General features: G+C 36.0%; 1 long non-coding RNA gene across 1 annotated transcript; it reads left to right on the top strand.

The window, feature by feature from the left end:
- The first annotated feature begins 17,999 nt into the window (after positions 1–17,999).
- Positions 18,000–28,360, top strand: LOC107075664 (uncharacterized). The gene is made up of 3 exons (XR_001477179.2): positions 18,000–18,068; positions 27,267–27,360; positions 28,034–28,360. It is a non-coding gene; the product is annotated as an uncharacterized lncRNA (long non-coding RNA).
- The last annotated feature ends 43,729 nt before the right edge of the window (positions 28,361–72,089 follow it).

Raw genomic sequence — 72,089 nt, 5'->3', positions numbered from 1 at the left:
CAGTACAACAGTCCCCAAATAACATAATTTCATTCAGATGCTTTCCAAAAATGTGCATTTATTCAGATTACAATTTGTCCTTGTAAACACGTTCCTGTGATTCTGGAAGGGAAACTTACTTCTCTCCGTTACTGGCTAGCATGTCAGCAGTAAAAGGTTGCCTGAGGTTCAGTTTCGCACAAGTTCCTATTTCTCCTGTTCCTGCATGTAACTGGAGATAGAGCATCTACTGCCTCACTCTCTGACCAGCATCCAGATAACAGCCAACTCATTTTGTTATCCAATTAATGTTTCTTACTCTAGTTGTACCTGTACTTTAAGTATTGTCATTCATGTGATTTTCTTTATTTTTTTCTTTGGGTCCACAAAACTACTTTGCTAGCAAAGTGCTTTTTTTTTGCTATGTTATGTCATTTTTTTCTTATTCCTGGCAAGTCTTCCTGTTTTATGACATTAATGTTTCATCTTTCTATTTGGAAATGCTTCAAGTGCAAGCAGGATGGTTAATCACCAAATAATTCAATTACATGTTTTTAATGCATGGTGTACAGAAGCTTGCCAGGTTGTAGTGCAGATTTATGTTCTATAAAGTACAGCTAATGCCTGCTTTGTTTTTTTTTTTTTTTTGCATTATTGGCAGCTTCTCACTGTGCAAAGTGTAATTTTGATTAGCTATGTGTGTTTTTTTTATTTGTGCATTCCAAAATGTAAATTGAAAATTAAACTAGTGCTCTATTTTTTGAAACAGTCTTATTTATGCCCAGAAGAATATGATTTAGCATTGAAAAGTTAGATGAAGCAGACAATACTACAGGAATTTTGAAATAATGACTATTTTTTTATTTGCTGTAGGTAAGTTTGTAGCTGTTTGGCAGTCTCTGCTGTAAATTCACAGAGTTTCATCATGAATGAAAAAAGCTTCAAAAACATTACAAATGATTTCTTAACTGATGGCTTTTCATTGTGAATTTGTCACACAATAAAAGCCATGGTTTAAGAAAATGTGTTTAATTTGGTGATAATCACTGACAGTTTTATGTGGGTTTTAATAGCACAATAGGATGCACAACTAGATTTGATATACTACTACCCCTAAGTGAAATGTGAACAAAAAACAATCCTGATTTGTAAGCTAATGATGCAGACCTTAGGTCTGGTGAATTTTATTGGTAATGAGTTTCTAAAAAGCATGAAGCAGTGTAATTTGATCAAAAGAGATCTGATCACTTTATCTTAAGATCTTTTAGCTTAAGTATTCAGATCTTTTTTCTGAAATATATTTAAATTTATTTAGATAAGATTTCAAATGTGTATTTACATTGGTCGTGCCATAACAATGACAGGTTCTGTAATATTGTAAATTTGAACAATTTACTATAATAAAGTTAATTGAATTTATACTGTACATAACATTCTGTTTTATTAATTTAGACAATAGCTATACAGGTTCAGTTATGCCTGATGTCTTAATCTAATTAGTCTAAAATGTATAAAACAGAAATGGTAACAGTTACAACATCTCATAATTGAGACAACCATTCAAACCATTGTATTTATTGTTTAATACATGTTTTGGCCAAACAATACTATATGGACTGCATGAGGTGCATCAGTACAAGTAGCATGGTATCCGTAGCAACACTGGACTAAAATTAGTCTCAAGTGTTATGTGTGTCACTAATGTGTTGAAGTTTTATTAAATGGGTTTTGTTCCATATTTGCTTTCCTGTTTCGATAACACACATTATAAAAACATTTGCTTTCAACGCCCATGTGCCAGCTATGCTAAAGAAGCACATGTTTCAACCCTCTCTCAAAAGAATTTTACTGCATTCCCCCTTTGTTTTTTACTGTTCACTTTATTGTGGTCTTTTCTAATCCTTGTTATGTTCTGATGCACATATTCTCAGATACAATGTGCTGTTATTTTATGTTGAGAAATATCGGTGATTAGTACTTATGTAACATACAGTAGTAATATAAAGCAAGACAGAAAAGTAACACAGTGAAATAATGTGAAGGAAAGGGAGATAAAAGAAGAAAAGGTTTCCTCATGACCATAGCTAAACACTGATTGCATACTGCACTTTGTGTACAAAATAAAAACAAAAGGGGTTAGTTGTAGAATGTCATTTCACACAGCTGGGGGCAACCCTTGAACTGCTTTTAATTGCAAGGGAATCACAGCCGAAACTGCAACATAGTTATGTGTTATATAACTGCTAGCAACAAATTACTGTTGCTTATACTCCTGTTATATTGTCTGATTTCAGATGTTTATCAGGCTAAGCATGTGAATATAATTTAAAATGTGCTTTCTTATTTGTTTCCATATGTAACATTTGCTTTGTCCATCTGTGTATTGTTAACAGCATGTATAATATAATTCCCATTGTTAATTATGCATGAATAATACATAATGCAATGTCAACGCAATAATCGTAAAATATGCTGAATTTCTTTATGGAGTTATTAAAGAGAATTCTGGGAGGAAGTCAAATTGTGATCCTGCAATCCTGTTCTCTTTCAAATAGTCACATGCTATTCACAATCATGTGCACACTTTCAAGCCCCCCTGCCTGCGGTTCAACTTGACCTTTGCTGCTGCCTCCATGGTTCATTCCTTGAAAGCTGTCCTTCAGTCGGGGCTGCTGTTTTCTCAACCAGAATGTCAAACACTAAAGTATTAAATATGCTATCCCTTTATATTCATCAGTTCATTTAATTGTAATTAGAATTTGTCATAACTACTGAAATATCAGATAGGTGGATATTAGGTGGCATAATGGCTTTCTACACTTCCTGTCTGTTAATGCAATACTTTTTCTGTTGTGCCATATCTTTATTAGTTTATGCTCAAAAATTTGTTGAATTGCACACTAGTTTTATTTCATTATGATTAGCACTGCTAAGAAAATCACTTCCTCTGGTGGAAAATAAAATAGAGGAATATGATGAGGGTGGGAGATCATCATTTTACAAATTACGGCACATACAGTTTGAAATGTAATGGGGAAAAAAATAAATAAAAGGGTCTTTAAAATGCTTACACACAGGCAGAGTAATGAATTTTTTTACCTTCCCCACATGTAATTATATTGTATTATCTGCTCACAAGACATGAACAAAAGCATCTATGTGCCCCAAAACAGACGGAATGCTGTATTTAGCCTTTTCTGCTTCTTCTGATATGAATCTCAGTTTTTCATTCTTTTATTTTTTATTTGAGAAACATTCTCTTGATTCTGAGCTCTTCTGCCATCTGTGTGTTACTTCTTTTGTCGTAAAGGAGCTGTTACACACCAGCATCAATAAGGTTGGCTGAATGGGCGAGTGACTCTGGTAGACATAATTACAGCCCGGGTTTTTCCCAATCTTGGAACAGTTGGAATTCAAAGACCCCATTGTGATTTACCGTGACCATGACCATCATTTGGATTTTAATATTCTCTCTTGGTCAAGCCAGTTAAATAATGAACATCTGCAAAGAACTCCTTGTGTCATGATGGATGGCATGTAATGTCAGAAAATGTAAAGCATCCAACGCACTTAAAGCTGTAAAATATCAACTTTGTTTCCAATTGCCCTTAAAAAAGCACAAAAGGATTGCCAGCACCCTTTGATTTTCTCTAGAGTGCTGTAGAAAATGGAAAAAATAAAATTACTAGTAGCAGCGATATACATTGGTTTTGTAATTTGCATTAACATCACGTTAAGCTGGCTGTTCTTATTAACATTAAACTTCCAAATGAGAAACGTGGTAAATTTGATATAAGGATGTAAGAGTCTGTTGGTTGTGGGGGTGTTGAGGGTTAACATGTACTGTATGTTGTCATGGCAAGCTGCTGAAACAGTCCTTGAAAGTTAGACTTAAGGGATTGTGGGAAGTCTGATAAGGATTAAATGAAAGTGTTTGGTTATGGACATAGCTCAGGAAGAAAATAAAGTGAAAGAGATGAATAGGGTTTATTATACTGGTGAATTCTTTATGTAAAGTCCAGTGTTCAATGGCACAGGTCGAGCACCATTGAGTGTTGTGCTCAAGAATATTACTTTAAGTCCTCAGAATCTTCTCTAGTGATGTCTCCATGACTTGGCTGTGTGTGTATTGCAGTACCTCAGTTACCTGAGACTAACTGGCCACAAAAATGTACCAAAATAAAATAAATAATTATAGAGCGACACCTAGTCAGCTTGTAAATTTTCATTTTTTTCAGACTGTGACCCTCAAGGGCCCTCAGACAAAACTGATAATGTGATGAAGACTATTTTTATAATTTATTTTTCAAGACGCATTTTGAAGCCTCGGTTGCACCTTAGTACTTTACATGCAGAAGGAGTGTTAACGTTATTGGTAGATCATTATTATGTCAGCTTTATTGTACTTCACTTTTTATTATCTTTTATTACATTCTTTTCTGCATTTTAGGTAGTTTGACATTTTCCTTTTATATGGGATGGTGCGATATACTGTTAGTGTCAGTGTGTTTTTGACAGCGCCAGAGCATTTTAAATTCCAATCACCCTTGATTTGATGAAGAGAGATGATTACTGCAAGGTGATTTCTAACAAAATACAGTACATTAAAAAGAGAATAAACTCACATTTGATTAATATTGAAGTAGAAGTTGCTCTGTAGGGTACTTTTAAGTTAGATTAGAACACCGTGAATATGAAGATTGTCAAAAGTGCTTTAATGCTTCTTCACTATGGCACATATTTATCATTCATCACAGGATAGACAGAAAAGAAAAGACAATAAATAAGTACGAGAGACTAGTTCATTTTAATCAGGCAATGCTTAAAGCACATTTTAATCAAGCACTGCTAGGAAGAACATGATAATTGTCTAATTGTGAACACAGTGGTAAATTGATTTAATACACAAAGTAATTAATAACTTAGAAATGTAGTGTATGTTAGACTTCCTTATTGGTAATATGTCATCTGTTTTGCTCTGATAAATATTTTTTTACAACTAAAACAACAACCTTGACAGATCCAGATATACAAAAACATGATACCTCTCCCGTTCCTTCTTCTACAGTCATACTGCAGATCACAGTGCAGTCATGGAGACAATATTAATTAACCTTCCTCACTCATCTTTTCAGAACAGCTCTGCTTGCCTGGTTACATGTTATTGGGTCAATTTTGTAATTGACATATGAATAAAAACAGCAATTGATAAATATTTTTTTATTATGTAACAGCTTGAGAATCTTGCCTTTAAATGTGTCATCTTGTATACTAGAAGGTTATCATGAACTTTAGCACTTTAGTCACAAAAACATTTTTAAAACAAAATTGTGATTGTGTTTTAATATAATGTTGTAGTTGAACTTAACGTATTGAACTGGCAGTTTGAATTAATTATCATAGCTGATGTTTATTGCTTTGATTCTATGACCTGTGTGCTGTGGTCTGTGTTACTCTTTAGTTGTAAACTTATCTATTTTTTTCTGTTTTGTTCCCGTCTTTCTAATTGATTTTGACTTCCGATACTGTGTCTGCAGTCAATTATAAGACATTGCCGGACGGTGTTGAATGCAAATAAACCTGGAGATCCCAATATTTGTTTGAACCATATAATATAAAAAGCAGACAGAGAAATGCCTAGCATGAAGTTAAGTATTGTGTATGCTTTCTATCAAAGTAAAGCTGTGTCAACAGCTGCTACATTTTTTATGTTAAATTTACAAGCATTTATTTGCTGAGACACTCAATAAAAGGATCCATAGTCTTAAAGTCAGGAGGAAGGGATTTAGGCAGCAGTGTGAAGCAGCAGTTAGTGCTCTGTATCTGTTATGTCGTGGTTTCACAAATCACATACAGTGGGGCTTTGAGGTTCTAACCTAGAGCAAAGTATTTTTCTCAGATTGCTACAAAAAAAATGCCCTGCTATTCAAATGGGTAACTCTGCTGGTTGCCTCTATAAATAAGAAGTGCATCTCAACTGACAAACTTAGTTAAATGGAGTTGCTATACTATAAGTAATATCTTTAAGCAATGATATTATTAGTAATTAAAAGACAAAACCACCACTTAAAAATCACCATTTAATAAAAAGGTTTGTAAATAAGTGGAAGAAATGTGTAAAATCAAGTGTGTGCACATACAAATCAAGGTTATTGAGTATTGAACTTTTAAAAAAACAGATAAATCAACACAGGGTCACCTATTGTCCTCAACCTCAAAGTGCTATTTTTGCTATGTTCAAAAGTACCTTTTGTCTTTACACTGATGTGGTACAGTATGATGCACATACTCCTCTTGACAGTAAATCTGGCTTAATTTTTTGTCTCTTTTTTCCAGAAAAACAAAAGTTGGAAATTAAAATGTCTGTGCTATCAAATTTAGAGCTGCATGGTAATCCATTCTCAGTTGTACCAATTTCTTGTCACTTGGGACGTAATGAAACACAGCATGAAAGGAAGGTTACAAGACATTTTGTTTTTATTTTGTTGCCTTTCAAAGTGAAAATTCCACCATTTAATTTCACCCTCATAAAAATACCTGTCCTGTATTTTTAGGAATGTGCCGATTTGTAGGGTAAAACAATTTCACTTGCACATGTGCATTAGGGAGTCATGTATTACTACAGTATCTACAGTACTGTATATTAGGACAAAAACTGAGAATAAATCCACACAATGATAAAACCTTGAAATGATAAAACAGATGATGTGAGGGCCACACTGCAATGTATTATACAGTAAATGTTATTTCAACAATGCAATAGTATCTTTATTTAATTTGCAAGTGCCAGAATGTTTTAATCTGTTATATTTTCACTCCATATGGAGTTTTATTCATGTGGAGCTTGAAATTGTAAACAACATCAAATGTGAGTTAATGGTAAATCCCCATACAAACCTGTGTATACACCGATCTCCATTATTCTTTGGATTTTCATTAATTGCCTGTAGTCTCAGTGAGAATTTCTTCACCCTTTTCAGTATTTCTCTTACAGTAGATCAAATTTCTAGACACAATTTTTACCTTGGGAACAATAACAAGAAACATAGAAAGGGGAAGGTTTCTGAAACCTTAAAACAACGCTGATTGGCACTTTTGGCATCACTGACAAATAAAGGATTTGAGTAGCCCTCCTCTTCAGCTAGAGAATGAAGCAAATCTCAGAAGCACACTCCTGCTTTCAAATTAAATCAGACAATTCAGGAAATTCTATAGAGTGTTTTGTCTTACAATTCACCCCATTATAATAACCTTTGTAACAATACTCTTGTTCTGTGCCTCTGCTCCCAATTACTTTTAAAGACATTTAAATGTAGTTTCATGCCTTAAGTGGCATCCTACAAGGCCCGAGCATAAGGTAGCTGCATTGTAATCAGGATGGGGTTACACTTTATTGTGCAGGTCCCACATTAAAGTTTCATGATCTGAACAGGAATGTATCTAAGGACATCAATCCTTAACTACATAGTCCTCACGGGTCAAAGGCAGGGCTCCAAAACAGCAAACATTATTAGTGTACAGGCCCTAAGGTGCATATAACCCACCACAACATTTCTGATGCTCACTCTTCATTTGGAAGTTCTTCTCTGAACAATGGATGGATGCATTATTATGCTAAGAAAAAAAAACATTTAGAAGATTCAGTGTCTTTTATGGTTTAAGGTTAAAACCCAGCAAAATGCAATTCCTTTTTTCCCCCAGAAACAAATCACAAAATAAGCTACATACGTTTAATTTGCTTTGTATCCCTCTTTAAATTAGCTCACAGAGTGTTCAGTAGTAAGCTTTCCAAGGAGTCGTTCAGAAGTCAAAGCTCTTTGCATCCTGATTAGCCAGGAAAGCCATGCTTTCAAAATGGTTTTCAAAGAGCAAATGGGAATAATACATCTAATACAATGTAAAGCTGAAGGTTTTGAATAGAAAAGATTTGTCTTTCCACTGTCAGTAAGTTTGAAGAAACCTCAAATGATTCTACAGTCAATTTAAAAGTTTTTTGTTAATACTCAGTGATTAAGATGGGCATTGTCAGATTTAACCAGGCTGTTTCATATCATTGTTGGCAGCTGATACATGTTTGAAAAAAAAATACTTTTAATAATAGAATTGGGCAGTACACATTTCATATTTGTACTAATGACTAAATATAATAGCTTCTGCTTTCAGATAGCAAAAATGTGTATCTTAAATGTCCGAATGTATTTGGAATATGATTTATATTTGATTGATTAATACTTTATTGATCCCGTGAGGGAAATTGCGTTTATCCACAAATAATATTTACTATAAAACTAGACTATAAAAGCTATATGTCATTAAGAAAGCAAAACTCAGGAAAACAAATTAAACATTAAAAACTGTTGAATTTTAGACAAAAGCATTCTTGCGTTTAATTGTCCCCCCCTCCATTAATTTTAAATTTGCCTTTGTTTTTACTTGCATTAAAAGTCACAGTGCAGAATGAGCAAGCTTCAGAGAATATGCTTAAAGTGTCTTTAATGACTTAAAGTAACAGCACTCTCTGGAGTTAGTACCAACACAGAAAAGCAGGATAAAATAAATATCTGAAGCAATCTTTTTTTAATTAAGAGCATAGTTTTTCCCTCTGAATTCCTAAACACTTTCCTTTTTTCCCATAAGGGGAAAGTAAGGGATTTGTGTCTGAATTTAAGTTTCCTTTTATAGTTGATACTGTGGAGCTGAATGTTATTAAGAATCCATAAATTATGTACAGTAAATAATTAAATCGAATTAGTCTATAAATTAAAGTAAATATTAAATTGAACTGGCTCTGTTTTAGGCCAAGTGCTCCTTATTTCCCCACAAACACTAGCCTCCAAGCTCTTCTTCACAACCATACAGTATATCTCCTTCCTTGAAAGAACTCAGTTAAAGGAAATTATTTTAACAGCACAGCCCTAAGAATTGAATATTTTACAAAATGAAGTCACCAGAGGATAGGAAAATATTTGTGTCATGTTGGTGGTGAAATACAATACATATTTTATTTTTTTAAAGTTTTAGACAAAAAAAAAACATAGGACCATTGAATTTCCTGGCCTAAAAACAAGGATATGTTCAAGGCAGTGTGTTTGCTACTGTAGATTCTATAACAGTGTTCTCTCAAAGAATTTGTATCTCCATTGTAATTTGTATCTAGCCACCAGTTGTAACAGTAAGAACATGACTTTTGAAAAGTCTTTTGCTTCATATCCATAAAAGTAAAATAGATTTTTTTTTGTTAAGTCATTATCACAACCAGAAATAAATTGTGCCAACTGCTAGGGGTAACTTACCACAAACAAAACAGATTCTGTCCAGGGGATCAATGTAAATTCATATTCAAAACTTTCTGCCTTATTTAACTAAAAGACCCACAGCTTTCAAAACCCCTGCTGCTGAAATCTGGTGTCTCCAGCTTTCTATTTGTCTTTATAAGCTTAATCTATGATATAGGATTCAAAATTGTTCAAACAGAAGAGTGCCACAGGGCCAGTGTTATAACAACGTGCTGGTAAAAATGGCCTCAATTAACTTATGCAGATGAGCAGACATCTGTGTAATATGAAATTAATTGCTATTACTTTGTTGAGGGCTCAAAGGGGATATCATGTTCAACTTGATGATCAGGTGAATTACAGTATAAAAGAGCTATTTCTTATGTTTCGGTATTTGGAAAGTGAAATATTGAGAACAAAATAGGGTATCAGTCATTTGCCACTCGCTGGGAAAAATGTTTAAGTTAATTTATATGCAATTCTACAGTATCTGTTGACATAAACATCATATTGTTTCAAAGACAGAAAAAGAAAGTAAAAAGACGAATAATACTGAAAGGTAGCATTCAGGCAAAGTCCTTTCATGTCTGTTTATTACAGAATGCTGCAAAGAAGTTAAGATAGATGTTCAGTACTGAAAATATTACTTATGTGAATCAAAAGTACAGTATAGTAGCACTAAATGTATAATCATCTCATGCACCTCTACTGTGAAAGTCCCCTGAAAGATTCAGGTAGGATTATAGTGTTTTGGATGAGAACAAAATATTTGCTTTATAATCAAACAAGATGATTACCACTACATTGTCACTACACTTACTAACACTGTCACTACAATTACTAACCTTGTTAAATATTCACTGGTTTTACTTAAATCAGCCTGAAATGTTTACCCAAAACTATTAGGAATGAAATATTCTTCTTCTTGTACAGAATCAAAGCAGAACAACTGGCGTTGTCCATATTATTTAACCTTTGCAAGTTTCTTTAAGTTCTGTTACAGTACATCAAGGGACAGGTTGTAGTAGAGGGGATGAAAAACATTTTGCCAAGATGTAAAAGGCAATTCTGATTCTACAGCCTTTAGCCTTAGGGCAAAACAGTTCTTAGTTTTGGAACAGACAAATTTTAAAACCACCCAAGTGCAAAGCACTAAAGGCAAACGTGTTTTGAGCATTACCAGGCATTGCGCTTGACTGCTTAATCAGAGTTTAGAGTTTGCATTTTGCAGTTTCTTTTCAGACAAAATGTTTATCTTAAAATTTTCATAATTTTGTTCTCCATTTCTGATGAGCTTGCAGCTTGCAGCTTGCAGAGAAAAACAGTATCATTGTTTGGAACAAAAATGATGCTGTTTTTAATGTAAGGTAATCAGAGACACCACATGTGATGTTAATTATCACAGACAAAAAATGACAGGCACATTCCCAGAGCTTTCTTCTACTTTGTTTGTTTCTCCAATATTCCACTGGTACAATAATTGGAATAAACCTTTCATAACACTCTGAAAGCTTTGTTTGGTGTTGTGAATGTCAATATAAAGTTACATGTGTAACATTCACTAAATAAAATGTTTGTTGTGAATTCAAAACCTGATATGATGAATATCAGCCAAATTATATTGAGGATGGATTTGTTTATTACATCTATCTATCCTTATTTTAATTATGTGCGTTAGTATAGTGGTACTGTATCAATGGCAGAGATAGTTCAGAATATGTTTTCATTGTCTTGTCAGAAAAATATAGAATTGAGTCTTAAGGTATTAAAGACTATGTTTAGACAGAGGACACAGCAGAGACAAGACATTTGCATAGGATCTGATATATATGTAGGAATTTATTTTGAAATTATTTAGGCTAAAATTCTACATTTATTTTTAGAATAGTTTATTATAGACATCATATACTTTTTCCAGTTTCACATTTTTTTTGTGATACTAACATTTGGATAGAGTTGTTGCCATTCTTTCCCATGTCAATAAACTCTTTCACCAAATTACATTTTAAAAGAAGCAGAGTTGTACCCTATAGTGCATTATTGTGCCGATTGCATGAAAAAAAATAGATGGGTTAAAGTATATAAAGAAATCATAAGCTACAGTCATGAGCCAGAATTTGCACTGAATATACAGTACAGTAGGATGCAAAGAGCTGAAATGGTTACACACTTCACTGAAAATTAAGGGAATATAGTATTATGATAGAAAAAAGATTAAATGTAGAATATATTTTTAAATATCATGAATTTATCATAGTATAGTATTAAATTACTCAATATTGTGTTTTTGTTCTTAATTGGCAGAGAAAATCATGTAAAGTGGAAATTAAGAGGGAGTACATTTAAAACTGAGAAGGGGAAATACTTCCTTATACAAAGTGTTATGGGAGTATAGAATATAGTATAGAACAAGATAGCCAACCTTGTTGACAATGAAATGGCTAGAGCAGAATCTTGGATCAGTTAGCTACTCATGAGCAAAAGAATGAGATGGACCAAAAGGCCTTTTCTCTTTTGCATCATTTGTTCTATTCTCATGAATGTAAATGAGAATTAGCAGATAGATAAACCATTTCAGCTCAGTACATCTGCCACGTTTTACACTATATCAGTGTCATAAATTAAACACGGACAAAACGTGTTCTTTCACAATGAGTGTTCATCTTCCTGTTTCTAGAAAACTTGGATTTTTCAGAAAGAAATGACAAATCAAATCCAAATACTGGCCAAGAGGACAATTTAGGGCAATGTGCTGTCAGTTTCTTTCTTCAGAAGAAGTAAACTGGAGACTTTGCATTAAGGATTCTGCATCGACAACAGTATATAGACTCCCTGGAGCTAAGGTGGCTCATTTTAGCTAAAATATAGACCTGCTCAAATCTAAGCAGGCAAAGACCTATTTTTTGTCTTTTTTATATTGATACAAATGACATTGGAATAGCCAAATTCCATTCAAACAAATTATTTGACATTGCACAGAAGCTCAAGAGTCAGTGCTGGTGTGCTGGAGAGAGATTCAGCTTCCCTGGTTTTTGGAAACTCTTAAATGGTAAAAGCTATCTGATCTGTGCAGATAAGATGGACTACATGTGAATGAGAAGGGAGCCATTCTGCAGGAAAAAAACACCTAATTCAGTAGTTAATGGGGAAAATGTAAAAAAAAAAGATTAAAGGGAGATCCATAGGGTCTCACAGATATACAGTGGAAAAAAGTGAAAGGTGGGCAAAATAATGCAACCATATGCTTATACTTATATTATCATACCTTAAACCTAAATATAAGCTGCTGTACTGTCACACAATTACTGTATGATGAAATGTGAGTACCTGCGGCTTGGCTAACAGTCCCGGTGATAGTGACAAATGCAGCGTGCACATACACAGTATTCTGCAGTGACAGGAGAGATGGAGAAGTAGGGTGGCAACAGCACTGCACATCAAAAACAGAACCCAGGAATGAAAATGTGACCTAGATAAATTAAGGTGTTTTTTTTTTCCACAGTCAATACAGGTCAAACGTAGAAAACAAACAGTCAAAAGACAACATAGTGCAAGGAATATGCCACCAAGTTGAAATATTATTTTTAATCAGTGAAATATATGATGGAAAGTAGTGATGTGTGCTTAAAGGAAAAATCTTCTCGGCGAAAGATTTTAACTTTCCTCATACAGACAGGAAAAACCCACGAGGATATCAGTAGCTGAAATGGAAATGACAGATGCGGATGATGACTGCTTTCTTAATTAATAACTAATTCATTGGGCTGACACTTTTATTTCAATGCAACTTCTTTTTGCCACAATTTATAGAATCAGGTGAAACACATTGCTCAAGGATACAACAGCAGGGCCTCTCCCGGGACCTGAACCTACAGTTATGAGTCCAGAATTGTAACCATTCCTTCTCACTGCTGTCTTACTCTGTCTGCCAGAACACTGCCTTGAAGGGGTATTTGTATGGATTTAACAAAAAGCAGGACAATTTAGAGGCAAACAGAGGTGAAAGAGCCACGAGGGAATGGTATACTTTGAAACCATAGGTCAAAACAGAGCTTTGCAATTTCTGGAAAATGGACTGTTACAGAGCTTAAGGGAAGTGGAGTGGATGGGGGAAGATATGGAATAAGCAGGAAATGGTTGGCAAACAAAGGTACTTTAGAACTTACAGATATTCCACTTGAGGCACAGAACAGGTTTATGCCACAAGTAAGTGAATCAAAGACAGGGAAGCAGTGGCCTACATTGCCTCATTAAATCAATTCAGAAGAATAGGAAGGCGAAAAGTGCACTTTTAATAAAGCATTCAAAAAAGGCCATGATCCAATTAAGGAAACTCAGCATAATGAGCTGCAAGTATAGGTTAAAGGGTATTTTAGGAAGGTCAAGAGAAGCAAAGAAAGGAACATTGCAATGAAGGCTAAACGAATAAAAATGAAGTGTATTTCCAGTATTATAACAGAGAAAAGATGAAGAAAATGACTCAAGGTAAAGATGGGAAAAATTATGACATACTGTAGAAGCGGCTGTATTAAAGATATCTAAATATAATGGACTGTATATAATATAAAATAAATATAAATATATAATATAAACGTTTCACTTACAGTAGGTGTTTACCTAGGAAAGAAAAGACAGCATGCCTAAGGCTGACGAAAAGCATACACGTAGAGCTGAATTAAATAATACTAGAATAGAAAAGACAAAAGTGTTATAGGTAATGAAATAAATAAACAAATGAGGTTGGGCAAATGACCATCATTCATTTGTAACTGTGCTTATGCTCTTGTTTACCTTATAATCTCTGGAATTATATCGATTCATGCGGTCTAACCAAGCTCCATTTAAAACTCACCCAAATAAATATAGTTGGTTTTACAGTAAATAATTTGATAGTTTTATTTCTGGGCAGTGGTGTTTGTATTACAGTGAAATATGATATTAGGTTCATTTTTTTAAAAAGTACAATGTCCATGAGGGAGCTGAGATTTAAATTTTATATTTGATATATTTTATAACCCATATGGGGAAAGAGATATCTCCATCTGCATTTCAACTTTGCCCCATTGTTCTAATTGTAAAATATGACACCTACTGTCTGGGATCGCCGTCTTCATCTCTTGCATTTCTTTCGCTAATGGTACTTTCGGATTTATGAATTGTGTCAGCTGATGTCAGTGAGCACTGAGTTGCCTGGAGAAGTTTGAATGCACACTCCTCTTATCATACGAAGGAAGTGTCCCATTGCAGGTTAAATCAAATTCACATAGTTCATTTAATTAATATGAGGATGATTCTATTAAGCGATACTGTCACTGGCACAGTAAAAGCAAACAGGCTTTGATGCTAACACAATCTAAAATGTATTCTCATTTATTTGAATTTTGTGTCATTTCAGTGAATTGAATAATTGGAAAAATACCAACAGTTGCATATTTTCATACACTGTGGTTAAGAAGGGTATTTCAAATAATGCTTGTGTTTTAAGCCCTTTTGTGTTGAGGTTTAATCTACTGCTGACAAAATTATGCCTTTCCATCCATTATCACTAAGCTGCTTAATACTAGTAAGGTTCACAGCAACCTGGTGCCCATCCCAGATGCACAGGGCTTGATGTTGGACTGTTCTCTGGTTATTGCAGCCCACACACCAATCTATTCATTCTGTGTTTGAGAGACAAGAGAACATACTGACTCCACATAGAAGATACCCCAGTATGGAATCTGAGGTCCCAAGGGAAGCAGCATTATATCATAACCATGAAGCCATGATGCTGCCTAAAATGAACCAAGATAAATTTAGTAAGATGCAGTACTGTAAATGTTCTTTACAAGTAAAAAAATCTGTCCATCCTTAACTTCAGCGATTTCTGATTAATACGGTCTGCTTCCTGCTTGTGAGGCTTACACCTTAGTCACTGGAGCGCTGGCACTGAGTGAAAGTGCAATTTAATATTTCATAAATTTCTCTCAGGCTCGTAACATTGTAATTGTGTGACTCAAGAAGCAAATGGATTTTACAGGAGACTGTAAATGTAGTCTTAAAGTGACATTAAACACTTATTTTCTTCCCCATATAAATTGAGTAGCTCATACAGTATTAATCTTATATCACGGCGGCGGCCATTGTGATGTTTCAAATTGTGTCGTTACCAATTGAACCCAAGCACCCAACATTCTCCTTTTTATAGTGTAAAGAAAAATTTATAAAAATAAACCTATGATTAAAAAAAGGTAATAATATCAGTTTCCAGATTCTATTCTTGTGGTTCCGTATTAATGCAAGATTAGCTACCCTGTCCCACAGCTCAGCAGGTGACAAGGAAGCATCCCCCCTGCAGAACAATCTGTTTAAGAAGCAGCATGAAGCAGTTTAATCAGAATGCCAGCAACATTCAGCCTGCCTATATATTTTTTCTTCTTTTTTTACATAAAAATATCTCTTTTTTAAACAAATGATCAAATTTCCATTCTTCCCAGCACTGAAAAGGAATTGATTTGTCACCGGATTTCACCCATGGGGTTTATTCCCCAGTGTAACTCATGTCATCTCTGTGCAGCTAATTCCAGCAAAGCCTTGACTCTGCAGGCATCATGCATTTATCCTGAAAATAGTCATTTTAAAGCAGGCATTTAAAAGGGTACAAACATTAGATTTAGAAGTATGAATTAATTCAGAGGATGAAAGTCTCTATTTTCTGCGTTGTGTTTTATCTGGCTTGTTTAGACTGTGATAGGTGAAAACCTTGCTGCAAAGTTCACAAAGGAAACCTTATATAAATTAACATCTATATTGTCTCTCTACCCTCGTGTACATACTGTAAAAAATCATGTGTGTCTCCATCTTCAAACTCAATTCCAGGGTTCTTTGATACTGTACCAAAGAACTCCCTGCAGGTACTAAAAAGAAACAGGAGATTTACTTTGTGAATATACAACCCATGTAGGCCGAAAATGGAGAACAGTACAGTACACAAGTCACAAGTCACATACTGTACTGTATCTCATCAGACATCAACACTATGGGAGAAGGTAACAGAAGACATATATGAGATGGTGTGCATCTGGGCACCAGAGATCAATAATAATAATAATTAATTGCTTACACTTATATAGCGCTTTTCTGGACACTCCACTCAAAGCGCTTTACAGGTAATGGGGACTCCCCTCCACCACCACCAGTGTGCAGCCCCACCTGGATGATGCGACAGCAGCCATAGTGCGCCAGAACGCTCCCCACACACCAGCTGTTGTAGCCATTTACTATCTTCTAAGGTGGTAAGGAGTAGTACCATTGGTGCAGTGATGGCTCAAGCCAAACCTTCATTTGGTTTGATCCACTTGGCTGAGGAAAATGACAGCTTGGTCATAACAGATGAGGAAATAGGAACCCAAACCCCCTGAAGCTAATGGAATAATCCGAAGTGATACCAAGGTGACAAAGAGGATTGAACAAAGATTGAAGAAGATTTGCAAGGTCCACTTGAAGAAGAATGCCTGAGAAGTCGTGGCGGGACCTTAATCCTGCATTGACTGCAGCTGAAGCTGAAGAAGATATTGGTTTTATGTATTAAAAGACAAATATACTTCCCTCCAGCTTAATAATACAACATGTGACATGGAAAAAAACACTTTAATATGTAAAGAGGTTTAAAATGAATACATGTACTATGTTGACAACATAACAGCATAATAGTATAGTGAAACATAGCTCTGTTTTACATAGTTATTTTGGATCTTTAAGCATTAAAATGTATGTTTTACCCTGAACAATCAATACGAAATATTTATATCAAGCTTAACTGAGATTGTGTTTAGCCCCATCCCCTGCTAGGAGCTTTGTAAACTGTAACTGAGCTTGAAGGATAAAACTGGTCACCAAAAAAGTGAAATGTTGTGTTTTTTAAGTACGTTTCAAAATTAAAATGTATCTAAGTCATTAAAAAATTAATTGTGCTTGCGACAGGCATTTAATTAAAGTTGGCTTTTTTGAAAGACCTGGGCAGTTCTTTTTATGAACAGAATGAACAAATAAATACACTTACTGTACATATTTTGGATCTGTAGTTAAAAGGAAAAAATGACCTGTTACCTAAGCAAGCTAGTCTTAACTGTTGTTCCCCATCACTTTGAAGCAATTAAAAGCCCCTTTGATGATTACACCTGGTTTAGTGTTTAATATAAAAACAATGGAATTTTAAATGCACATTTGTTTGTAGTGATTTGCATGATGATTTCAAAAGATGGATTTAGCTTCAAGCAGAGGTTTGTGGAGTTTTCAATAGGTTTTGTGTGTATTTGTATGCCGTTCCTCACAATGTACAAGACATTTCCTATTGATTGAACATTTCATTTGAGGGCCCTTTAAATTTACCTTGAAGTTCAGTACACATACAATCTTGCCCATTTAACAAGAAAAGGTAAGCTTTTCGTTCTTAATGTATGGTACAGTATTTGCTGAAACATTACTTGAATATTTTAAATGTATTTCTTCTGACAAAATAAAAGAAATTCACAGAGGGAGTGTATTTTGGGCCTTGAGTGTTGAGAAGTCTTTACCCCCTGTGACCCTGTCTCTTTAAAAATGTGTAGGTTCCTCTGCCTAGGGGACATTGAAACTACATGTCCCAAGGTGCTGTGGGGGAAATGGCCTGCTCATTTCCTGTCTAAAGAGCCTCAGCTGTTAGGGATTACCTGCCTGTTTGATGGTTATAAAAAGGGTGTGGCAAACACACGTTCAGGTCTTTTGTTTGGGAAAGGGTTAGAGAGGCAAGCTGGGTTTTTGATGTTGGCTTGTTGTGGATGCAAAAGGGGCAGAGTGAGTAATATTGAAGCTTTTGGTGTTTTATGTTAAGGGGTTTGTTTATATTATTCTTCTTGAATGTGGGAAGTTGACTGTTTTTGGGCACTGTTTTGTGCAGAACGTAAGGCCCAAGTACTTTGTACTTACACAAAACATGAGCAATTTATTCTATTTGCAGCTTTTATATTTTTCTTTAGATTTTCATTAGTAATCTTTCCTTTTGTCTAGAAATGTAGTGTCTGTCCTATAGCTAGTTCAGTTTTAAGTAGGAAACTTTAAGTGTAGAAGTTTTGCTTGAAACAAAACTTGTTAGTCTGTTCTTCTAGTTGTAACTAGTGCTAACTAAAATGAGCCAATTCATGAAGGCATTGTCTAAACTTATGCAGTGTGAAAAGTGTTTATCAAAACTTGATAAGAGTAGAAATTCAGCAGTGTCTCTGGAAATAAGTCCTCATGGAGAGCTTAATGTTGAGATGGGGGATAGTTTCTTCAAACTGTCCCTGATATCCTCTGTAAGAGATGTGATTCTTTACTTGCATAGCTTGACAGGTATTTTTTTATATTTGTTAAATAGTTCAGTCCATAATTTTATTCCTTTCTGTACAAGTAAACTGATCTACAGTGACATTGAATATAATGTTTTTTACCCCACTTGTACTGTTTTCCCATGAAATATGATTTACTGTTGAATTGTACATCTGGAGCTTGCAGTCCCATGGAGGAGGCTGAGGAAAGACCGAGTATGAAGACTTTATGAAGTGCTGCCTTTCAAAGAGCTGGAGAGCAAGGTGCATGCCCACTGATGCAGGCTTTAGAGGCTTTGCAGGGAAATTCCTGAATATGGTCCCTCATGGGGTCACAAGCTGTCAAAAGAGCTTTAAGATGGCTGTGGCTCAGGAGAAATGTGGTTTCAGGGTAGTGCTCTTTGGATGCAGGCCAGGGTCCGATCAACCTCAGTTGGCCCAACTGGGAGATGGTGCCCAATATTGGGAAGACCCAAACACCTGATGACCTCAACATAAAGTACATCACTGTACTTTACATCATTTTAAAGTGCATCACAATATGCAAGTTATGAAATGAGTTGCCTTGGTTAAATGAATGAAACCTGTTAAGCTTAACTTAAGAAAACATTTCCATAGAAAGAGGATTCCTTTGTCCAAAACTGTGTTCAGTTTTTTTATCTTATGTGGTTATCAAGAAGCAAAGCAAGTCAGTTCTGTGTGAAGAGTACCATATGTTGTACCAACTAATGTGTGGCTTTTGCTCATTCTGCATATGTAGTTGGTTCCTTTAAACCAGCTGAACTTATATTAAAGCACATGCTTGGATGACTAGCAGATGCCTCTTCTGTGAGACAAGATTGTGAAACATCTTGTAAAGGCAGATGCATCACACACCAGGTAACATCTGCAGTCCCTGATCCTACCATTTGTGTGTTTTTCACTCCCACGGTTTGGAGGGAAAACAAATGCACGCCACAGTAATTTTACAGTATGTGAAGAACATTAAATTACTTTCAGACTTACTCTGAAATCCTGTTTTTCTGGTACTCTTCTAAAGAATGTATTTTGTAGGCTGAATTAAATGTCAAAATATAAAAAATGACAAGAGGATTTGGTGCAGCTATGGCAAATGGAATATCTACAGGCATAAACAATTGTTTTAATCCATAAACTTGTTCCTTTTTTGGAATTCTAAGTGTGCCTCTTAAACTGAAGCTACTGAAGGCAAAGGTTCATGTACAGTAATACTTTTTCTTTGCTATGTTTGGGCTCTGACCAAAGCCATGAGACAATCCCTGTGACTATACTTTGGAAGTCAAGTATAATGTTCTCGGGGTAATTGTGCTTTGGGGAATTTATTTTCCTACAGCAAGATGGTTACAGGAATAAGTATTAAACAGGTGAAGCTTATCTGCATGTTTTTACAAGTATTGGAATGTTAGGCATGCATTACAGCTCATATGGTGTAAGAAGAAATGTCATTTATCTATCTTTAACACAAGTGGTTAAGGTAAACTACTGTACATTAGCAGTTAATATACTGTATTATGGGTTATCTGCTAGGTAAGTTCACATCTAAGTGGTGCTGGAAATAAGGGAGTGCAGGGCTACAAAGAGGTTATCTTTATTTTCTCATCTATTTATTGAGCTTCTTTAAAAGGCTAAATGAGATCTCGAAATCTACAGGTCCCGAAAGAACTGAACAAAAATGGATACTAGCTGATGAAATGTGTGATCTCTGAAAAACTGAATCAGACCTTGGATCAGTCAAATCCATCTTGGATTTAGCATTATTTTAAATTAATTATGGGTGGTAAGGGAATTGATACCAGCTTGTGATTTGTGTTTTTGTTCAAAACAAGTGTCGCGGATACTGCATCTTCATTAAATGTCACATGCTAATGTATGTAATCTTGTTTTAAGTGTAGTGCTTGTTTTATTTCATAACTAATTTACTTTGGCTGTTGGGTGTAGTTTCAATCTGGGAATTAAGGGCTTGTCTGTTACAAAATAATTTGAACTTTAAAGTACAACAGTCTCTTGTTTCACTTGAACTGGATTTTGAAATTTTAAGCTCCTTAAGATGGGCTGTTTTGAGCACTACAAGATAAAGATGGATGGATTTTACTATGACTTGTTTAAAGTTGGGGAAACTGAAAGCTCAAGAGGTGAGTTTGTAACTTGATGATGGTCAGTTGACATTGTTAGGATTTTAGTTCTGGGTTATGCACTTGTGGAGTTATTTTAATTGAATTGTTTAAAACAATGAGATTCTTCTGATCTGCACAGGTCAAGAAATCTAATGGAAATTAAAACCATAAAGTAGAATTTTGCACCTTAGGCTGTATTAATATAAAGGTACTTCATTGTGGATTTATTCCCACTGTGCCCCTGAATGTCTGTGATCCTCTTTCCCTGGGCAAACTTGGCTGAGAACAGGTTATAAAGCAGGAGGGTGTTGACACCTAATAGCTAATAAGGACCAGGAAGGATGAAGAGGTACTGTAATGATGTAATTCATCTTTTGAAAGATGAATAGTTGTGAGAAAGGACAAATGGGCAATGTCATGTGTATTGCTGGTAATCTAAGTTTTTTTTTGCCTTAAGCAATTTAAAATCAAAATTGGTAAGCTTATCTTGATTTTTAAAGTGATTTCTTTTCATGTACTACACATCCTTTTTAAGATGTTTTATCCACCTAAGGATACCTGGTTATTTGCATTTAGTTATTTTAATTGGTTTTAAAGGAAGCATCTTGATCTACTTTTTTCATGAAGACAAAGTTCATCATACTCCACTTAACCCTGCAACAAGTAGTGTTTAATATTTAATTGCATTTCCTGTGAAGATATGATTTTTGCACTTAATATTGCAGCTCTTGGTAAAGGTTAGCTAGGTGCATGCATTTACCACACAGCAATCAGTAACAGAATTAATACCTTTTGGCACTGTAAACTGAACCTTTTAGAACTGCAGTTCAAATGGAGCAAATATAGTGAACATCTTTCCAATCGGAGAAAGAAAGGTATTGGTGTGGGTTGCAGATGCAAAATACTTACCTTCTGTCCATATCTTATTACTCTACTTATTCTAATTATTTCAGTGAGCCTAATTTTAAATAGATTGGTGTTCAATATTCCCCTTTAACCCCTTGCATTTGCACTACAGCCATCATGGGCTCTAGAAATTGGAAGAGTATGTATTACACGGTTTTCCTTGTTTCAAAAGCTTATTTTGTGAATGTTGCAGCCTTCAGCTTTAAATGGATTAACATGAATTGCAGGTACTTATTACACATTGTGGGGAATTTGGCATTCTGATGTTTCTCCTTGGGATTGATTTTACAAATTGCGTGAACCAGCATTTGATTAAAACCTATCAACACTGTTCGTTTACTACTTTTTTTATTATTGTGGTAGGTTTTAGTTGGATCAAATCCAGGAAGAGGTGGATGTGGGGAGTAATGAAACCACATGCACTCTAGTCCATTGGATACCATAGGAACCAAGATAAGAAGCTCATTGGATCAGAGTTTTAGATATGGTATGGAATTTACCTTTTAACATAGCTTTTGTTACTTTATAGAATATATACAGTAGTTTACAGAAGTGCTAAATATCATTAGTATCCGCACTATGGAACTTTTGCTACAGGATTCAAAGACTTTGCTCAAGGCCTTAAGCCATGCGTGTGCATCTTAGTAATCCATCTTAGCTGGTGTTTCTTTCCTGAACTATTGGTTTATTGTACAAAAGTAAACCCCACGATAGAGGTTTTCCATTGATATAGGACAATGCACTTTGGAATTTAGATTTTTCCCTCAGAAATGATTACTAATCCATGTACTGTAAGCTGTCAATAGACAATTGTTTCCAAGCTGTAGACCATGGAAACGTTCACCCTGGAAACTAAATAACATGGCCCATATTAGGATCTACAACTCGCCAAGTCATAAGAAGGCAATCAGCCTGTCTACATCTTCATTTGGGCTGATGCTATTGTCTTAATTTACCGCGGTTCTTTGACAGTTTACAATGAGTGAGATTTGCAGTGTTATAAAATTACTATTAGTTACTATTTTAGGGCATGAATTATTTCCATTTACTTTTGCTAATGACCTGAGTCTATGAAGCTACCCATCTTAAACTAGTATGCACCCAGTTATGTGGTTAAATTTTTGAAGCTTTCAATTAATATTACTCTGCTTCTGCTAGGTTATATTTATGGAATTTAAATGTAATTGTTTTGTTTGTTGATGTTTATGCTACAGTGGTGTAAGCCCTTTTAAGTCCTCACTGCACATGAGTTTTTTTTCTGAATTAGCTTATCTAAGTAAATTGAACAAAAGTGTGGATGCACTAGGCTTGATGCATTAAACCCAGTTCTAACCACTGCACTACCTCTGCTGCCTGTTCTGTTACTTGTGAATGCAGAGATAATGAACAATTGTCATTTAAAAAGCTGCTTGTTTAAGCAAACAATTACTTTTTTAAATTGTCTACATCTCCACTTATGTCATTTATGTGCTTACAGTACAAAGTTGAAAACTTTTAAAGTGAAATGGCATTTTATGTGTTGGGAACAGCTTTCTCTTTGAGACAGTACCTAATAAATTGGTTTGGTGGTGGGGGTTAAGCTACAAAGAGGCAGAAAAACTCATCTTCTCACTCAACTCATTTTAACTTCAGGCATTTTCAACAGGGGGAGATAAATTGACGGGACTGCACAGCAAGCCAGTCAGTGGTCACACAGCATCCTCTAATTGTAATTAATTTCAGCTTTAAGAAGCTTGTGATGTTCTGTAATCAGGCTTGATCAATTTCATGAAGAAGAGTGACATTTAGAGGATCACTCATAGGCACATGACACTAAACTGGTTCATAGTCTGTCCTTTATTGCAGAGATAAAACTACCATTAAACAGTTTAGTTGGTGCCTTTCTAAAGAAGGCTGAAAGGGGATTTATTATTCTATGGCAGGCCTTTAATATTTCTCCTCAATTATCAATTCTGCACCACAGCCATGACTTTCAATTCTGTATTTTTATTTAGTTTTACCATGGGGAAATGTATGCTTTTTAAATTTGCTAATGGACACAAACAACTTATTCTTTGTATTCTGCACAATAAATTATCAACTTGGCATGTACAGTATAGCAACTTTTCCACTGGGAGTCAAGAATTTCTCCATTGTACAGGGACAGCTTATCAAAAGCTGCTGGTGGAAGTATGGAGTGGCATATTTGTTTTTTAGTGCTACACAAGTGAAAAGCATACAGTAGTTGCCTAAAATGGTTAGAGAAGCTAATTGGAAACTCACTGTTTAAATGATGAATGCTGCACTAATACTCATACAGAATCGTTTTGGATACCAGCATGTCCCCTCCTAAGGCTTTGTTTAATTTCCTCTTGATTTCAGGGGAGGTAGCATTAACTCATTTGTCAGTCCTACCATTTGTGGTACTTATCTGAGGAGTGCAGGGGTGATTTTCATTTAGCTTTTCCTGTTGCATTTGTCCTCAATTCAAAGAGGGGACCTGGGTTAAGCAAATTTTTGCCTTTGTCAAGTATCCACAGGGCTTGGCTTAAATGTTTATACAACAGTGTAATATGCCTACAGTATACGTTATTGGTACTGTTGGTACCAAGGTTTTTTTTTTACATGCTGAATAAAAAAAAGTGCTGCTGGTGGTTCTACATTAATGCCATTTACCCAGAGGGGGCATGAAATTGAGTAAGTGATTGCCATTTTAATTCATTTGCTTATTTTTGTCCCATGCTAATTTTCTTCCTTACCATATTGTGGTTCTGCAGAGTTCAATAAGCAGTCTGATTTTAAATACTGTAGATATATGCATTAAAAAGCTTAGCAAAATGCATTTATTAACGTTTCAAGTTCAAGCTGTAATTAAATGGAAAAATTGAAGGTGTCATTTATTGCAACTAGCACTAACTTGTTCTATATATAATTTACTGTGATGTTTATTATTGGGCTTTAAATGGGTTAAATGCCTCTAGAATGACGAATGTTTTCGTGGGGACAATGCAGCAGTGAGTCAAATCTCTCTAGGGGATAGATGGCAAAAATTGATTCATTCCACAGTTTTAGTGGAAATGATTTACTCATTTTGATTAAGTCCTTGTTGGTTTCAGGCAACCAAAAATGAATTCTAAACTTTACCTTGGAATTTAAGTTACTGGAAAAACCTAAATGTTAGGAATGGCGAGGCTGCATTTAAATGGTTTTAATAGAGAATGTTAGGAAGCCTTAGTCTTGATCAGAGACATTTGTGAAAATTGTTTACTTAAGGGTGATCTTAGCTTTTTTTTTAAAGATTAAGATTTAACCAGTGTTCGTGGGGGGCAGGAAAGTTGTAGATTTTTTTTTTGGGGGGGGATTATAAAAGTTGCTTACAACAGCATATTTGAATGAGACATTTACATTTTAACATATGCAAGTAAAGTAAAAGGAGAAAAGCAGGAAAATCCTACATTTGTAAAAGTAAAGAATATTAAGCATTGCAGTTTTTCAAAAAAAGCAAAGTTTTTAAAGGATGTCCTTAAATTTAAAGGTAAGTGAGATCTCTGGCCTCCAAAAGTTGGCTGTTTTAAAATCGCACTGTTTGTGGCTCTGTTTCACATAATGCATGCGAGCTGCAGCTAGCTGATGCAGGTGCCTGGAGCATATTGCTTAGACATTGTATAAATCTCTTCCTAGAGGAATCATTCACCCCATGGGTGGTAACAGGCTTAAGTGTGTAATCTTAGCCTCAAGTGAGATGTCAGTCCTTGGAAGGATAGAACTTAAAATGGGGAAATAGGAACTTTTCACGAAGAGAGTCCCTGGGGTGGGTATTCACTTCTGAAGATTTTAATTTACTTTTCTGGGGGACAAAATGCACTTGACAAATTTATACGAATGAAACTTATTGTGACATCCATTCTCCAGAACAAAGTTTTGTTATAGCCCCTGTACATTACTGTAAATAACACCAGCTAACTGAATTTATGCTGTAATTACAATGACCATCTGAAGATTCTTCCAGTAGTCTTAAAATTGAAGGTTCATTAAGAAAAGATTCTTGTGTGTGTATAATCAATCCATCCCATCTGCTCACTGACCACTTCATTCAATTCAATGTTGTGGGAGATCCAGTGGGTCCAAGGCAGGCTGCTGCTTGGACAAGACACTGGTCCATCATAGTGTCTAATCAAAAATGATAATGTAAAAAATAGGGGACATCTTAATCCTGACTGGTTATTGGTGGGTAATCTGAATGATTCCAAAATGGACTTGGAAAAAGTCTAGAAATGTGGGTTTTTGTGATGCCTTTGTGAAAAGGCATGTGACCGCAACAATGTCAGAAGGCATAATTATAATGAATAAAACAATGGCAAGTTGAAATATTGAATAATTCAATGCAGAAGATGACAATGAGATTTTACTCTATCATGGTGTTAATTAATGCCATGATAAAAGGGCATATTTCATGTTGATTTCTTTAAAAATTAAAAACCCTCTTTACAATTTTATATCAACTTGGAAAAAGTTTTCAAATAATTTTGGATGAGATTGTTTTGTTTCCTCAGGTTATCAAGTTTAGTTAAGGGTTTATGCTTTGTTTCTCATATGTTTTATTCAAAGTAATGTACTTTATGCTGTAGTTTTTTTTTTAAGAGTACAGTGGACTTTGAGTTATGTAAGTTAGCCTTGAAAAGGTTGTTCCATAAGTTCACCATTCAAAGTAAGCTTCAGCTCTTATTTTATCCAGGACAAGAATTTGTACCCTAATGTCTGCATTCATAAGAGATTTAACATTGTCAAAGATACAGCAGTTAGTCATCCTACAAATGTAATTGTAGGAATGCTGCTTGTAGTTAGGTGTGGCAACAGCTGGATTGAAACTTAGTGCAGTTTGTGAGAATGATAAAACTGGTGTAGAGGTCACTGGCGATTTGCATGGAGGAAGGTGCCTAACCATCTTAAGCTTGTGGTGAATAAACCAAATCCCCCTTGACAATTTAACTAAAACCAAGAAGCCAGTGTTCTGCAACAAATGTAAATGGATATGAAATAAATGCACAGACATGACAATGCCTCCCCCCCTTGATTGGAGTTGCCCAGAAGTCTTGGAGCTGGTTAGCCTCTTTTTCAGATGTCAATGTAGCAATATTGAGTCACCACATGGGTCTTCCTAGGAGCACTGGAGCTATCTAGCATGTGAAAGCCACCACTGGCTGCCTTGGTTTAAGCCTATCTGCTGCTTCTACAGTTGGATAAACTTCTATGAAACTAATGCTCATTATTAGTTTTGTCTTAACCTTCCACGTTTCAATTTTCATACCACAAGAAGTGTAATTATTGAAAATGTACACTTATACATAGGTAATGGTCTGCAGCAGGCCCTTGAGTGGGCAATTCTGTGACTCCCTAGTATTAAACAAAATGCTCATAAAATCATTAATTTGCCCAAACAGTATCCTGCAATTATCTGAATTTGACACTTAACATGCAGTCAAATGGCGTACTTGTAATGTGAACATGTAACTGGAACACTTGACCATCTCTATAAAACAATCCAAATCCCAGTCCTGTGAATTTTGTTGTGCACTTAAACATGAAGTAAAGTTTTAGCTATCATAAATTAGGATGTGAATAGGGGTTATTGAAGCTCAGTTAAGCCTAGACTGATTAAGTTTCTTTTCCAGAGTGTTGGTGATTTAAGGAGACCTAGAGCCCTGGACTGCAGCCCTTGAGAACCAGCGATGGAGACAGTTATGATGAATGGCTTTTATTCTCACGGTAAAAATGCCTTTTTTTGCCATGTTCACAGGTTGCATAAAAGTATAAATGTGATTTTTCTTTGAATATTTGTAACTGAAGCGGCTTATAGAATTGCTAGGAATCTCTCAGTAGTCTTGGCTTTCATGTTTGGGAACAATTCTGCTCTTTTTTTAAATGGCAAGCCGGTAATGAATTCCTGCTTCCTGGAAATGGTTGAGGAGGATTTCCTCAGATCTTCAAAGGCTTTGACAGTCAACTTAGTCAATTTCTCCACAATGATCTATGAAATGCAAAGCACAGGGCTCAAGTAAAAACTGGAAGTGCATTTAAAACAAAGAACAGGACCTTCTCCTTTACCCAAAAGGTTTTTGGGAGAAAAGATACAAATTATGTTTCTGAATCTGGTACTCTTAAGAAACATTTAACTACTAATTATCAAACAAACTTATGGTTTCTGATAAAATTTAGTGGGCAGCTGATTTATTGAAGTACTTATTGTTAATGACTCTTGCTCAAGCAGTAATACAAAGTAATCTCTAACTTGCAGTAAATTGAAGTGTCACTCCAGTTAAACTGCAGTAATTTTGTCTACCAGGCTTTACTGCTCAACCTGACGCATAAACAATGTGCAAGGGGGACCAAAATTAAAGCATGGTCTCATGAAATGAAGGTTGTTAATCTCTTTTATCAGGTAATCGCATGACGGGTAACAATCAAATGGAAATCCCCTCCTCCCAGGAACAGAAACTTTGACCTCACCCCTCCAGGAGTAATCTCTATCTTTGCCCAAAAGGGGGTCACCTCTTCATTAAGTCTGCCCGTCATACGAATTATTTACAAGTGGAAATTACTGCTGTTGTTTCTCTTTAGAATCTGTGACTTAACATGTTCTAAGTGGTCTGGAAAGCTGAAATAGTAAATTGAATCTATTGTATTCTTTACTAGGTGGCTGATGTACTGTAGGTTAAAAATCTATCAAGCTAAATTTGCATCTGATATCATGCCTTCTACATCTAATGAAATGCCTTCATACATCTAATGAAATGGCAGTAGTGAACCATGGGTTGATATTTGCTGTGCTAGTGAGGCTATTCCATTTAAAACTGTGAACAAACCCATTGGCAATAAGTTGATGCTGTTGTCACTTGTTGATAATGGTGTCAATGCAAGAACAATAGCTCATTTGTTACTTGACTTTTAAAATGGCTTCCAATACTTTACATAGGGTATCTTCAAGCATGTGCTGCCACAATGCTTCATCCTTGGCTTCATTAATCAGAACACTTCTGTAGCAGCTGTTTAGCCCAAACTGAAGCCTCTGTCCATCCTACTTCTGACTCATTGCCTTCACCCATCATTTGCTGTGCGGATCTGTTGCTTTTCCTCATGGGGAAGAGACATCTCTTGCAGCTCAGTGTTACACTGAGCACAATTGGATCCAATACGGTTTCCTCAAGGATATATCAACCTTGGCTGAAGATATTACCCTTGTAGTCATGAAATGTACACAATAGAAGTATAAAATTGCAAAGTGATCTCGATCAAAGTAGTGAGGTAGTGGCATGCATGGAGAATAAGAAATGATTTCTTTAATAAAAGCATTAATTATCCTGAAATGTTTATGCCCAACTTCTGAGCAGCCAGTTTTCCAAGACCCAATGTGAATGAATAGCTTTTTAATACAGTTTTAACATTAAAATAGATGTACACAAACTGTATGAAATGTTTACATTGATTTATTATTGGAATGGCACTGGGCAAATGCAAGAAAAATACCACAGTCCAGAATTTAATTTAAGAACTGAAGAGCAATGAGGTGGCAGCATTAATCATCACTCCACTATGTGATCTCGTGCAAAAAATCATTTGATTAAAAATGTATATACTTACAAATCGTTTTAATTTAAGAAGCAGTTACCCAGTACTTGTCTTCAGCTGAAAAGAACACCACACTATGAATTGACATTTTAGTGGCCTTTAAGAAGTATCCTTATCTTAGTTCTTGTTCCAAAGCTGGCATTTTCACGAACAAGAGTTCACTGCCATTTTCCTGTTGTCTGTTTTTTATCTCTTGCTTTGCTTGTCTTTGCTTACGTCTGTTAAAATCTGAACTCTCAACAGTTCTTTACAGGAGATCACATTAATTGCAGGTTTCTTTTCAAACTGCAATGTACAGAGAAATCACTCATTTAACTAAATTTTCAGAAGGAGAAATTAAGTTTCACATTAATGCATCTTGGACATCTTGAGTCTTTGCTTCTGACCATAAGCTATATAATGATCCACATTACATTAATGTATTTGGGGGGGGGGAATTCACCACAGATGAACTTGCATCAGGGGTTACACATGTGTGCAGTCCTCAATTGAGTTCAGTGGGTAGCATTCAGAAGCATAGCCAATACTAAATGTGCAATATTGGTGATTATGTACTGTGTATAATAGCTGATGAGCGGTAAGGGGTTCTGGGATTTCTGATTATATCTTGAAGTGCATCTATACTGCACTTACATGTAGTGTATGTGCACAGTCCAATCTGTATGCAGTAGGCTAAACAATGGTAATGTACTGTGTGCAATACAAGCATAGCATCGCAATGTATTTTTAATAGAATTTCTCAAGTTCATTTATCAAAAGCACAATTAACTTTAAACATTGTAACATTATAAATATTCTCCCCCAAATTAAATAATGGGTATTTATATTATGGAACAGAAGCCATTTAAGTTGGAAGTATGGAAATGGAACAAAATGAGATTTGGGTGATATTGTAATTCTGCAGTTCTGTTTTGTAACTATTATGCTAGAATTACCATTAGTATGGTTAAATAAGACTAATAATTGCAGAAGTATTTTAAAAATAAGCTGAACAAGAAACCAAGAAGTGTTTGCTTTGTCTTGCACCTCAGGGCTTTCAGTGCAGTGATTTCTGATGGTTCTGTTACACAGGCTGGAACAGGTCCTTAATGTATGGCTAAGAAGGAGGAAAATGAACTTCACCTAAATTAAATGATTAACTGCTTTGGATTACATCCCCGGAAATCCGCAGACTAGTATGCTGAAAAAGTGCTTTTGGTTAGTGGGCAAAGGCTTTTCTTTCAGCTTGCAGACCTTCACCACAACTGCATGTGTTCCTTGTGTGAAACTGCTGCTCACATTAAACTTGCTGTTTGTAATCTCAGATTTCAGTTAACTTTTTCTCAGCAGCTTTAATGGTTTTGCAAAGTGATGAACCATCTAAATTGTCATGCTGAGATAGTCAAAATTAAACTCGTATTTAATATAATGACTTCCTTATTCTTTCCCTGTCACAGCTCTGTCCTTCAAGGCAGCGCTGTATGCATTAAATGACCGCTTAAATGAACACCGCTTCATTGTATACATTTTAAATCTTTAATCTTTTTTTACTTCTCTTGATTGTCTTTACATGTTTTACTTTCCTTGCTGTACTGTCTCTTATCTTGCTATTAAGTGCTTTGGGCCTTGTGAATGAAAGGCACTTTATGCTGTAAATGTATAAAATATGGGTAACAAAAGGTAATCCACAAAAACAGTACTATAGACAATGCAGACCTTCAAGTTGTCAGAAATGTACACAACTAAAATTGTGAAAGTGTTCTTCCCCTTCGTGGTTCCTTGCCCCTGTAAATTCCACATCTTGCTGAAAGAAATATATTCACATTCTCTTTCTGGAATAGCTTTAGAAAATATGAATTTCATCTTTAGATGTCCAGTATGTGTCCCTGTATCACTTTCTGCTTCAAAATATTACATGAAAACAGGGGGTGGGGGAAACTACATTAATAGCATTACTCCTTTAATTCCATTAGCATATATCCCTCTGACATTTGTACTAATATACATCAATTATTCACCAAATTCACAAGTCATTTTAATGCTGCCCACTTGTGCCCATGTTTGCCCCCACAAGGCTATAGATGCTTTTCAATTTCTTTTAACTCATTTGTGAAGCTCAGAGCCTCTTTCATTGGCTACAGTCCCTAATGGTACTTCTTGCTGGTATGTGCTATTTAGTACTGTAAACCTCAGGAAGATGCTTTTGCTTCCATTGCTGATCTGTATTTACAATGCCTGTTTTGGAGGTGTTGGAGAAATGGCAAGTATAAGATGGTGTAGATAGAATTTAATTCACTTTTTCAGCATTGACGGCACAGTCAAATGAGGGGTTTCTAGAGCAATGTGAAAAGCAAACAGACCTATGACTACAACACTATGGGGTCACTTCCTGTGGAGTTGGAGAGATTCTGCAAGTCATGAGAAGTAGGATAGCAAGTGCAATCTATACTTGATGTGTTCTCTAAAATCTTTGCCGCATTATCCTGAACAAGATAAGAAAAGCTATTATTGCTTTGCATCCGTCCATGTTTGGAACACATTGGTTATTGCCATCTTCCTGGTGCCCTGCTCTGCAGCAGTTAATGTTCATTAACTAGAATCTTTCCGATTCTAGAGATACTGTAGGTGCAGATGCTGGTGAATTGAGTCAGTAATAAGATGAACTCCTTGGGGTCTTGCTCATTATATCTGGATAAATCCAGCTGAGAGGAGCACCTGAATTACAAAACATGTGCAGGTACTGTGCATACCAGCAGTCTGGTGCACTGTTCCAAAGCTGGAAACTAATGGCTTCCTGGCACGCATTAAAAAAGGTTGTATGTCTCTGATTGCAGAGCAGCTGCAGTAAAGGGTTTCCTACTCAACACTAGCGGTGTGTAATTATCAGATCGTCTGTCAGCACTCTGGGAGAATCAGGTTTTGTGGATGGTATATTCTTGTCTGGGATTCACTACGTCGGAGGTCATAGGCTAAAGACATTCTGAATGGCATGGATATTGAAGATTCAAAAGAGGTAACAAGATGGCCAGTGCACAAAGTATGACCCAGTGCATTCCTTGTGCTTTTAAATTTCTCTGGTTCCAACTTTTAATACATTTCACTATACTTTATTTAAAGGTAAATATTTTTGGAGCTCTGATCCATTTTAAAACAAATACCACACCCTTGGAATTCCAGTGAGTTTATGGGGAAAAACATTTCTAAATGTATAATATTAGCAATGAAGACAGTTGAGCAGCTCCCATCTTCTGGACTGATGGGTGTGGACTCGTTTACATTTTTTTCATTCAGAGATAAATGAAAATAAAGGAAATGGAAGGCCTCAAATACAAAGCGCATAAATAGTTACAAACGCAAGGGGGATTTTCAGCCCTTTGTTAACATTTGCTTTCTATGTATCCATCCATTTTCTAACCTCTTGAACCCAGGGCCTCAGCACTGAGACTGTGCTAACCACTGCTCCATCATGCTGCCCATTTTCCCCATACAGGGTGTTGAGATGCAGTAGTTTCAAACTTTGACTAGCTGTATGTGCTACCAATGTAAAAATGTTCTTTATGCAAATCAAATTTGAGACCTAGTTTCACTACTGAGCTTGTTTTGGTATACTCTGCAGATGCAAGGGCATTCCCTGTTTAGGCATTTAAGCTGTAAACAAACCTAGAGTAACTTCTAACCCTTTGTGAAGAACATTAAATTGGGGTTGCAGGGGCCAAGGTTTCCTTATTACTGTATGACTCTCCTAATATAACAGGAACTTGCCAACTGCTGACCATTCACTTTTTTCAGTAGTGAAGCATATTAGCCTAGGAAAGTTCTGTTTATCCTGTAGTTTTGTGCATCTTTTATGCCCCCCAAAGGTCAGAGGATATAAGGATATATCCTTACGTATGAATGTCTGTGCTTTTCAATGAATGTTATTTAATCTAGATGTCGCAGATTAATAGAAAAGTAGTCCAAGAGGAAAGGTCTGTATACACCATCGCTTTGTTTTGAATGGAGTTTCAGCAGATGGCAAAGGTGCTCCCCAGTATCTGGTTTAGCATAAATCTTTGACACTGAGCAAAATGAAAAATCCATGCAAGTTGTAATTCACCGTAAACTTTGACCTAGTGAAGGTAAAATACAAGGAGAATAATTTTAAACTCTGCTTTTGATGCAGATAAATTAGCCACTAAGTAAAATGTTATTTAGCATAATGTAGATAAGATGCACCCTAAACAACCATGATATAAGACTAATGTCTGGTGGAAAGGGTTTTTGAAATCCTAGGTAATTGATTGTGTCCCTTTAGATCAAATTTCTACAAATCTTTAAGATCAAGATGTAAAGACCTATGTCCTGGCATTATATAAGCAAAATGACTAGTTGAATGGTTTCATAAACCGCAAACTCATTTAGGGTTCTATGGAAACCCAAGAGACAAATTAGTAAGTAAAATATACTTATGTCTCGTGAGTTAACCTTTGACTAATGAGATGCTGACTAAATGAGAGATTAATTAGTTGGCATTGTAAGAGTACATTCTGAATTTAAAAATGTTTTAAGTAAGGCTCTAAAGATTTGTAAATTTATCAGGTAGCTGTAATTGCAAATCTGCTATTCTCTACTGAATGGAAAAGCATTTATTCAAAATCTTTGTATTTTATCAGTATTATTCCTTTAGCCATTAATATACATTGGCTTATGATCAAACTAAAATTCTCTTCTACCACATCACTAACAATTGTTTGCATAATTTAAATATTAATGTTGTGCAAAGGTCATTGTAAATGCTTGACATGAGCACTTCCCATATACACTGTATAGTGCTTTGCAAAAGTATTCAGACTTGTTTATGCATTTTGGTTCTTGCAGATTAGCGTCATGGCACTTTGATTTGGATTTTTAGGTGCAGAAAATTACCTTAATGAGCAATAAAATTGGTTATGTGGCCTCGTTCTGTCCTATAATAGTGGTCTCCATGCCTGTGGAATAGATTAATCTCTGTAAGGTCCCTGTCAGGTAGTGAAACAAGTGAAGATTTCAACAAAGACCAGAGAAATTTCATCTAAGGAATAGTTGTATTAAGGCACAGATAGGAGAAAGGTCTAAAACATTTGAAAGTGTTGGTGAGTCAAGAATATCCCATACACTACCAGACAGCTGGTCCAATGGAAAACCTCAAAACCTGAATCGAAGGTTCTGAAAGGAGTCTGGTTTTTGGTGATGCTGCCAACATCAAGAGGCAGAAGATTGTGGTCCGAGAAGAGAATTTTGATTTGTTCTAAATGCGATGCACACCTGACAGTGTGCAACATTCAGTCAGGACCACCTCTTCTGTCAAACATGGTGGTGGCAGAGACATACCCAAAATACTTGTGGCTGGAATTACTGCTAGGAGTGCTTCCATCAAGTATTGAGTTCACATGAACTTCATTTAATACTGCAATCAAATTTTCATTTGAAGGTTGAAGGCTGCAGGTAGAGCAATTTGGTTTTTAAAATAGATTAAAAATCTGTGTGCATTTTTATATTTTTAAGAAATGAAGCTCCACAAGAAGGATTTTGATACTCTTGTGATCTCTAGTTCTAGTAATACAGTAGTTAGAGTAATATTCATTCACCCATTAAAGCAAAAAGTTACTGCCACTTAGGCTAATATTCCTCTATAAATAACTGTTTTACTGCTCTATATACTGAATTGGTTTATCTTCTGAATTTTTTTGTATGTGTATATATAATTGAATGGATACCCATGACTACACACAAGGAAGCAATACAGAAACATTGTGATGGGAGCACTGCATGCCTCAGCAGTTACTGAAGACATCTGAAACTGGTACTGATAGTTCATTACTGAATGTGTCAACGCTATGACCATTAGCATACCCGAACAGGCAATTATAAATGACATTCATCGTGAGCTTCAGTAGAACCCTATAAGATGCCTGTATAAATAACAAAAATCAAAGTCACTTTTAATCTGTTGGATGTTTCTGTAAACTTTAACAGTAAATAGCATTATTTTGAATATACACTAAATATTCAACTATAAGGAAAGAGCATTATACGAATGTACATGATGATCAAGAACAAATTGTCTGTTTTTTGACTGATAAGTACTGCTGGAACAATGACATGATCAGAAATTTACAACACTGCCACCTAAGATGACCTAAAACTTTTTTCTTCTCTCCAAAGCAAATTGGCAAGAATAAGAAATTCAGATGTTTGAATGTAAACGGCAAAACAAAGAACTGTATTGGCATGAATACCTCAGTATCCTCAGGTCTAGGAACTCTAGAGTTTCAATTATATTGGTTATCTAGCAAAATCAGCCTTCCGGCAGTATTGAACATGAAATCTAGCCTTGAAGTACAGGGAGTTGTGCAATAAGATTATGAAGAAAGCCCCCTTTTATTGCCAAAAATAAATTTCAGTGAGTCAAACCAAGGCCTTGGAATTCTCATTACCTACAGAATCTGATAGTAGTCTGTTCTGTTAATTGATCAAACCTGCAGTGCTTCAGTCAAATTAATCAGACTCTCTAGTCTTAAATGCTTCATATAACTCACTTATTCTTGGGGGGGATTGCTATTTGTTATGGTAGTAGTAGTTATAGTAATGACTGCAATGAAAATGCCTGTGGCATTCAGTTCTTACAAATTGCCTGTATTGTCTTCATACTGTAGGTGACAGCACTTCTTGTACTGGTAAAAAAACAAGTCATTGCATTTTATGCCATTGAATCTTTTCACATGCAACCTCCATGCTGGAACTTTACAACCATTCTGAATTAATGGAGATAATTAACCATGTATTGGGGTGAATTTGAAGTTCAATCCATGGAGCTGGTTATTCAAGCTTCTGCATTTCATTGGTTACTTGCTTCATTAGTTCAATTATGGCTTTAAGTGGAGGGTTTTAGCAGGAAAAAAAACAGCAGGTGTTTGTCATCTTACCGAGGGTTTGGGATCACTACTTAAATCTTTTAAAAGCAAGCTACGGTACAGCTCATCACTAGAGATCAGGGACCATTCTTCATACAAGAACCTGTTATAACACTTACAGATGCTCATAGTTCTGCTCATTGGATTGTTCCAGCAGTGATGAGGTAAGAGTGGAAGGCAGTAGGGTGCATAATCAATTATATGGATATTTCAGAGATTGCAGCTCAGTCTTCCAAGTGGTATCTGATGAAGTGGGGACTTAGTCGTAAGGTGGACATGGTAAGTTTCTTTTTAATACAGACAAATAAATCTTTGGGGTGTTTTGCTAAAATTAGGCGTTTTCTAAACAAGTGTCACAACAGTGACAATTTACAGGCTTTGTGATAGTGCCACCTAGCAATTTAAAAATCCTCCTTGGATCCTCCTTGCACAAGCTTTCAAAGCCACCAGTTCTCCCATAGACTAACATAAGAGACATGCAGTGCACTGTAGTTTATTGTTCACATTGCCTTTTCACTTTACATGCTCCTCACTGTTGCCGTAGGTAATCACTTCATCAACTGAAAGTAAACAAAAAAGGTTATCTATTAGTTAGCCATGCAAAAACGAACACAATAGTCCCTAGCCACTAGAAGTCCTAATTTGTCTTCTGTCCTGACAGTCCCAGTCAGGAGCCTCCCTTTTTACCCTGGTCATCTGTGGCAAAACGGCAGAAGAGAAGTGAACCACTCAGTACCACCACTGGCTGGGGTTTTACATCCCCTTCCAGGCCACAGCTCCAGGACTTGATTTAGGGGTGGGATCCTGGTGATCAATGGGTGAAAACGCAAAATCCATAGTAAACAACTGAGAAGTTACTTGCAGATTGGCAGGCGTCATTGTTTTGTCTGTCCTTCCTCATTGTTCTTTCTGTCCCTGAATCCCTCTAGCTCTGTCCCTCCACTCACCTCATGTCACCCTTGACTGTGTGGAGTTTAAATCTTGTCAAACAGTGCATCACTCAGTCTCCATGGAGACTGTCTGCTATACTTCTTGGCCTAGGTGGTGCTAGCAGAAAGACCTTGGTGGGTGGGGGAAGCTTGATAGCTTACAAAAACAGTCCAATATATGCAAAACTGAAGTAAACATAACCCCCAAGTCACTGCACACCTCCCACGTCTGTGACGCCATGACACCAGAACCAGCAGGGCAAAGCTCATAAAGAGGACCAATGATCCCACTTGAAAATCAATGTTTATTAACTGTGCTGCTTATTCCACAAGTGAGCCTTTTTATTGAAAACTGCCTTTTGAATCTCAATTCACCATTTCCTCTCCCACTGGTTTTCATGACACCTCTGGTATATTTGGATATTTAGAATGATGACTTGTTGCATAGAAATGAATTTTGTATGGTAAAAAGGAGGCTTATATGTCCCATGTTTCTTTCGTATCTCCTGTTTGTTTTAGGAAACCATTTTGGGTATTCTCGATTTAACTGGTGTCAGTTTGCTTCTGCAGTATCCCCTGTTGTCTGGCAAGAGTTCACTGTGGTAGTGCCTTGCATTGACTGTCACTTAAGTACTGACCTGTTTTCATCACCTTTCACTGTTGGCTTGTGTGTGAGTAAGCTTGCCTGCTCATTGATTTTAAAACTGTGCTGATTTTGGTTACAGGTTCCTGAGAGCTCTCCGTTGTCAGATGAAGACTATTGCCCTAGATCTTAAAGTACAGCCCTCAGCAGAGCTTCCTCTACACCTCGCCTTGTATTCTGCACGTCAGCTGTTCTGTTTCCACTGTGCATTGCAGGACTTAAGGAAGACAAGGTGAAAATCGTGTTATGAAGTTTACAAAATCTTCAGGCAAGGACTTTCCTTCTGAATTCCTGGTAGAAAAAGAACAGCTGACTGCTTTTCTGCCATAAAATGTGTGCAAAACACTTCCATATCCTAGGTTTGGCTTGAAGTAGGCGCACTAGCATGTCAGCATGTAAAGTACATGCACATCCAAGTTAGGTTAAAAGGGACCTTGGAACATCGGAATAGCCACCGATAAGGTCATTCATCCACTTGTCTGGTGCATCTGGGAACAATCCCCAAATGAAAGGCCCTTGCTGTTGGGGAAAGGAACATTTTAGATGAGCTGATCAAAACTAATAACCCTCCTCCCATAACATCACCCAGTAGCTACAGGGCATAGGTCTGGTAAAGACTGCAATGATGGAATAGTATGTTAATTTGATCAGTTTCAGTAAAGATCTGAGTTAAGGACAGTAAGGGAAAGTGTGGATGAATCTGACTGCTTTATCAATGTTGCAAGACTGTTAACTGGGAGCCTTTTAGAGACATACACAGAACATTTTTTACTATCAATTCTTTTTATAATCGGATATCTGCCAATGAAATATACAGTAGAGGGTGGTGTAAATGGCATATGCACTGAAATATTCTTTTCACTTGTTAGTAAGATCCCAGTAGTAGTGGGCATTTTGATTCTGGGATTCTGTTTTAACTGTCATGGGTGCAAACTTCAGGCTGTTATTTCTGTTCTGACTGTGAGCAAGGTTGGGGAAAACAAAGCATACCCAACTGGAAGGCAGTGTAATAAAAATTAATGAATAGGTAATTGCTATGGATAAGTGTCAATCAAATTAATAGCAAACCCTGGGACTAACTTGAGCCTGATGTTTAAAAGTTCTCCAACTTTGCAGTTTGCCTGCAGCCCAACCCATGAATAAATTCAACTGAAATTAAATTCAGAGTTGAGTGGTTGCATGGGGGACATTCCTTTTGTGTAGGATGGATACACACTGAGGCAAACTCGTGATGGTGTATTCCCACACAATTGTACTAAGGTGTTATGGGTCAGAGGTACAGTGGTGAGCACTGTTGCCACACAGTGCTGGGTCCCTGGGTTTAGTTCCTGGGGGTGTTATCCATGTGGAATTTATACTGTATATTCTCCCCTTCATGCTTCCCTCCACAGTCCAAAGACATACTGTAGTTGGCTTCTGTATAATTTGGCCCTCTTGTTAGTGTGGTTGTGCAGCATCTCCAGTATTTTGGCTTGCTTTGGACTGGTGTCCCATTCAGGATGTATCCTACCTTGCACATGTTGCTTGCTGGGATAGGCTCTGGCTCCTCCCATTACCCTGTACTGGATAAAGCAGTTAGAAAATGGATGGACAACTGAGTCATAAGGCTTAGCTTGCAGCCAGGTGAATGATTTGGCATCCCTGGAACGAATAGTCAGGACTGCTCCCATACTTGGGCAGATGTCTGAAATGTTTAAACATCTGCTAAACTGAAACTAAACAGAAGTTTAGTACCTTTCTAACTTTTCTCACAGAGCTTGCATGCAGCATTACAGTAGCAAAATTGTATTTTCTGTAAGTGTCCTCGTTTTTGACAATTATGTTGAATGTTTTTGAAAAATATCTCTTATGTCAGTAGGGACAAATGTATGTTGAGACTGGGTACAACCCAGAACAGCAGAATGCTGGCAGAAACTGGTCACAATTCCAGGGGCAAAGAATAGCTCAGTTGAAAATTTGCCCTAGTATTTAATCGGTGCCACAAATCCATTTTACTTGATTCTAATGGGTATGGGTACTTAAATGAAACTTTTGTCCTGGTACACAATTCCAAGAAAAAGGAATGGTACTCTTATTCATTATTAGGGCTTTTCCCCAGTATGTAAAATCACTGCCTCAGAATTTCTTTTCTGATGGGTACAGGCATACTGTACTTATGTTTTGTCCCATTTTGCCCAGACACCTACTATCCTCTTCCACAGGATCTAACTGCTAACTACTACTGTGTGTATAAAGGGAAGTGGTATCCACCATCTCCTCTCATAAGTAATTACCATTCCATCTCATCCTTGAAATCCTCAGGCATCTCTATTTTACCTCCTTCTGAAAATCCACAAACTGGACCTATGCAATTGCAGACTTCAGCTATGTGTACCTCTCTTCCTGTTCTCCCTGAGTTTGGGCACTCATTCTAACCTGCTTCATGCCCATTTCCCCAATTTCCTAATTTTTTTGTTCTATTCCTTATTTGCTACTTTCCCTTTCTCCATCACTACTGAAGAAGGCACCATAGCTGAAACGTTTTCTTCTTTACTTTTCAGCATGGACTGAACCTCAACTGTTTACAATTGCAAACATTTGTTGAGTTTTTGGCGGTGAGCAGCAGGAGTAGGTTTTCTTTCTTTGCAAAACTGTATTTCCACTTCTCTGTGGTGTGACAGCAGTTATTTTAATGGCTGAGGATACAACGCCAGAACTGATGGGCTGTTGATTGTTTCTGTCATCTTTGAATACAGAGATGGCAAAGGGGAACAATGCATGAACTTCTGGTCAGATGGAAACAGACTAGTTTAATTTCATGTACTAGTGCAATAAAGGCCAAGAGGAAAAAATTGGATTTTTACTTTATATTAAAAAACAAAAGGTTCTTAATGATTAATCATAACCCTCAGAGGAGTTTTTGTAACTTACAAGTCGTGAATTTTCAGTTCCAGATGAATGTAGCAATTAGCTGTTTGTTGTAATTCATTATACATCAATGCAGCCTATGATACCCCCTTACCACTGATACTGTGTGCTACTATTTGAATAAAAATTATTCATGTGCTGACCAGTATTCTGTCTATGGTGTATCATGTTGTGTGCCTGTTGCTTGCCAAATTAGGTTCTGGCGTCCCCCATGAGCATGTAAAGAAGAAAATGGATGGATGTGCTGTTGTGAATAGAATTCATTCCAAAAACATCAAATTGCCTTAAATGTAATTGCTGGACAGGTAGAGAATGGTAAGTATAATCTGATGTGCAATCAGAGCAGACGAGATTTGTTAATTAACACACATGAGGCTGTATGGCTGTTTGCTGCAAAGTGATTGTTTTTTGTTGTTGCTTGTTTCTGTTGTGCTTTGGTGAGGAATTGGGGAGCTACATTACTTATGGTATGTCTACTGCTCATCTCAAAACCTGCAACCACTGTCAGTCAAAAAGAAATGTCAATGCAGATTGGTTTTCTGCAGCATACCTAAAAATGAAGCCTTTCACTTTTCTCCTGAAAGAACTGCTCCATAATTATTTTTAGATTTTACTTTAACTTGTTCAGTAGGGTTGTTTGTAGTAATAAAAACATTTGCATCAAAAGCAGTGTAATCAAACCCATTCTTTAATGGGGTGATCAACTGTAAGTCTCCCGTGTCCTTTATTTTTACCCTTTGTTTTGAATTTCTCTATTGACAGCAGCAAAATGTTTTGAACTTCTATGAAATAAGTATTTTTGTAGTTGTCAGCCCAAACATCTGCTAAATAGGTAATTATGGAATCTGTTCCTATTCAAACTAAGTAGCATATGTGCAGTATATACTGTTCAACAAAGCTGATAGGCTCTACAGAGGACACTACCACACACTCCCATCTACACCAAGAGGTGGCTGTAATGGATCACAACACAATCAATGCTGTATACACTGATTACAGCCTTCCATTTAGAAAGGTAATTCAGACAGTTACTAATATACAGGGTTGTTGTAAAAAATGAAAAATGTAAACAATGCAGCTGAGTTTTTGTTTGGAAATCCAGTAGTATGTACAGAAGCAGTATTATAAAATTATAGTTCTGAGATAAAGCCTTAGACTAAAAGCAGAAACAATGCCAACTTCAGACGGCAGTCATAGGTTATTCAGAAGGCTGCTGTTTTTTTTGGCTTCTTGTCTCAATCCTCCTTATTGCTCGGGGCTATTTGTTCATGAATTAATGATGCAGTTGACGTTAATGTGTCTTGTGTTATTTGACAGTGTTTTTGTTATTTTGCAAATTCAAAACAGAAAGGCTTAAGGATTAATGATTTTTCTTTTGCTGCTTAACCTAAATGCTAAAGATTTCTCCGTTCAATTGAACGATGTGTGTGGATCATAAATATGTATAAATAGATCCAGAATTATCTATTATATATTACAAACAACACTTTGCTGGGTTCTATTCAGCTTTGTGAATAGAACAAATACATTTATAAATAAATACATTTCTTCTAAAATCTTATAAATTATGGTTACCAGTTTATTTATCACACACTGAGTTATCAGTGGGGAAGAGAACAGAGTAATAAAGCCAACTCATAGATGAGAGGCCATGATTAGTAAAGGCCAGGGTGAATATTTGGCTAGGTCACTGGGGTAACACCCTTGGATTTTTAATGACCACGGAGTGTCATGACCTCAGTTTAACATCTCACCTTTTTACAGCTTATTTTCGCCATACTGGAGTATTGGTCCCACCAACACTTCTTCCAGCAGCAATCTTAGTTTTTTCCAGGAGGTCTCCCATCCAGGAACTGGCCGTGATCACACTTGGTCAGCTTCATTAAGTTGCCATTTGTGAATTGCCGGGTGATAACAGTAGCTGCTGGGTCAATGAAAACATACCGTACATATGTCTGTTTCACTAGTAACAGACCTACGTGTAGCTGTATGTCACTGATGAGTCCTAATAATGGTGAAGCTGCTGTCTGTGGCTACTATCTTTATACAGTGGCAAAAGTGTTGAGACCCTTGCACAATGTACAGAATGTAAAAAGCAGAAATAGAAGTCTGTTTAGACAGTCCTGCTCTATTATTTATATCCACAACCGTCTACAGAATATATACTATACAAAGCGCTAAAAAGAAGGACTTGCTTTATTAGATTTGCACCTGCACATAGCGCCAGTGTTTGCATTTCTACTTGTTTTTGGGATGCTATTTAAATAATTACACAGTCCTTGGGGAATGTATTGAGCCTTAAATGTATGTTGATAATGTGTACTTTCCCCATGAGGGAGATCAAATCATTGTGTGTAGGTGGTAACTCTTAAAATGTTGATGGGGAAAAAGCTCATTTACACTGCAGACTCTCCTCTGGATATAATGATGAAGAACAAACAATGGCAGATTTATCCATAATATTTAATTACAGACTCTTACTCCTGCCTTTCCCTTTCTAAGCTTATCACAGTGCAAAGCTGCAGGACAATGACAGCAGTGTTGCTCCCTTTTTACATTAACAGTTAAAAAAATATTTAAACTAGACTAAACAAACGAGGCTGTCAGAATATTCATTCCAAAAAGTATTATTCTCTTTTTCTATTCTGATAAATTTAACTTGAAAATTCCTTTAACACAAAATCATCCGTTTAATTTGCTGTAAATTTTAAATGTGCACCACCCTTTTCCTCACCTTGCTGTCTGACTGCCGTATAAGCAAGGTATTTTACATGACCATCGGGGCTGCTGTAAAGTTATAGTATTAAACTCAAGGGCTCAGCTCAGCTCCTGGGCTCTGGGATAGATTCTTGTCTCGGGTATCTGTCTGTGTGGAGTTTGCATGTCATCTAGGGTTTTTCACAGTTTCTTTAGTGTCGTCCCAGTTCCCAAACACCTTGTTTGGTCTGATTGTTAATTGTCCCTTTTCCTGTTGTCCAGCTGTGGACTGGTATCCCATTAAGGCTTGCATCATGACTAAGTCCTAAGTCATCATGCCATCATGTGCTTCTTTAAAGTCCTTATTTGAATTACAAAAAAAACTTTCCAAAAATGTTCACATGAGTGTGCATAGATGATGGTGTGAACCAATTAGCTGGCTAAGGTCTGGGTTTTCTAAATTCATTTAATTTTTCTGTGATGTCTGTGTGCACATATTGTATATACAGGCTGTATCATGATTGCATCACCTGCATGGGAAAAAGAACTCAAATAATGTTAAAGGGCTTCATTTGAAGGTTTAGCATTATGCATATTACTAAATTTTTATGGTAAAGTATTCTAAAAATTAACATTAAAAATTACAATTGTAAAAGATGTTTTTCCTATAAAATGTTTGTGTTAATAGAAATGATTGTCATTAAGATCAGCAAATCTTTTGTGAATCAATGAGAACTTTGTGAGTCGATTGGTATTGTAGTGGGATACTAGTTTTGAGCCTGTGCCTACCCAATCCACACAGCCCAGATAAGCACAATAGTCACTTCACTAATAGGCTGGTCCTAATAGTCTCAGCTTACACAATGAGAGCTGTTAGACTTTTAAAGAAGTCTCTTTTATTTATGGTTATCTTAACATTTCAGAGTGATGAACTGAAAGTACAAGCTGTTCTGTGTATGATCAAGTACACAGGGGCATATCATGCTGAATCTGTGCTTGAAATACTGATTGAGTAATTTTAAAAACAGCTTGATTGCTTAACTTTGTCATAGCAATTGTCTTGTTATAAAGATACATTTTATTTTGTATTTTGTGCTGAACCTCTGCTCTAGCTGTGTGGGTTTTTCCAGTCTCAAAAGAGTGGTACAATGTTGTTTTTTTACTAAATTCATTATTCTAGGCCAGTAAATAAGAAATAGAATAGCCAGCTACTTTGGCGTGGCCAAAAAAGAACAATGATGATTTTAAGTGCAGGAAGTATTGAAAACTAGAGAGTTTAACTTTTTCATTACTTTTCTAGCATGTTTTACAGTATACACTAGATATCCTTGCTATTGTTAATTTCTATCCATTGTTCACGCAATCAGGGACAAGTTCAAGATTTAATTTTTATTTTTTTATTCTTTGAAGGTTGCATGTTACAGTACAGTATGTGCTATGGGATGATATGTCACTGAACATTTGCCCTGATTTTTCAAGGGCAGCTATACTTAAAGAAAATTTGCTGATTTATCTAGTTATGCAGCTTCAATTGTTATGCACAATTGCTTGTGCATTGTCTTCCATATGAAAAATTAATAGGGCCTGGGTCTGCAGGGCCTGCTTTCAGTGTTGCAATCACCTCTTAAGTGCAGCAGGAATGTGATACATAAAATCTTGAGCATACTGATCAAACAGCAAACGTAGTGCTAATGTTTCTTATAAACATTACTTCAAGAAAAAAGAAAATATGCAGTGTTGACAATTTTTTGTGCAATAATGTCAAGCAGGTCAAATAATGTACTGTATGTAAGATGCATGATATCTTGAAAGAAACTTGGTATCAAAGTGTTATTGCTTTTTAATGCAGTGACCTAAAACCTGAAAATTCTGCTGCATCAGTCCCCATAACGTCTATAACAAATCCACAATGAGCTTCTTTAGAAGCTAAGAGCTTACCTTCATAGCAGTATGCACGAGTTAAAGCTCCCTTTAAACCTCCTGAGATAACTATGTTGCTGTGCAAAGAAAACAGATTACAGTGTCCAAAATGCTTACAGTCAAAGAAAAACAGACCCTCTTCCACTGTAATCTTCTCATTTATGACATAAGGAACAGGAAACTGCAGTAGAGTATTTCTCCTGAAATTTGTGGTTTAACCAATATGGAGAATGTGAACCAATATGGAAAATTCAGTTCTATTGATGTTTTTAGAGCTTTGTTAAATTTCTCTGCCCGAAGATGTAGCCACAGAGCTGTCATCCCTGAGCTAGAGTTCTTAGTCTAATCGCATGCTGAACTTTTATGCTCACCAACCAAGAGTAACAAAACGTTTTCCTCCTCCCTGTCATATACTGGGTCAGTGAGGTGCAAAGATCATGATTTTTATCCTTGATGCAGTTGTGAAAGGTTTCGTTTTAAATTCCATTTTATTATTTTGCTTCAAATAAATCAGTTTGGGTTTTTTTTTTCCTTGCAAGTGCGCTTAGTTCATTACTTCTACACTGTCTCCAGCCAGGACAGTTTCTTTTGAAATCTAACCAATTAGGCAGTACGTCAGAGCAGGACCCAGGCCGTGGGTGTTTCTGTTGGTAGTGGCAGTGCTCAATTCTAATTCTCAGAAAATCACATTTTTTTACAGAGGACATGGGGCAGCAGGGTGCTGCAGTGGTAAGCATTGCTACTGGCCAGTGCCAGGGTACTGGGTTCAGTTACCAACCTGGGGGTTATCTGCATGAAGTTTAAATATCCTCCCCATTTTTCCTGAGTGTTACAGTTTCCTCCCACAGTCCAAAGACATACTGGTAGGTTAGTTGGCTTCTGGAAAAAGTGCCCCTGGTATGATTGAGTATGTTTGTCTACCTTGCGATGGACTGGCATCTTGTTCTGAGTGTGCCCTGTCTTATGTGCCCATTGCTTGCCAGGCATGGTTCCTCCATGATCCTGAATTGAATTCAACAGTTTGAAGATGGAGGACATACTGTACTGTAGGTGCCTTGTGGTGCTAAGAGAGACACCTGATACATGGTGATGGACATATCACAAACATTGTGTGTCCCAGCCAGAAAAGCAATCAGGGAGCAGTAACACTGAACAAAACATAGCATAGTAGCAATTCACTTAGAGCACTCAGTGCAAACCCTGTTTATATCTTTTAATTATTTACAACCTTAAATAGTACCCTTAAGCCATTCAGTACCAAATCCATACTCCTTTGAAATGAGGCATTTGAATATTAGCTACAGGCAAGCAGAATAGTGTAGCTTGATAACTTGGAGTCTGGATGCCACAATCTGTCCTTTTTTTGATGCATATGAAAACGATAGCGAACAAAATTGCACTAAAGGAATTATAACAAATGTCTTGAAATGGTAATGAATGTCACTCTCTTGCTAAAAAGAAGTCCCCAAACCTGCCTGTTTTTTTGGCTGTGAAGTATTCCAGAGTGTATTAGAGAAAGTAACATTACTGTATGTGAACATATTTTCTTTGCTAGACTCAGCAGAACATTAGTAGTTTATCCCTTGAATCCAAAAGGAGATTAAAAGAAATTTCAATTTCAAGGCAAATAATTTTAAATTGAAAGTGTGTTACAAGGAATAGTGTCCTGTTAATATTTCCAATAACTTGGAAATATGAAAAAGCTCATATTCAGCTTTCCAAACAAATGAATGTTAGTAGGTTATAGCATGCATCTGTGGTGATGTAGCATCTCATAAACTAATGGGATTTATGTATGATACTAATTTTTTGCTCTTTTAACTTGAATTCAATTTCGTTTTTGGAGTTTGTATTGACAAAATCTGTTTGGTTTTTTTTTAAACCAGAACAGTATATAAAGAAAAGGAAATAAGACAGCACAATTGTTAGCATCCCTGCCTCACAGCTCTGGTGCCCTGGATTTAATTCTAGACTTGGGGTGCTTTTTGCATGGTGTTTGTATGTTCTCAGTGTGTTTGTGTAGGTTTCCTCTGACTACTCTGATTTCCGTTCACAGTTTATGGGGAAATTTGCCCTGGTATGAGTGTGTGTGCATGCCCTGCAATGAACTGGTGTCACACCCAGGGTGTACCCCGCCTTGTGCCCATTGCTTGCTGGGATAGGATCTGGCTCACCCATGACCCTGAACTGGAAGAAAAAGTTAGAAATTAGATGGATGGATATTGTCTATATCATTTACCACAGTGTAAGAATGTAGTATTTCCACAATTCTTCTGATTTATAGTAGTCTATGATTATGTTGTAATTACAGGGTTTTATTTGTTCATATGGTATGAGCCTTTATAATATTTACAGAGTAGCAGGTATTTTCTTTTTGTACATAACAAATGTCTCATTGAAGTGTGTGAAAGTATACTCAAGGCAAACAAGCTGTACAAACATTTATTTCAAATCTAAAGTTTATTCTATGCATAACAAGCTGTCATTATATGCACTAATTAACCAGAAAGAATGGGAATTCACTGTTTATTGATTTTACACTACTGAATGAACAATTTATATTTGCTAATACATTTTTCCAATTGAATATAATGTGGATGTTCTTGTTTTGCATCTTCAGGAGGTGATATTAAAGAACCCTATCTATTACTTTGAAGGATTAATCTAAGGATATAAAAAATGAAATGGCTCATAATCTCCCTCAAGGCTTTAATTATATTTCCAGCTAAAGTGAGCGAATACTTGGAACATTCATTTGCGGTACACGTTAACAGATATCACTGTTGGTAAATGCTGTTATTATCAATGCAAATTTGGACTGTTGTATTATGAATTTAAAGAATAAAAAATATTTTAAAAATAAAGTGATCTTATGTAGATTTCATGCACTAGATTCCTATGCCAAATGTTAATAGATAAAATAAGGTGCCCTGACAACTAACAAAATTAATATCTAGATGGGCACTCACTGTACATGCCACCATGAAGTCTAAGCAGAACTGAATGTTTTCTGATGCTCTATTCTGAATATATACATTTTTCCATCTGAGCTGTGTTGGCTTTTGCAATAAAAATAAAAGATGTGCCTTTTTTTTGCAGTTCAGACAAATCTGCAAAACAGATTGCAATTAAAAGACTCAAGATGTTTTTAATGATCATGTTAGTATATGATCACAATGAAAGGAGACCATTTGGCTTATTCTATCTTATTTTGGTGTGACTAGAAAGTAATTAATCTGAGGTACTTTGAAATGAGCTGTTTCTCTGTATCATTTTTGGAAACATGGCTCAGTTTTCCACAGTTCTTTGTGTTAAAAAAGTGTCACGTTTCTCAGTTTCCCATTTCTTCTGTTTACTTTAACAGAAGTAAGATGTATTGGTCCGTAATTATTTAGTTCAGTTGCTATTTTTTATGATTGAGTTGCTGTATTAGCCATTTTAAATTCTGTATTTACTAACCATGTTTTAAGTGACTTTTTAGAAGAGTTATCATGTTTTCGTAAGTACAAAGTGGTAGAATACTATCTAACCTTGGAGATTTGTCTTAAATCTTTTTAATAGGTGCAACTCATCTTCATCTGTGCTAATATGTAACATAAAACTGTCTCTGCTCAGCCTGAGGCATGTCTTTATTCTTCCTTTGTAAATAGCTGAGTAAAATACTATTTTAATTCCCTTTCATCGTTGCAAATACCTTACTTTACCTTGTGCTGTTCTTTCACTGATTTAACACTGAAAAAATGTTAATTTTCTGAATGCAATATTATCTCTCTCTTGGCTGTCCTGTACCTATATTTATTTGCACTCTATTTTATTTAACTGGTTGTTTATTTCTTTATAAGCATTGTATATAATATTTTCTTTCTCCTGATATTTTTCTGAAATTATTATATCTACCTGTATATGGGCCACAGATCGTGACACTTGCTGCGCTTGTCCTTGGGATGAATTTGCTCTGTGCTTCAAACAGAATACTGTACCTACTGTTTTAACATCTGTCATCTATTTCTACTGGTGTTTTACCTGTCTTTTCCCATTCTGCTGATGTCCATCGCATGTCTTCGTATTCTACTTTTCTGGAACTGAAAACCATTGTTTTGGTCTTTACAGTGTAGAACCTGACCTGAGTTCATTTCAAATAGCAGACACCTGGTGTACAGATATGTGACATTACCGAAATAACTGAAAGCAGAGATAACATTCCCCTAAAGACCTACTGTGCCATGTACAGAAGTATTTTGTATAGTTCAGTGGTTACTTCTAAATACCCATTCATGGTAATAACAAAGGGTGACCAGAGCTATACTCTAGAATAAAAAACGTCCTACAAAACTGCTTGAATTGATAAATTGTCATCCCCCAAAATGTATACATACGTATACAGTATATACTGTACGTTTATTGAACTTTAAATCACCTCTACTCTTCCTCACCTTCTTAAATGCTGGAATTAAAATGTCCAAGAACCAATGCTTCCACATGTAGGTTTTCCAGGACTTTCAAGGAAATATCTGAGCACTGCACCAGATGTCTCTCTCAAGTTTAACCTGGAAACTTTCAGGCTGATTTGTGTTTTGTGTTCCAGTGGCAAGCTTTTTACTTGCTATCTCAGAGCAAGTCCACTTAAAATTCCATGCATGTTTTGAAGATAAACAGATACTGTATTGGTTTGTTTTTCTCCCCAAATATCCATTTTGTTCCTTATCTGTGATTCTGTATCTGTGGTGTTGCTTGCTGTATATTACCTTGAGGTGGTTACAGTTGCTTTCTGAAAATTTAAATTAAACCTTGTTCTGGAGAAACAGGCAAAAAAATTGTATTCTCCCTTTTGAGGCATTAATCAAGCTAGTACTCCACAATATAGCCAACATATATTTTAAAATGTATTCCCACTTTCCAAACCAGAATCTGCTTTATAGTAGAGAATATCTTCTATAGCAAAGATAATAGAAGTCCTGCCATCCTAGATATTAATTTTTAAAACATTATTCTTCTTTAAGATCTGTCTAATAATATAAACTTGATAACGCATTTGTTATCCTTATTGTTAATATAGTATCATCACCATTTATTGGCTTAGCAGACAGTTATCCAGGGTAAGTTTGTTTAGTTGAAGGGCAAGAGCTATAATACCACTCAAGTATGACACAAGTTAATTAATATATGACAATAGGCCTAGAACAATAAAGCTGGAAGCAGGAGCCAGAAATAAAACAAAAATCAAAAATGAAGTTATGCAGTTAAATCAACATTAAGCACATGCAGGAAATGTGGATATAAGACACCATAGTTGGTATATAACAACTTAACAAGTGATGCAGCTGAGCGCTAAGAGAGCACAGGTGCTGTTTTCAGTGGGGGCCAAAATTAGGTCTGCAACTGTGCAGTCATGATTGAATGAACAGGCCTGGAAGTGGCAGACCTAAGAATGCCTGGGGGGAAAAAGATCCTGGGTTTTTTTTCAGCATTGCACGTTATCCCTGTTTCCACATCATTATCCACCTTGGGTCAATCAAGAAAATGCTTATCTCCCATAGTATCAATAGGAAGAATGAATGCTGCCACTGTTTGCTCAAGAGTGTAAATGTTCAAGTGAAAACAAGATAAAGTCCAGCTGTACATCAGTAGAAACTGCTCAACCTCCATATCTTTATTTAGTGTAATTAGGAATATTTCAATAACAAAGACGGTGTAAAGGCTAATTGGATATGTTGTTGTTTTTGACGGGGGTATTAATTAGGTTTTAATTGCAAAGAATTTTAAATTCCAAGCTGATAAGATATGAAATATCATGATAAGAATGTCAAGAAATACCCCAATATTTTCCACCACAGTTCTGTTAGTCCCCTTCTCTTTTCTTCCATCCATGAAGATTAAGAAAATACTACCACAAAAGAGCTGCATGAAAAATAGAATTTAATACCCAGTAAATTATACTGAATGCCTGATTAGGCAAGCAGTGTTTTTTTTTTCTTTCACAAGCTTTAAAAAGTAAATGTCCTATTTTTAACTCAAGGACCCTATCCTGTCTTAATGTTACGTGCCTACCATTATTGATTGTTTATTTATATATGTAGTGAAACACGAACCAGAGGGTACATGAGTAAATGAAGGGGGAGTGGAGTAAAAACTGATAACAAGAGGTCCTTTTTGAGGGTTGTGGGAGTGTGGAACAAATATCAAACCACGCTGTCCAACCTGATACCGTAATCTTTTAAGAAATGGCTGGATGAGATTCGAGGATCACTTAGTTACTAGTTACTTAACATGTTGAATGGTCTCCTATCATTTACAAATGTTCCTCTGTTATTATGTCTCTGTTGTTATACAGCATGTCCTGTAGGGTTTTAGTGATGTATGGGTTTTGATATTTTTACATTCGGTGCCTACGAAGTCAGTCGTTTTATGGCAATTCAATTATTGAACTAATTGGTTCATTTATTTACAGGCATGTATTGTTAATTACAATAGAACAAAAATCTCATTATGCAGCCCGGGGGGTAGTCCACTTAACAAGAGCTACAGTACTTACCCTTTGTAAAGTTTTGCAAAAACCAATGCTGGCATTTTTCCATAACCACAAGGCTGATATGACTCTCTGAGGCTGATACATCTTAATTTGAATCTCTGGAAAAATAAGAGAATAATGTACTCTATAGAAACTGAAAACTGTGCAGGGATAAAAAGACTCTATCCACTAGGCCCTGAAGTGCATTCTTCATTAATAAAAACGTTCAACTCGCTAATCTTTTCATTATTACAGTAATCCAAAATGAGCATTACGAAAATGAATTACTCATATTATCATCTTCTATCTACAAATGTTCTTTTTTTCTAGGTCATCATTTTTTTGGGGAAAATTGGCTTCTGTTAATAGTTTGATTTGCAAAGTTGAAAGACTGTAAGAACCGTCATGTTAATGTCAGTGAACAGCTGTGTATGTTGTAAGTGGTTTTTGCTGTTCTTAAGTCTTGAATACATTGTAAGAAACATGGTTTCTTGCTAGTAGCTGCTTAAAGCTCAATTTACTGGTTCTTGAAAGTGGCGCAGCAGCCTGAATGAGCTTCTGAATTTGTCTCAGTAGGGGCTTTCTTTATTGACAATATGAACTTAACCATTGCCCAAGAATGTTAAGAAGTCCCTCTGCGGTTGGGAATAGGGACGCTCATCTTAAACCAGTAGGTTTTTTTTTGAAACCCTGTTCCGTATGTACAAGTATAGTATGTACAATATATATTTGTTATGGTGAGCTGAGTAAAGCATGTACTGTATACAGGTTACTAAGTCTTATTTGTTCCAAGTTCCTAAGCCCTACAAATTTTGAAGAATCTCCCAAAAATATTATGGTTTTAACTATTATTAGGAGCTTCTACTCTCAGCAATGTCATTAAATGAATGAAAGAACGTGTATTAATTATACATTATCTGACAAATAATAAACCCACTTGGTCTGAGGGACGACCATCTGATCACTTGGATGAGGAAGTTAGATCTCTCCTTCAAAAGGTTTGGCAGGAACGCTGAAGATAGTGGCGGGGCATCAGCACAGTAAACACTGCAAAATAATAATGTAAGGGCCCGTGTGTGTATCCTAAGATGCTGTGATTGGTGGGAATTGAGATCTGCCATTTTCTGGAACTGGTTACAAACTCCAATTAAATACTAAGTACCAGAGTGTCACCGGGGTTAACACTCAAAGCAGTTTTACTTTAACTGAGCATCCCAGGGTATAGTCCATTGTAATGAAGGTGTCAACATCTTAATGGATTTAGAAAATATTATAGGATGGTTAATAGCTGTAGGAACAAATCCTGCCTGACTGTCAACTTACTTTTAATCAGTCATGTGCAGTCTGAATTATTGTTAGAACCCTAATAAAATAGTCTCTCTTTGGCATTTTAATGTAACACGAGTATCCAGTAAGCATTTCCAATTATTGTTCAATTTCACATCCAAGTGTTGTACAAGTTTAAAAACACTTGGACTTGGACAATTGGTTAATGAGTGACCTCCTGGCCACAGGATAAAGAGGCTCAAGCACCATTCAGACTGGGTGAACCAAGGGGCAAAATGGTGCTTGAGACAAATGCGAAGAGCAGTGTTTGTGTTCAAAATATACTGTAGAGCTAATTTCATAACGATGGTGATTTGGAACAGCTGTGTGAGATTAACTTGTCATTGATGTCCCTCCCGGACTTCATTTAATAACTTCCATTAATTGAATAGTCTGGTGCATGCAGTTAAAATGAAGCTTTCTGTTGTCGGCTTTCTGATGTTCCTTATGGCCTTTATTGATAATCCGGTGATTGTCAATCAATATAATTAATGGAACAAAAATGAAGGCACACATCCTAAAAATTGAGTGAAGGACTTGCCCACATTTATGCCCACAACAGCCAAACATACACCTAAGGATCAGTAATATTTTATATGATTTGTTGTGTATCCCACATCATAATGTGTGGTGTGGCAAAGGGGGTGCTGTTCACAAAAATGGTTGTAAAAGATTAAGAATGGTGTTATTATCATGCATATATTCTTTATGTAGATGTGTTGTAGGCTACTGTACATAGTAGATTAAATTATGTTTTAATATTCCTGACTTGTGGACAGCACAGTGTCACAGTGGTTAGGATTGGAGACTTGCAGTGCTGGTGTCACTGAGTTCAGCTTCTAGGGTTTATACCTGTATGGAGTTTGAATGTTTTCCCTGTGTTTCTAACAATTTGCTATGGTTTTCTTCGGGTGCTCTGGTTTCCTCCCACAGTCCAAAGACATGTTGGTAGATTAATCGGCTTTTGAGACAAATGTCCCTGGTATGAGTGTGTGTGTGTCTGAGTTTGCTTTGTGATATACTGGCATCCCATCCAGGTGTTTCCTGCCTTATGCTTGTGGCTTTCGGGGAAACTGTATTGGATAAAGTGGTTAGAAGATGAATGGATTTCTGACTCATAGAGTATATTACTTTGTTATAGTAAATTAATAAATGAGGGTTACTGCCCTAGCTTTGGGTCATAGAGTAGATTAATACATTGTAATTGATTGTGCTGAGATCAATTAACACTGGGGACTAAGATGTGACTGAAGTTATCCCAGAGAGATTTAGGCTGTTTATTGAGAATGGAAATTGAATTAGTCAAAAAGATTAGTTTTAATTATGGGCTCTGCAATGTTTTATCAGTGTACAAGGTAATGACGGTACAAAAAAAAAAACTTGCAGTAAGGAATGAAAAAAAATTAAATTGCATCAATGGATATTTAATAAATTGGGGAAAAAATGTATACTAACAAACAAAAAGGTGTGAAAAATGCAGTGACTTCACATCCCAATGAGCTATTGGGACCACAATGTATTTTGCCCAAAGAAACTTATTCATGTTTCACTGAATAGAATGAGATGTTTGTCAAGGGCAAATGAAATGTGCCCATTAAATTACGGTACCAGAGAGCATTTTTTATGTGTTCTATAAAATTGATTGACTGCTTTTACTAATCTGGCTTTTTTTCATTTTTAATGTAATGGTATCACATTTTTATCGTAGGGCTCTTGAATTTTGTCTTCATGCTTTGCCTTTGAAATTGAAATACGGTAGTTTTATCCAGCTGCACTACAGTCTGTTGTATTTTACACATCAGATGAAAACCTAACGTAGGATTTTAACACTGATAAGTCATGGAAAAGAAAATATTCACTTGATCTCCAAGACCTGGAGAATATACTGTACAGTACATATTTGTGATCATGCAGACTCATGTCCTAACATGTCTATTTGTGTTTCTACATGAACAATGCAAAATAAGGAATGTACCATATCCAATTACATATTACTGTACAGTATATATTATTGATACATTATATTGTGATTTTTTTTTATTTTAATACATCATGCAGGAGTGAAATTTCTTTGACTGTGTTGGAACTATAGGTACTGTACAGTACTGTATGTGTCTACCAGTGTGGTAATGCACTCATTGCATTCCTGACTTATATAGTCCACAATGTATTGAAAACTGAGAACCCAGGAATATCAATGCAGTTAAAATAATTCAATGGAATAAATGGGGACCTAATCTATGATATCTTGGCACACTGACATCTTGAGTTTTTACTGTAACTTGTTGCTTTGCCAAGTATTGTATAATAATATTTCATGCTATACAGTAGGTTGGAGCTGTGTTGGTATTGGAAGTCACAACTAAAATATTGCCTACAACAGGCAATAATTAGCACTTTCATTCCTAAAAAATTGCAATAAAGAAAAATACCTTTAGGTTGAAAACATGCAACAATCATGTGAGAGGTGCGTGCTTTCACTACCAAATAATGAAGGATAAATGAGGAAAGAAATTAATCTAGACCTGATTACAGGACATGTTTGAATTAAAGGCGCTCTGTTTGATCAAAGGAGACAATAAAAATGATCTATAAATCAATTAGTCACAGATGTTGAAAATATGGGAACACATAGACTAAGACATTTTGGAATAGCAGAACTTGCTCTCCAAGCTGTGGCAATCAAATCAAGATATTGGTCTCACTCGTTTATTATTAATACCTTGGTCTTGGTAATTCCATGGTGAATTCACACATGGGGATCCTGTCTTTTTTGAGTTGTAATGAAATAGCGTGCAGAATGCTATACTTTATAGTATATGTTATCTTTACTGTCTATATAAACCTGTACATTCTGGGTCAGGTAATCCAGTTCAGTAAACAAACTTTTTCATGAATCCCAATTTTTAAAATTATATCTTTTCATTTGAACATCAGCTCTTTTGTTTATTGAGTCAGAAATATTAGAATTACCTAGTTCACTCATCACATTTATATGTGAGACCTTTTTCATTTATGCTTTATTAAAAAATGTTAACCCTGCCCTTCTACCAACTTAACCAGCCACCAGGGACTGCTTTAGTTCTGTTTCCATGCTAATGTTGATCTCGGGGTCAGGAATTTCTAGCTAATAAAGCAAGTTACCATTAGTCATTCCCCCCCGAGAAAGCGCTGCTTAATGCCACCCGTTTCCTCTGCTAACGTCTCAAATGACAGAAGGAGCACAAGAAAATAAAACACTGGAAAATTAAGTAAGAAAAAGATGCTAAGAACGTGAGAACATAAAAAATGATTGCAAACAAGAAGACATTCAGTTTATTGTGTTTGCAGTTTGTAGCAAATTGTTTTTTAAAACATACTGTATGCACAAAGGAAAGTCCTGCACTATACAAAATATATATCCTGTATATACAGTGGGTGTAGAAAGTATTGACACCCCATGGACCTCTACCATATTTTGCTATGTTACAATCTTAAATTGGAACATATTTGAACAGGATTTCCTTTTACACGATTATTTAAACATACCTAACATTTTGATGAGGCTTAATGATTCTTATTATAAAAGAACTTAAGCATGCTTTGTTGCTCCTCCTTTAGCAGTGGAAAAACATTCCAGCCTCCAGTCTCTTGCAGTATGTTGTAATCAGCTCCTCACAAAATCACTCCAGCTGTTCTGGGTTGCTGGGGGAACAGTGATGTACAGCAATCTTCAGGTGCTGCCACATTCCCATGATTTCCTGTGGGTTTTAAGTCTGGACTTTGACTACTCAACGGCTTCCACCTTCTTCTTTTTAAGCCACTCAAGGGTTCTTTTTGCTTTGTGTTTTCAATCTCTGATGCAGTTTATGATCGTTTACAGACTCTTCCAGGTTTTGCTCCAGGCATTGTCTATATTTTGTTCCATCCACTCTGCCAACCAGCAGACCGCATTTTTTCCCCCACATCATTTCACTTTTCCAATAAATATTTTTAGTATCTTTATTTTTAACTGATGTTGTTTGGATCAAAAGGGGACACATATGTACAGTAAGTCTATTAAATGTTCATTGATGTACAGCAAAATACATCAGGGGTCAATACTTTCTACACCACTGTACTGTATACTGTAGAGGACTGATGAAGACCTTTTACCAAAACATCTTATTTTTTGCCTCTCTTGTCTCTTTACAATGAAACCCTAGTCTTGCACAGAGCTGTGTGCATTGGTTTCTTATTCTTCAAATTTCAAATACTTCTCCTATGCACCTATAGAAACTATTGTAGTGTGTGGATTTTATCTTGTTTGAGTCCAACATATGATTAAGTGTACTTAGCAATGCCACTTGTATGATGTTTATTTTTAAATAGGTTATGCAGTGTTTACTAAAGATCTGGTTTATTAGGCACTTGTGTCTTTGGCTGACTGTTATCTAATCCTACTCAAACACTTTAAGAAAAGTGCTCCCACCTAGGTCTGCTGAGGTAAGATACTATAATTGTGAATGAGTCCTTGTTCTCAGTTGAGTTTTTAATGATAGTTCAAAATTAGTTACAGACCCTATCTATCTACCTCTGTCTCAGCCATCTTGTATAAACTCCTTAACCCTAGAGTAACAGAGTACAGCTTGTACTGTACGTTGTAGAATATAATCAAGTTTTGCCTTCAGCAAAAAAGATTTCCACTTTTTCTCCCACAAAATATTTTTAGATTCACTGTGAAGCTGTCTGCCTTGTCTGACAGTATTGACAATATTGAGGGTGTTATAATGTTTGCTTTGGGTTCCGTCCACAATATGATACTGTAGTATTAAATAAGAAAAGCCAGGTTATTAAAAACAAAATGATTAGAAAATTGCACAGTTTTGAAGTGCAAATAAGTCCCCACCCACTTATTTTAAATGTGTAAGTGAAGTGTAAGTAAGCTAAAGGGAAACATTGAGCTCATTTGGAGTTTGTTGTCCAAGGAGTTTTTGAAGAACAGCTGTTAGCAAGTACTGTAGGTGATGAGCCATTGTGGGTTAAGAAGCATTAAAAAATGTTCTTAGCATTTTAAAGTGAAAGACCAATTGGTCTCTGTCTGTGAGTTCTTCTAAAAGTGGTTACAAGCAGGTTCTGTAGTAGAAAGTCGAAAGACCAAAACATTGTTATACTTCAGTAACTGTAGTTTCCCACTACTTACAGTACAAAAAAAAAACAAATGTACCATTGCTGGACTTACTTACAGCTTAACCTTGTATGTAATATCATGAAAGCTATAAAATCTTTATGCATTATGTCTTCCTTTGAGTCTGTGTGTGAAACTTTTCTAAGATACTCTTTTCTGCATGCTTGAATTAAGAAGACTTGATTCATTAAACTTGTTTTGACCTTTACTTGAAAGGCTCTTCTTGGGTACAGTATATAAAGTACAGTATCACAATGCGGTGCTACCTAAGACTGCAGTAGTTTGAAGGTTGAGCACAAAATGGCAATCAGAAAGCCATCTTGGTTTAAGCAGGAATCCAATTTCTACATGTTCTTTTTATTGTCACGAGAATGGCACCTGTGAAATTTGGATTTAATTAGCTAAAGAGTCCTTGCAAATGAGCAGTTTGCCTAAGAAACTGCATTATGCAGAAGTAGGTTGAGACCCACTGTGCATGGGGATATTATCATAGTACTGTACAGTAGTTTGTGAAGTGCCAATCAAAAGTAACATTTTTTGTTCATTAAACTTGAAAAATGTTATTCAGTTGGTGCACTTGGTCCTAAAATAGTAAGAGTTTGTACATGTTGAGAACCAGATGGCAGTCACGTGGCTGTCTAGTGACTCTTGTTAACAGGAGTGACAGAGACTCAAATGTTAATGGTTTGTTTTGTACAATGATACCATGTTTGAAATTAATGCAAACAATGTCTAAAATTTTAGATTATACTACATAGAATTTTCTACTCACCCACTTTGGAATAGCAAACTGTTTGTTTTTCATATTTCTTATACAATCACTATTGTCTTCCACTGCTTGGAAGCCTAACAGATAATAAGAGAGACTGAATGACATACAGAAGATGAACTGAATTAAAAAAAGCATAGAGACAGGGCAGTATTTTTTTTTGTATTGAAGGAAAACCTATAGTGAAACACCGATTGAGCTAAAACATTGAAAAATGCAAGTGAAATATGTTAAAAGTGTGAGTAAATAAATGTGTAAAGTAATGTTACATCTGTCCAATTTACCTCTTCTGATGAGGGTTCTTGCAGAATTTAAGTATTAAAATCTTATTTACAGCTTCTGTGCTTACAAAGGAACCTAGCACAGTGTATGACTTCAAATGCTCAGCAGGGTTTTTTTTTACATTTCTTTAGTATATCAATTGAAAATTCAATGTTTCTAGACATGGAAGGATAAGAAACTGTCATGTGTTTACAAAAGCAATCAGCAAGATGCTTATCAAGAGTCTGGCATGCATTGATTTTGTTGTAGTAATTTAAAGGTTTCATTTGATTTGGAATGTTCTAAAGGTAAATTCTAATAATTTCACAGAAATGTGACGTGGCACATTTCTTAGCTTATCCATCCCAAATGTGTGTCTAAGAAATGTCAGAATGTTATGTGTAAACACAGGAACTAATTTATCTCACTATTTCTCTTTCTAGTGAACAGTAAAAATTATCTGCTGTTGCATTTTAACCTCCTTTTAACTGCAGAGACTCCCTATGTTGTCCATAGATGGATGAGCTAGGGAATGGAATCTCAGGGCATAAACTGCTTTTTTCCCCATATACTTTAAATCAGGTATAAGTGTAAATCACATCTGCATACTTTACAGGCATTTGTTATTTTACTTTTACTAATAGTTAACTGGCATCATCTTTGGAATATTTCTTGTGGGTTCCATTTCTCTAAATATCCCAAAGATTAATTGATAAGGTACAGGTACAGGTGATATAATCTCTGTGGGTAATGAAGTATTTTGCTTCATGAATATTATTGTGAATGACTCTCTCTTTTGGACTTGAGAATACATTTTTACACACCACGGCACATGTTGCAAAAACAGAGCCCCTTGTCTTCTGTTTTAAAACCACAGTTTCTACTTTGCAGAAGAATAAAGCCCTTTGTATGTACAAGTAGTCTGATGTGTTGAACAGTGTACAACTGTGACAGTGGCTTTCTGAGAACAACTATAAAGCGATTAGGCAATTTTATTTGAGTGTTCTTGCTAAAAAAGCATGAGGACACTGGGATAGTTATCAGTTTTATGTGCTTAGAAGGAAAAAGAATAAAGGGATTTAGAAAATAATCTCCCCCTAATATTCTGTGCACTGTTGGATGTGTCATGTACTGTAGGTTGTATGGCTGAGCAAGAGGAAAAGAGAAAAAAAATAATTAAACGCCTACAGAAGTGGGATTGGTTCCATCTGCTTTACTTTCCACTGACCATCAACCACAAAAATATTAGTAGCTTGTTAGAATTTGCTTTAAGCGCTTTTGGGCTATGTGTGTTTTGTGAAATGCTTTTTGCGGCGCCCTTGGATGTTTTAAATGAACCACTCATTTTTCCCCAAAACGTTTTGAGGGTTGGGAGAATGTTCCTTAAAAAGTGCTTAAAAATGCATCTATTATTAAAAAATATTAAAAATCATTATCTATTATTAAAAATAAACATATTATCAAAGAATTCTACCATTCAGTATACATAAAGCTTAGGGACATGTACCTGGATGTTCTTAGTGATTTAGAACTACTTTACCTAATACCTAATCTCTGACAGCAGGCTGCTTTGGCTCTTATTTCTATGAATAACTGAGATACTATACATGAGAACTTTGTACCCTTGTGATAGCATGGGCTTACTGTACACTAGGTGCTATGCATCCCTCCCACCTTTAAAGGCAGGTTGAATGAGCTTGATTGTCTGCTTTAAAATGTCCTTCCTGGAGGTTGATTCCCGATTCCCATGGGAAAGGGACGGGGAACCCCACATTTTTCTTTGACAAAAATGACCATCGCCGGTTGTACATGTTGACAATGACCACAGCTGAAGAGGCCATCAGACGCTTTAGAACCCTTTAGAACACTAAAAAGGAACCTACAGTAGCTGTTATTTCAATGTACTTCCCTGTGTTAGATTTTTTTCGAGTCTCGTGTGTAATCTCTCGATCATGACTCTCAAACCATTGTATAACAGGAGAATAAATTAGCATTAGCATGCATTTGGTTTGTTCCTGATGGGTAGTAACAGCAGTGACCAAATGCAACAGACTCCAAGCCTCCTGTTTGGTCAGTAGTCACATGAAATGTTGGCTTAATGCTCTGATATCTGTGGTGACACTGCCATCCTTATTAGTGCCTCCTGCCTGAACTACCTTTATTGAGCTCTGTAAGTTTGTTGACAACCAAATGTAAGAGGTCCTGAATTTCTTAAAGATGGCTATAGAGCATGGATTTCTGTACAACAAAAAAGATAAAATCAAGAACTCCCCTCGCATGTCCTGCAGCATTTTAGCTAGCAGTTTTTAATGCTATTGTAGAATACACTAAAGACACTAATGAGAAATTATCAAGCACAGAGACAATTAGAGCAAATTTAGTTGCAACACGAAAATTATTATATTAGATTTAAGCCCTGCCTCTGCTGTCAATAGTGAAACACAATCTACATGCAAATTGCTAAAAGCTTTAGGATAGATGGTTTTCTGGTATCCTGTTGAGAAATATTCAATTTGCACAGATCATAATGGAAATAAATGACAGCTATTGTCGTGACAATTGGAAACACAGAGCTATTTGCAGACTTTTTGTCTTGATGACAGTTCTGAATATCATCAGAACTAATTGAGTTTTTATCTTCACTGTTCTTTAACGGCTGGAAATGAGAAACTGTTCGTGATGTTAGGTAATATGTTGGAGATTCTTTGACTATAGGACAAATAGGAAAATATCTTTAATAACAGAATCTGGCAATTCAAGGCAATTCTCATTTGTTGGGTTAGGTTAGGTTGGTTGGGTTTTTTTTCTCATTTTGAAATTTTGAATTTTTTTTGAGGACCCAATTTGGAATCACCCATTGTTTCCTTCCTTGCTGGGTCACAGAAATAACCTCTGCACCCCCAGGGGGAGAATAAGCACTAATAAAGTATATGTTCTTAATGGCTTGCTGAATTTATATTAAGGGGCTATGGGTAATCGGAGATTCTAAAGACTGTGTACATGTCGTTGAAGACTAAAGAGTAACTGTATTTGGTACTCATCTCAGTTCTGCAGGTTTAGTTTAATGTCCACTTGGTTCTGACCAAGAGTATTTTCTATGGAGTATACACCACAAGCCATACATCTTTCAACACTGTAAACACCGCAGTAACTGATTGGAGAAGTGTCCTTCATTGATGTCACCTTGAACCTATTGGCTCCTAGGAGATGCTGTTTCACGAGGCGTCAGGAGATCCCTGGCTAGCAAATCCAAATACCCCGTTAAAGCTGAGACCATTGTGCACCATCATCTGGGGAATTCAGGTCTCTAGTCTGTGACTATATCGCTGACTAGAGCTCACAACCTGGACTCGGAGCAAGCACTCTTACTGGTGCCATTGAACTTCATGGGAGCCCTTTCAGCTAATTTTCTAAACGATTTAAACATTTGGTTTGGGATTTTGTTTTAAACTACTGTACAATGAATGGATGTGCAGTAGGTAAACCATCTCTTATCCCTTATCCCTTATTGTGACATTTATGTTTTTGCTCAACGTTAAGGATATCAAATCCAAACCTAGAGGCAGAACAGGGCAAATAAGCAAAACAGAGACACAGAGAAAATATTTTTCAAGGAATCCAAAATCCCATCTTATTGATTTAATCATTACTGGCACACAAGGCATTTGGATCAAGGCGGAAAGACACAATTGGAAACAAATGCCTGAAAAACAGACGTGCATTTTATATGAAAGAAAATTGGTATCAGAAAATTGTAAACACTGTAACCAGGTTTTGTGTTACTCTGGGTTTTTTGTTTTGTTTTCTTACCTGTGGTAAAAATCTGTTCTGGAGAGTTTGTGAATGTTGTTTGTCTTCATGTTGTCTGCGGTATAGACTTCCTTTTGTGTCAGCTTTAAATAGCAGCATCTGCACAATTGGCTAGAGATGAACAAATGGGAGGGGTCTTGTGTTTAAATGTGAGGTTGTGTCCTGTGTTAATTGTCAGAGTTGTATGGAATTAAAGAAAAAGTAGATGGCGAGGGATAGAACAAACTGTGGTACTACTTGTGCCTTGTGCTGGTTTTACTGCCTTTGTTGGGTATTTGGGTAGTCCCTGTACAGCCCTCCAGTTTCCACTCCACTGTAAAATGAGTTTTTTTTTAGGATGGCTTTGTAAGTTTGCATTTGTTTGTGGAATACATGCTTGTAAAACTTTATTTCTTTTAAATAAACCACATATCCATGTTTCACAATGTCTCTGGGACTTGTGGTTTCATCTACTCAGTCTTAAAAATCACATATGTTTTCTTCTTTTCCGTTGTTTGGTAAAGAGCATCTTCACACATTGAGAAAATTGTTTTTAAAGGCACTGTGTAAAACAGATTTTATAGTACAAATGTCTAAAATTAGATCCAAGAGCATCAGTTACATAAGTGTCACATCTCTATGCACATCATTAAGCCTCATTTGTGAAAAATTACAATATATCTTTTTTTTTAAAATACAAAACTTAATTTGGGAATAATGCTCTTTCATAACTACTAATTTTTTTCAATCTCTGGTTTTTTTAACAGTGTACTTTTATAATTTATTTTAGTCTTTACTCTTTATTTACTTTTGGCAAAATAGCAATGTAATTGCAATCAAAAGCAAAAATGATCTGTTAGACATCCACAAAACTAACAATTAAACAGATAACATGCTGTGTGTGGTTAAACAAATTGCTCTTCTTTGCACGTGTCAGTCTGATCCTCTTATATTGATACTTCACCCTGTGTTAATAGCAGGTTTTTCAAGCCAAGCAACAGAATCACTCTTTTCAGAGCTGTTAAATGGTGCTTTGTAGTTGTGCCCAATTTCCTTTGTACAGTATCGTTTAGCTGTTGATGCATTCTGTTTTGAATTTGACAAGATTTTATGTTTTGCAAGTTAACAGACTATACCTAAATATAGAATCTCATATAATTATAATTTTAGTGGGTAACTTCATTACCCAAAGAGGGTTCCACAGCCGAAAGGTTGTGTTTTCTTTCTTCTCTTTTCACCATGGAATAAACCTATTACTTGCTCCTTATCATTTTAATCACTGTTTGTGACCCACCTTGTTGAAGCATTGAACACACAGATGTTTAACATTATTATTATTACAACAGCTTAAAGATTTTTTTTTTATATTGTGTCCTCGAATTACTAAACAGAGCAGATAAATTAATACCACAGCCTCCTTAGCCTTCACACATTAATGACAAACAAGGGAGTGTGAGAAGAGTTTCAGTCACTTCAGACCTTAATGTTAAGAATGTTTTTAGACATTCTAGAGCTGTTGTAATGGTCCAGACCTTTAAAAAATGGGTCCACTTGTAGAAATATTTCATATCAAGTTGTATTTTTTTTCAATGATTTAAGTGATGTGGCATATATGTCATGCTTTTTGTTCCAGTTTTTTTTTCTCCAAAATTGGGCCTTTTGAAAATTTGAAAGGCAGTTGTGACAGGAGTCGTCATTGCAAAGAATAGCAATTGTCTGGCTCATTAATCATTCTGACAGAATTCCTCTCAATTAGCTGTGAAGCAGCACTCAAGAAATAAGAAATAAGAAAAACATAGTTACAGTACCACTATCCATTACCCTCTTTCTTTGATGAAATTCATGTTCTTGGTAGCAGTGGTGTGGGCACATTTGAATATGTAATTAATATGTAATATCATATACATTACCCTGCAGTATATAAGATGTCTTTGTCAAATATACTGTTTATTTGTAATCGTTCTTCCTTATGTGCCTGTAAAATTAGGATACACTATTATGTTTGCATAGATACCCAACCTGAAATATCTTTGTTTAATATATTCACATTTATCTTCAAGATTTGATTGCAGAGCTTAAACTAAATACACCTGCATTCGTATGAAAATCTTTTCATTTGCAGATTTTCAGCTACAGCTAATTATTTGCCATATGTATAGTACAGTACATTACAGTACTGTATGTAATACCTGTGAGAAATAGGGAATATGTAGACATATTGTAAAGTACAATTATACTGATGTGGGTTTTCATTTAACAGAGCTTAAGCTACATTCACTTGTGGAGGGAAAATGCTTATGGATACAGTTTCAAATCATTTTAGGTTATACTGTATGAACAGGGGCCAGCAAGCAATTTAAAAAAGTAATTTTTTGCATTATACTTGGGGAACCACTGAATGCGAGTTTAGTGACAAGCCTCATCATTTTGCTTACTCTGCCATCTGACTATTTGTAATAGAATTATTATTCTTATTATTGGTTATTTTATTGTTACTATTTCTCTTTACATTAACACAGGTTTGGCTTGTATTATGAATAATTGCAACAGAATTAGAATGGCTACAGTTGATTATTAACACAACAAAGCATTGCCCTGAAAAACAGTAATTATAATAGTCTAGTGTTTTGGATACAATACTAATGGAAATGTGAAAAGCTTACAGGTCTAGGTTTCAAGATAAGTTATTCCTCAATTTATTCATCTCATAATAATGCCATCATCAGAAGAGGAATGAGACATGAAACCCATACACAGCCTTTTGAGATCAGCCTTTGTATTGTATTTTCTAACAATGTACCTGATACCATCTCTGGAATGTGAAAGACTGTATTATTTTCATGTAATAATAATTTAACCATCAACAGGCTTGTTTCATTTTGCACACTACACCTTTGAATCATTACAGGAATTCATTTTCAGTCAGTGGTGAGCAGTAAGGTTTTTTTTCTGCCAAAACAACAGCATGTTTGTATGAATATTCAGTATGCACATTGAAACCCCCCAGTTCCAGGTAAAGATGAGGATGTTGTAGAAAGTTGTTGGATTTATATGAGACTTGGTTGTGACATAATTTCATCAGTTGTTAATTTTCTGTTCTGGAAGCTGTGAAGTTGCATGTGCTGTGGAACACATTGTGTGCTCAAGTGATGTACTCCTGCAAAAGTGCTGCATACAGACCACTGGGATTTACCTCCATTCAATCTGTGTACAGCTGGTATCGTCTCACCTTGCCATGATATAGTCCTTGACTGGATGGTTAATCCTACACTGAAGCAGAGAAGATCCAGTGAGCACATAAGTTGATCAGTTAAACACAGATGCTTTTCTTTTCATTTTCACTTCCATCTTGTGAAGGCATTTATGCATGTATGGTGAAATTGCTTCCGTCATTCAAGGAGTAGTGTGATGTATCTGAACATGAAAGTTGTTTTGCCGTCACATTTACAGATACAATAGATAAAGGTTTATGCATTTGTCAGGTTTGTTAGTTAAAACCTTTCCTGCGCAAGTCAATCTTATGACCAAAGCAAAATGAAAATGCAAATGAGCACGTCATCAGAATTCTCTAAAGCAATTAATTTTGCTCTGGAAATTCCCTCAGGTAGTATTAGGCCAATCCTGTATGTTGCTGATAATAGATTTTTAATAGGAAGTTTCCAGTACCATTCATCAATATGTTATACCTTTTCTTCATTTACATACTGAAAAAACAGGTATCTGCAGTTCTCTTTCAAAGAGCTGTCTATGCCTGGAGTGGTTTAGCCTTATGGTTGAGGACCAGGTGAGCACACACTGGAAATTGGGAGCAGCTTGACCTAAATCTGTCTTGTTTTAGGGAAATATACAGTATTAAGCAACAACCGACTCAGTCTTTCTAGTTTATTAGCATATCTTTAATGCATATTTTGAGGCTCGGTGGAAGGAATGTTACACTATTTTATAAAAGCATGTTCTGGTAAGGCTCCTGTTTAATTCATATTTGGCCTCAAACTATATTCCAAGCATTTGTTCTTTTTTTTTTAAATCCCCTACTTAGTCACATATAATAAATGATTTGTGATACAAAATGCCACCAACATAGGACAGTCCTTGGATATCTGCAGCACTTTGTTAGAAATGAGTGTCAGTTTAATAGTAACAGAAAACAACTTCTGCAACAACTTGTTTCACAGTTTTCAAAGCAGATCTGCTTAGTGGTTAAAGTACTGTTCAAGCTGGGGTGCTACACTGAGCATGAAACCTGCAGGGAGTTTAGCAGCATCTTCTAAAATCTGTGTTACTTACACACTGCATTTTGTTGATTCAGCCATGTGAATCCTGGCAGTTATAGTTTGTGTCTGTATGTGTGTCTTAGAAAGCAAAGGACTTGCTATAACCCCATGCAATAACCAAAATAGTGGTATTCCTGTAGGTTCTTGTGTCTTATTGTATGGCAGACAAATATGGTCATTGGTAGTCAGATATTTTTTGCATACAATAAAGAGTGCACAGTAAAGAGTATAGAGTCCTTCTGTGCTATGGACCAGTTTACTTTGTAACTGATGGGCTTCATCTCCAAAGTGATGGTCAAAATACCTCATAGATTGAGCATTGTTTCTAACCATTCATGCATGTTCCTGGGGTATTCTGAAAATCTTTATTAAATGACAGCTTTAAAATGTAGTTAGGTCATGAAAAAATGAAAATTATTTTTTTCCACACACAATATATCATTCAGAGGTTATGGCAGAGTAGCTGTATTTATTTTCAAACTTAAGTATAATTCTGACATTTAAATATACATTGCATCTCTGTGACTCACACGCAAACACTCTTAGATGACAAGCAAACCAGGTGACCGTTATCTCTGTTCTGTCACGTATTAATTTTAATTGATCTGTATTTCGAAATACTTCTTCCAGGCCAAGAAAATCTAGAATGAGAGTGTCTTTCTTTTTTAAAATGCAAGTGAAAACTAATAATACATAACTTGTAGTAAATTGTTAGAACTTGCTATAAAGCAACTAAATGCAGCAAAGTACTGTATGTGCAATGCCCAATTAATGTCTTTTCATTAATAAACCTTGTGTTCAGATTGTACATTGTACATATTCTGTCCAGGGTGTACTTTGCCACATTGCTTGTTGCTTGCCAAGATCCCACATAAAAGTTGGTTAAAGCAGTTAGAAAATGGATGGATGCAATTCTAAGGGTACTAAAACCTTCGCCCACTTTCGTGCTTTGCTGCAGGTTACTTTCCCCAAGAGTCTAAGAGATGTTGGCCACTGCGTGTGCTATCATATGTGAATGAAAAAGCTGAATGCAATATTTCTGCTATGACCTTGCCTTTCCAATACATCTTTTAATTTCTGCATGACTTTATTCTCGACTTTATAGCGTTTTCAACACTATGGTCAGGGTTTATCACTTGGTTTTTGCAGTGTTGATCTCAATGGCAATGCTCCATATAAAGAAAATGCATATTAGGTATATAGGGTGTCTAAAAATAATATCTTTGCATTTTATACATGCTACTTTTTGCCAGTTTTTTATTAAGTTGTTTCCTCTCTTGATTTACAGTTTTCTCCTCTGGCATCTCTCTGTTTTCTGTCTCTGCTCAGATCTCAGACACCTGTGCCAGTGGTCTCAGGTGTTGGAAACTCTGGCAAGACGCCTCCCAGTGCATCAGTCCAGCAAGCTCTAGAGCTCAGCTGTTAAATAAGTTAGTGTGATACTGGGGCAAGGGTCCATGCTCAGTTTAGAAGTTTAAACAGCATGTAATAACTGTTTCAGCCCAAAGTGGATATACAGTACAGTACGAGTAAGTGGAAGATGTGAATCTCCGTTTCAGTAGACATGAATGGGTTTGAAAAGCATGTCTTCTGCAAAATGTAGGAAATACTTATATGACTATAGTTCTGTCACTGCAGAACTGCATTATACTTAGAAACGTTTGTTTTGTTGCAAACAGAAAATTTATGATCTACCCCTTTAGAGAGCAGAATAACAGAACTACAGTTTGTTAGTGCCTATGTACAGTACTATATAAAAAACTGTACCAAAGAGTGGGCAAGCATTTTTGACAGTGATATGAATAAACCCATTGGCAAAAAGTTAATAAATGTCAAACAGCTATTGTTTACAGAATTCCCATATTTCCTAGATGCCCTGTCTTTAATAATTACTTCCTTCGGTTAAAATGCTTTCCAATGCAAGTGTTGAGTTAAAAGGTTGTCTGTGCTGTACATCACTTTCCATCACCAATGATATTTCTCAAGGCAGATGTCACTACTGAACAAACCACAGATTCTCAGTTGCCACTGGCTACATCTTTGATGGAGTTGTGATATTCTTTTGTAAAGAAAAAAAATAATTACCAAATTATAAACGTTGCTGTCACTGTAACTTTGCTCTGACCACCGTTTGACAATTAATATGAACTTATGATGAAACTGGACTAGCAGGAGGTAGAGGTTGGTTAATACATGTTATCTTATGTGAAGATTGCTTTATGTTAAGTGTGGTATAAATTCTATCTATAGCTGTGTTGATGAATTTAAATAATAAATCATACAGAAGAATGCAAACAAGAGGAGGCTGTTCAGCACATCTAATCTAGTTCGTAAGTAAGCGTTCACATCCAGTCGCGTCTCAACAGAAGCTGGGTATCGACTTCAACAGCATGGCTGGGAAACGTGTTCCATACTGCACTGACCGTTTACTTAAAGAACAGCCTCCGGTTCTTACTTTTTTAAATGCAGGTTCTCCTAGTTTCCCCTGGTGTGCTCTGATATGGGTTTCCCCACTCACTCCGAGGAAGTTGATCTTGTCAGTGCCTCTGAGGATTGAGCATACTTTAATAAGTTCTCCTCCTAATTTTCTTTCTTCAAGACTAATGAAAGTGTGGTTCCTTCAGCCTGTCAGTATAGCATTCTTTTAAGCCCCAGAATATATCTTATTGCTCTTCTCTAGACTGGTTTCAGAACAGAAATATACTTTTTGTAATGTGGTGAACGAAATTGTACTCGATATTCTAATATATTGTACACTCTATGTATAGTGTCTAATATTCCAGTTTGTTTTTGCTAACTGCATGTAGTACTCTGCACTTACTGTAGTTACTGTAATAATGTAATACTCTGTTTTCCCACTCTTAAATTTTATTTGCTGCTTCTACAGTGTTTGCTTAATATTTCGAATTTGGTTTAATCATCTTTAATAACAATAACAGAATATAAATCAGGATTACAATGAGGAGAAGCAATCCCTGTGACTCAGGAGGGGTAAAATTTTTGCAATCAACATTATTACATATTAATAACCACAAATAATGCAACTGTGTACTGTACTTAAACCTTTGTTGGACATTCATTGAAATTGTTTGTCTGATAGAAATGTGCACATAATTCTTTCAGCTGGAATATCTTTCACAAAATGATTACTGTGAACATGTATTTAATAGTTAACATCACATTAACGGGTTTATAGTTTCTTCTTACTGGTGATTGACAGGGAGGCAGGAAATAAAATACTTTGATGAGAGAGTGAAATTGCAGTATCCTGCCTAAGTGTTTGAAATGTACACCACTGAGCGCAGACGTACTGCAGCTATTCCTCCGACTGTACTTGTAATTCAAAGTGAGAAGTCCTGACTTTGTGAGGACATGGATACCATCAACAGAAATAATTTTAAATAAAGATTTTTAAAACATTACAGGCCCAAATGACATTCATGCTTTTCAAAGATATTTGATAAATTGGTGTGGGTTCCTCTAGAATAAAAGTATATCATTAAAAACTGAGACAGTCGTCAAAAAGTGACAAAAATAAATTTTCGTTATTCAACTTACTTGTGTCCTGTTTGACATTTTAATCTTGTCACTTAAAAATATTCAATGAAAGGGACCTTTTTTCACAGTATGTATGGTTCTTCCACCACATAGGAGGAATGAGCAGTGTGTCTTATTTTAGGTTGCAGACTACATTTTAAGGAATATTAAATGTTTGTGTAGGATGTTGCCATGGAAACTGCAGTTGACAGCGAATGCTGAATTTACTATACCTACTGTGGAAAATGAATAAGGAACAGGACTGCATGCTGTATGCAGTGTATATTTTTCTAGGCAAGTTATATTTTACTCTTTTTGTCTTGGAAAATTATCCAGTATTTACATTTGGCAGAACTTGTGACCCATGGGTGGTGGTTCCGCATCTAACAACATTTAAAATGAATCAAACAGAACTTTTTGGGGGGGCTTTCTTTAGGATCTCCTAAATTTGGGAAAAATAAAGCAGCTTTTAATCTGTGCACTGCTCAACTCTTAGGTACAGATATCTCCCATCCCCATACACCCAACTCAACCCATCTAGCTCGTACTGTATGGTAGCCAATTCATCTCAGAAGCTCATTTAGTCATTTTTTAAAGAATCAGCTTCAACTACAGTAAGTAAAGAACTTGTCCATAACAGCTACAGTACATTATGTAGTAAAATGAATGAGCCTGCATATAAAACACTGAAACTTTAAACATTGCACATTTTAAACAGTTGAGGAACACTGTAAAAGATCATTGAATGTTATTCTGGGGTATTTTTATGTTAGCTTGGTTTACTGAGTGGCTTTAGATGCACTGTACTGTATCTTCCACTTAAATGTTTTTTTTTAATGATGATAAGAAACCTCATCTTGACTTTTTATATTGTTTAATGAAAATGGCACACATTCAAATTCTTTGTACATTCTGTTTTGTGGGGAGTGCAAGAAATCAATATCTTTTATTTCTTCAAAACATAAAAATCTGACTCGTCTCCCTTCTTGTTAGAAAACGAACGAAGAACATATGTTATATGAACAAATGTCATTCACAGTTACTTTTAAAACACTTTAACAGCAAGACAACTGCTCCTAAAACAAGCACTTAAGTCATTTTCATTGGTATATTATAACATTGATGTAGCAGGGCATTATTATATGTGTTACTGTACGTACAGTATCATTCAACCCTGTCTTGCGCTGTATGGGCTCATACTGGATATGGCATAGGCTCTGGTTCCCATTCCACCAGAAGCATGTAGAAAATG

The sequence above is a fragment of the Lepisosteus oculatus genome, chromosome 23, assembly GCF_040954835.1.
Source record: "Lepisosteus oculatus isolate fLepOcu1 chromosome 23, fLepOcu1.hap2, whole genome shotgun sequence".
Lineage (NCBI taxonomy): Eukaryota > Metazoa > Chordata > Actinopteri > Semionotiformes > Lepisosteidae > Lepisosteus > Lepisosteus oculatus.
The sequence above is the reverse complement of the archived record's forward strand: the minus strand, read 5'-3'. Positions and strand labels throughout refer to the sequence as shown.